Source organism: Hippopotamus amphibius, chromosome X, assembly GCF_030028045.1.
Source record: "Hippopotamus amphibius kiboko isolate mHipAmp2 chromosome X, mHipAmp2.hap2, whole genome shotgun sequence".
NCBI lineage: Eukaryota > Metazoa > Chordata > Mammalia > Artiodactyla > Hippopotamidae > Hippopotamus > Hippopotamus amphibius.
This window is the reverse complement of record NC_080203.1, coordinates 135,449,784-135,521,504: the sequence shown is the minus strand read 5'-3', so window position 1 is coordinate 135,521,504 and position 71,721 is coordinate 135,449,784. Positions and strand designations below refer to the sequence as shown.

Here is a 71,721-nt window from a genome sequence, read left to right as displayed (position 1 = left end):
GCGAATTTCAGGGTAGCACCGTAGACTCTAGTTTGTCTTTGGTTTTGAGGATCATTTTGTGATTGTAGGAAATCATCTACAGGGTCTGCATCTAGGGAATTAAAGTCTGGGATCGGACGCTGCTCCCTGCCTGCATTTCACTGTCTAGTTCATGACGGATAATAAAATATGTGTAAAGTGAAATAACTCTTTGCATCCTGGGAGGGACCCAGGTGTCACTCGTCATAAACTCACACATTCTCATGGCTCAGCTTTTACCCAAGTCTGATCTGGATCCGCTGACTTGTTTGAAAGCTGCCTTTACGATGTGTGCTCTGACCCTGTATGTTTGCAACGCTTGGAGAGAAGAAAGAGGACGTGTGTCTGTGACATCTCTGTGAGCGTGGCCACGTGTCAGCTCCCTGCTCTTAGGTGCCGTGGGGCCAGCGTTCGGCCAGGGAGAAAATGACCACTGGAAGCGTGCTGGTGAGTGTCTGATTCAATGAGAATGACAACAGTTTTTCCTCTCTGCTTTGCACTAAATTTAGCTATTGTGTCGCTTCACGTTGCCGCCCTAGGAAATGATGTCATCCTTATTTTGGTTCACACCTCCGTGCAATGACCTTTCCAATCCGGTTGCTAATGTTTCTGATTGAATGTCATATGTCATTGTCCTCTCCCCAAAGGAAAGCCTGTGCGTGCCTAAATACGGAGGTTCCGAAGAGAAGAAAGGACGCTTATCCTTCAGTGTCTTAGAATCTAGTTGGAAAAAAGAGGCATTTCTACACCCGACAAGTAATCAAGGAATCCAAGTGGAGTAAGAGAGGTTATAAACATTCACCGTGCGAGTAAAGAGGACAAAAGGGTACATCCTGATTTGGGGGCATGAGGACACATTTCAAGGAAGAGTTTGCATAAACTAAGCCTCTAAGGTTGGGTTTTTAAATTTCAATAACACGAGAAGACCGGAGATTCTTCACACTGGGACTAAAGAGCGAAGATGCAGAAGCTGGCATGGTGGATTTGAGATGGAGCAGAGGTGGAGTCCACAAGAGGAGCCAGGGCTGGTCTGCGGGACATGAAAGGTCTGCTCAGACCGGGGATGCCTTTCCATAAGGACACGAGGTTATTGGGTGAGATGAGGGCTTTGGGTCATTTCTCTGCTGTGATGGCTGCAGCTGATATAGAAAGAAGACTGGGAGGCTTCCTTGGTGGTGCAGTGGTTAAGAATCTGCCTGCCAATGCAGGCGACATGGGTTCGAGCCCTGATCCGGGAAGATCCCACATGCCGGGGAGCAACGAAGCCCGTGTGCCACAACTACTGAGCCTGAGTGCTGCAACTACTGAGCCTGTGTGCCCTAGAGCCTATGCTCCGCAACAAGAGAAGCCACCACCATGAGAAGCGTGCACACTGCCACAAAGAGTAGCCCCTGCTCTCCGCAACTAGAGAAAGCCCACGCACAGCAACGAAGACCCAACACAGCTGATAAATTAAAATTGATTAAAAAATAAATTTATTAAAAAAGGAAAGAAAGAAAAGAGACCGGAACCGGGTGAAGATGTGGTCCCCTGCCGTGTTTGGTCTAAGAGTCCAGACGGAAAATTGCACCTGAGCTTCCTGAAAACATTGCCTCTGACGGTCATTAAACTTGCCATTAGCTGAGGCTGGGCTGGTTCCTCGTGCACGTGGCCAGAAAACACCTGCGTAGGTTTTGTTTGCACATAAATCCCTGAAGGCTGCATAGAGTCAGACTCCTGCACGTGCATGGAAAGAATAAAAGATGATCCGGTCTATCCGTGTTGCTGCAAATGGCATTATGGTAACCCTTACATGTGGAATCTCAAAAGAAATGATACACGTGAAGTTATTTATGAAACAGAAACAGACTCACAGACATAGAGAAAGAACTTACAGCTACCGGCGGGGGTAGAAGGGATAGTTACAGAGTATGGGATTGACACGGTACACACTGCTATGTTTAAAATAGACCACCAACAAGGACCTATTGTAGAGCACAGGGAACTCGGCTCAATGTTGCGGGGCAGCCTGGATGGGAAGGGAGCCTGGAGGAGAATGGATACACGTGTACGTATGGCTGAGTCGTTTGCTGTGCACCTGAAACTATCACTGCATTGTTAATCAGCTGTACTCCAACATAAAACATAAAAAGTTTTTTTTTTCCCCTAAAAAAAGGTGATCAGAACTGGGCAATGGACTCCTTTCACCTCTTCCCCGATGAGTTTTGGAATCCATTAGAAAAATAAAAAAAACTCAAGTTCTTTTGTTTGAAATATTTTTCTCAAGGACCCATCACCTATGGTGGAAAGGATTCTGGAACCAAAAGCACTAGAATCTGAGTCTTTTGTTTTTCACCATTATTGGAGTATAATTGCTTTACACTGTTCTGCCCGTTTCTGCTGTACAACAAAGTGAATCAGCTGTATGGATACATATATCCCCATCTCCCCTCCCTCTTGAGCCTCCCTCCCACCCTCCCTATCCCAGCCCTCTAGGTTGTCACCCATCCTTGAGCTGATCTCCCTGTGCTCTGCAGCAGCTTCCCACCAGCCATCTATGTTACATTTGGTCGCATGTATATGTCAGTGCTACTCTCTCACCAATCCCAGCTTCCACTTCCCCCACTGTGTCCTCAAGTCCATTCCCTACATCTGCATCTCTATTCCTGCCCTGCCACTGGGTTCATCAGTACCATTTTTCTAGATAGAATCCGAGTCTTTTATACCACACGCGTGCCCTTTGGGGAGTCACCCTTGTCTGTAACCGTTTCTCCCGTCCGTGGCATTCTACCAGCACGCCGAGACCCTGAGCTGTGGGAACAAACCTTTTATCGTTTTGTTCAAGCCATCTTGAGAGAGCCCGGCAGGACCCCGAGGTTTCTCCCTTCCTGGAATCTCAGGGAAAGCGGATTGCAAACTTCCCCAGAAAGGAAAGAGCAAAGCCCTGGGACACATCATAAAAATCTGGTTCCAAAGGCAAACGGATATTAATGGCCCTCCTGTGTCCCGGGTAAAAATCAGCGACGTGGGCCAAAAATCTCTATCGGTCCCGTTCCTCCTTTTCCTATGAAAAGAAGGGGAGCCAAAAGCGTCTGAAATTAACACAATACGTGTGCCTCTCCGCCTGCGCGCCGTTTCGGCAGCCTGCATCCCGACGCATGCTGTGATGAGGAATCCTGTTTCCAAGGTAAGAGCAACTAGCGTGCTTGATGAGGTCCCATGAATGAGGCCATAGCAAGCATGTTTCCAAAGCTGAAGAAAAGTCTTTAGACCTATGATTGTATTTATATCTATAGTATATAAATATATATTTATAAAATATAAATATGTAAATTATACATATCTTTTTATATAAATATATAAATTTTATATATTTTATAAATAAATATATAAAAATATATATAATTTTATATAATATTAATATAAAACATAAATATAAAGACATTTATAAGATATATAAATATAAATTTATATATTTTATATTTATATGTTTTAAATTTTTTCAGGCTTTTTGTCTTTTTTTTTGTCCTGGGCTCCAGACATTCCTTGACTTGTGGCCACAGAGATTCTAAATCGTTGCCTCTGTCTTCACGGGGCTTCTTCTCCGTGTCTGTGCCTCTCCTCTTCTGTCTCTCATACCGACCCTGTTATTTGGTTTAAGGCCACCCTCATCCAGGAGGACCTCATCTCAGACTCTTCACTTCATCACATCTGCAAAGATCCTGTTTCCTAATAAGGTCCTGTTCTGAGGTCAAGGTGTCCCAGGGCCGAGCTCCCTCCGGAGGCTCCAGGGGAGGGTCCCTCCTGCCTCTTCCAACTTCTGGGGGCTCCAGGCGTCCCTGGGCTGGTGGCCGCCTCCCTCCCTTCTCTGCCTCGGTCTTCATGGGGCTTCTCCTCTGTGTCTGTGTCTCTCCTCTTCTGTGTCTTATAAGGACCCTGTCATTGGATGTAGGGCCCCCCTCATCCAGGAGGACCTCATCTCAGATGCTTCACTTCATCTCATCTGCAGAGACCCTGTTTCCAAATAAGCTCCCATCCCAGATCCCTGGCATCAGCGTGTTCATCTGTATCTCTCGGGCCACCGTTCAGTCCACTGTACCCTGGACACTCCCTGATGGAAGGCGTGGATGTGCTGCCCGGTTGTTTGATGGGCTGTGAGCTTTGGGGATGTTAGGGCATCTTCCCATTCAGAGCTCCATCTGTTCTACAGAGTTTAGCTCTTCCTGAACTCTCCGCTTTGATCTACTTCCAAGGGTGTGTTTAAATGACGTGAAGTCTTAGTATGCACGCTTTCTTTCCTTTTTCTCACACTTCAGAGTCTACACTGCTGGTAATTCACCAAGGAGTGTGTCAACCGTGGTCAGAGTCAATTATAAAACCACCAGCAAGGTTTTTGCACCAATGCCCTTGTATTGAAACCAAACCACAATAAAACAGCACACGCAACAGTGGGACATCAGCTTTTCTTTTTTTTTTTTAATTTTTATTTATTTACTTATTTTATTATTTTTTATTTATTGGCTGCATTGGGTCTTTGTTGCTGCGCGCGGGCTTTCTCTAGTTGCGGCGAGTGGGGGCTACTCTTTGTTGCAGTGCACGGGCTGCTTATTGCGGTGGCTTCTCTTGTTGTGGAGCACAGGCTCTAGGCAGCGGTGGGGATGTGTGGAGCCGTGGCCCATTCCGTGAGCACGTGTGTTTATGCGTGCATGATCTCTGGGAGGTTGTCCAGGCTCTGTGCTTAGAAATGATTCTACCCGCTATAAACTGGGGCAGCCCCTATGGAGAACAGTATGGCGTTTCCTTAAAAAAACTAAACGTAGAGCTACCCTATGACCCAGCAATCCCACTCCTGGGCATCTATCTGCAGAAAACTATAATCTGAGAAGATACATGCACCCCTATGTTCATAGCACTATTCACAGTAGCCAAGACATGGAAGCAGCCTAAGTGTCCATCAACAGGGGAATGGGTAAAGAAGATGCCGTGCACATATTACTGGAATATGGCTGGAATATTACTCAGCCATAAAAAGGAATGAAATCATGCCATTTACAGCAACATGGATGGACCTGGAGATGGTCATCAGAGGTGAAGCAAGACAGAAATATCATGCAATTCTGCTCATACGTAGAATCTCAAACATGACACACAGGAACTGATCTACAAAACAAAAGCAGATTCACAGACTTAGAAAGCAATCTTATGGTGACCAGGGGGTAAAGGGTGGAGAGGGATGGACAAATCGGGAGATTGGGACTGACATACAGACACGACTATATATAAGATAGATAACTAATAAGGACCTGCTGTACAGCACAGGGAACTCCACTCAATACTCTGTAGTGACCGATATGGGAAGAGAATCTAAGAGACTGGATATATGTATATGTATAACTGAATCACGTTGCTTTACACCTGAAATTAACACCACATTTTAAATCCGCTAGACTTCAATAAAAAATTTTTTAAAATAAAAAATAGAAATTAAAAAAAAAATTGTAGCCTTTTCCATCCCCTGGAGGACAGAAGGTAAAGGAGCCTGTGCACCTTGGGTAGAGCATAGCATCAAGACTTGGTCGACCTGGGCGTGGAACTCCTTTTTGTTGTTTATCCGCGTCTGTCTGAGCTGCCCAGCCTGGCGCTGATGTATCGGCGATGCTCTGTGAGCTCCTGTAAAATGAACTGACCCACCAGTGCATGAATGCATTCGGCATCACGTAACCCAAACGCTTCCAGGCATCGCAGACACTACCAGCAGAGATTTGAACACGGTGTTCAGTGTTCATGGCTGTCCACCCCATGTGCAACTGTGTTCCTTGCCAGAAACCGAGCATGTGAAACTCATCACCAGGCACGGTCTCTAAATGCTCTTCCCACCCCCGAGGACAAGTCCAGATTTTACCTTTCTCCTTTCTAGACCCTTCTGGCTTGTCTTCACTTTGTGTTAGCTGGGCTCCTCCGCTTATTGTCTTTGAAAGTAAAGGATGTGACTTACGCACGCCATCCGTCAGCTGCAATTCTGATAAGAAGTGGTCCGCATGTGTTTCTCCTAGAGTTTCCACCACATGCAAATTTTTACATTTCACCCCATTTCCTTCTCTCTCTAACACACTGTCATTGAATGAGTTTTTGTGAAACGAATGCCGTTTTACCTAGATTCTGGGAACACACGAGGGGAGGAATTTGGTATGTCAGTGCAATTGGATCCTCCCACTTTGCCTGCTGGAAAAGCTTGGGTTTCTTTTCTTTTTACTTCTCTGCGCATTTCTGTGGCTGTTCTGTCTACTCTTGGGGGAATTAGAAATGTCATCCGTGGACTTCCCTGGTGGTGCAGTGGTTAAGAATCTGCCTGCCAATGCAGGGGACACAGGTTCCAGCCCTGGGCTGGGAAGATCCCACATGCCGCAGAGCAACTAAGCCTGTGCGCCACAACTACTGAGCCCACGTGCCACAACTACTGAATCTTGTGTGCCTAGAGCGGATGCTCTGCAGCAAGGGAAGCCACCACAATGAGGAGCCCGTGCACCACAATGAAGAGTAGGCCCTCCTCCCCACAACTAGAGAAAGCTCACATGCAGCAATGAAGACCCAACACAGCCAAAAATAAATAAATAAATAAATAAATAAATTTATTTTTAAAAAATGCTTCTTGTAAGGCTGCATGGAGATCATTTATTTCACTGTGATACCCAATGTTCATCAAATGCCCATAACGCGCCCAGCTTGGGCACCAGAAATGCAAGGATGTATAGATCCCACGGATCCCACGTTGATGGAGGTCACCATTCAGGAGAAAGAAAAACTGAGATTTTAGTCAATTCTTGTTATTTGCAGTAGTTATGTACTACCAAGCCACCACCAACAATGAGTCAGTGAATCATGGACCAGTGTCCTTAAGGAAAATGCAAGATGAGGTTCCTATAGCCTCTCATCACAACATTTTCATCAATGATCAATATCTAATCTCTCTCTCTCTTTTTTTTAATTTTGGCTGCACCACGCGGCTTGCGGCATATCAGTTCCCCAACCAGGGACTGAACGCAGGCCACCGCGGTGAAAGCGCTGAATCCTAACCACTGGACCGCCGGGGAATTCCCCAATACCTAACCTCGCTTGATGTGTGTTTTTATTTAGAGACAGTGTATTGATGAGATGTTGGTGATTCATCCATGTTGCTTTCATGGCCAACAGTGCTAGACGGTCACTGAAGTCTAAACCAAGCTCATCCAACACGTGGATTTTCTCTGTTGGGCACAGGGCAGCCTTCTTGCGCTTGGAAACAGCAGACAGCTCTTCAGCACGACGCCTGGGGGCAGGGGGAGAATCTTAAACAGCAAAATCATAGAAATCACAGAAATCAGCAAGATGAGAAAAATATGGTGCTCAGGAGCCCATGAAAAGGATACTTGTTTACAGTCTAAGAAATGAAACAAGAGGGTAGAATGTTGCCTTCTTACACCTCAGCTGGAAATGTGTGTCAGGAGACTCTATATTTATGTATTTCTTTATTTTTCTTTATTTTTTGGCTGTTCTCAGAGTGTCTGCCAAGGACAACAAAAGCACCAGGGGTGTTGATTTGGGGATTAAAAACCCACTTTAGCAAGTAGGTGAATTCTCGAATATGGGATCTGTGAATAACAAGGAGGCACTGTGTTTGGAAAGCAACCAGAGAATATCCATAAATCTCAGGTCCGCCAGCTTTTTTAAAAAAATAAATTTATTTATTTATTTATTTATTTATTGGCTGTGTTGAGTCTCCCTTGCTGCACATGGGCTTTCTCTAGTTGTGGCAAGGGGAGCGACTCTTCATTGTGGTGTGTGGGCTTCTCATTTTGGTGGCTTCTCTCGTTGCAGAGCATGGGTTGTAGGCGCACGGGCTTCAGGAGTTGCAGAATGTGTGCTCAGTAGCTGTGGCGCACGGGCTTCGCCGCTCCGCGGCATGTGGCATCTTCCTGGACGGGGATGGAACCCGTGTCCCCTGCACTGGCAGGCGGGTTCTTAACCACTTGGCCACCTGCGAACTCTCCCATCAACTTTTATAAACACACATCTTTAACTCTTTGGGCTGTTAGTCAATTCTACGCTTTTGGAGTTTTGCTGCGTTTGGTTATTTTATGAAAAGAGTGTTGTGTGACAGCCGTGGTGCTAAGCGTTTTAAATGCTTTTTTGTTTGTTTGTTTTTACTTACTGCTCACAAACTCTGTGAAATAGTCGCTACTGTTGTTTTTCATTTTTCAAGATGACACTTGAAGGAATTAGGAAACTTGGCCAACCTCAAAAGCAATTGTTCTTGGATTTGATCCCAGGTCAGACAAACACCCAGAAGTTATTATTAGGGGTGAAACGGTCACAGACCTCCGGCTGCTTTTCTAGGTTTGCTGCTGGTTTCCCCCCGTCTCACTTCTGCAAGTTCTTCTTGTCCATCCGCTTTTCCCATCCCCCACTGCTTCTCCGTGTCCACAGTGTCTCATCTGTCCGTCTGTCCCCTTCCCTGGATGACTGACTCCAACCATGGGAAGTCCCCTCTCGAAAGTCATTTTATCCCTGCAACCGAGTCCCTCCACCCCAAATGGAACTTCCCCTCTAATTCCTTCTTCTGTACGCTTCACGCACACGTTACGCGGTACTTCCCAATCTCTGGGTATCAGTTACCTGTCTGCAGGTGATTCCATGTTCCCCAGCGAGCTGTGGTCTGCGGAGGCCACGACCGTGTTGTTGACACTTGGACAGTCTCCGACACACAGAACAAAGTATGTGCAGTCCATGTACCTGCTGCATTCACGGAAACTTAACACCGCAAAGACAAACATGCAGGGTGGGTTCAAAACACTTAATTCCAGGTTGCATATGTGTGAAATCATCTAATCTATGAGGAAGACGGGTGTGGTTATGAATCCTGGGAAAGCATCACCAAAGGACTGTTGTTCCACCCGGAGATGTGAAGAGGAGGACGCTGGTTAGAGTTCTTACAGATGCTGGGCTGGACCATGAGGTTCTTGGATTGGAATTCTGACTGCACAGTCCCTGACTGGGCTACTTAGGACCGTCTCCTGAACTGTAAAAAAAGAGGTAGCAAGAATGTCTGTCTCACTGTTGATGGTAAGAATCAAAAGAGAACAGGTAGGTCTTCCTAGGTGGCACAATGGGTAAGAATCCGCCTGCCAATGCAGGGGACACCGGGTTCGATCCCTGCCCCGGGAAGATCCCACATGCTGTGGAGCAACTAAACCCGTGCACCACAAGTATTGAGCCTGAGCTCTAGAGCCTGTGAGCCACAACTCTTGAGCCTGTGTGCCGCAACTACTGAAGCCCACGCACCTAGAGCCCGTGCTTTGCGCCTAGAGGCCACGGCAATGAGAAGCCCGTGCACCACAACGAAGAGTAGCCCCCACTCACCGCAACTAGAGAAAGCCCGTGTGCAGCAACGAAGACCCAACGCAGCCAATAAAATAAATAAATTAGTTAATTAAAAAATAAATAAATAAAAGAGAGCAGGTAGGCATCACCCTCCTACAGTGGCTTTTGTACTGTGCACTCGGTCTACGTGGGCTGACATAGCCGTGAATATCATGTGAACATTGATTGTCTGCCTGGGAGGTGTGTATTTTAAAGCCATCTTATTGGAAAGGAGGTTCTGACTTCAACCGCTAAGCTGAAAGGAATGTGGTTTGCAAAACTGGATTTCCTTTGGAGTCTCTTAACTGGAACATCTATGTGGACAGGTAAATGAGATCCAGGCGTCTCTGCTGGTTCTGATCCGTGACAGACACCTGCCTTGGTCAGTACTTCTTTAGCTCTGAGAGAAGTACGTGATTGTTTACTCCGTCTTGCAGTGAACCAGAAAAACGGGATTTAAAGCATTTGGTAAGGAATCTTGGAAGGGGCTTTGAGAGCAAACTGCACATAGCAACATATGTTTGCTATTGTCTTGTGTGTGTTGGAGGGGAGCCCAAGGACCTCTTTAGTTTTGTTTTGTTTTGTTTTGTTACAATGTGTCATGTTGTTTCAGGGTTGCACATTTTTTAAATTGTGCTAAAACACACAGAACATACAATGTACCCTCTGAACCATTTTTATCTGTACTGTTCAGAGCTGTTAATGCCCAATCCCGACTAGTGTCCTCTTGCAAAACTGAAACTCTACACCCATACATGCCATTTGCTTTTCTTAAAAAATAAATAAATTTATTTATGTATTTATTTTTGGCTGCGTTGGGTCTTCGTTGCTGCCAGAGGGCTTTCTCTAGTTGCAGCGCGTGGGGGCTGCTCTTTGTTGTGATGCGCGGGCTTCTCATTGCGGTGCCTTCTCTAGCTGCGGAGCACAGGCTCTAGGCACGTGGGCCTCAGTATTGTGGCACGTGGGCTCAGTAGTTGTGGCGCACGGGCTTAGTTGCTCCGCAGCATGTGGGATCTTCCCGGTCCAGGGCTCGAACCCGTGTCCCCTGCGTTGGCAGGCGGGTTCTTAACCACTGCGCCACCAGGGAAGTCTGCCATTTGCTTTTATTTTCAAATTTTTTTCATTTTCATTTTTTTCATTTTCATTTTTTTATTGGAGTAGAGTTGATTGACCATGTTGTGTTAGTTTCAGCTGTACAGCACAGTGATTCAGATATGTGTGTGTGTGTGGGGGTGTATATATGTAGGTATATTCTTTTTCAGATTCCTTTCCATTATAGCTCATTACAGGATATTGAGTAGAGTTCCCTGTGCTGTACAGGAGGTCCTTGTTGTTTATCTGTTTTATATACAGTCGTGTGTGCATGTTCATCCCAAACTCCTACTTTATCCCTCCCCCCCTTTTGCCATTTGCTTTTAAATGAATGCTTGCTCCTTAAAAAGTGCAAAGAATTAGTTCTAATAACTTTTCAGAAAGAAACATTTGCTCCTTGGGAACACGGTACACACCAACTCAGAGTATAAATGCGGGCGTTGCTGATAGGGGCTGTGTACTCTAAAATGCCACACGTGTGCACCCAATTCTGTGTTAGAGGACTCGTCTACCTCACGTGTGATATTCCGCAAAGATTCAGAAGCACAAGAAGGCAAGGTCACCCCCCTCAGAGAGGGGATGTGGGTGTGTGTCTGTAGGTTACGAGACAGACAGAGCTGCCTGTTAAACTCTAATACAGGAACGCGGTGATGGCTAGGACAAAGGCAGGGGAGAGGAAGGGGGAGAAAGGGTTGGACCTTAGGAATAAATCGTGTTCTCCGAGTCAATCTAAGTCTGTACACGTCAAGGTGAAAATGCGGATGGACCGTCTCCTGACCTCCTAGCTGGTAACCTTGTGTAACCTTTACCCTCAACCTAGCAGAAGTTACAAAAGCCAGCTACCCCCAGAATTTCCTCAAATAGACACACTGCTAGGCTCCGATGGAGAGAAAAAAAATTCAAGTGCTTGTTCAAGCTCTCATCCCCCTTGGTATATAGTGAGCTCTCAGAGGAGTGGAAGATAGGACCAATATTCTTAATAATCTATAAAAAATGCTGAGGAGTCCAAGATATCTAAGCATGTAATAGTTCAAGAGCATTTTTTAAAAAATAATATGTAATCATATAAAATAGGACTGCAGAAACACACCATAGAATGAAAGCACATTTTCAGAGATCCAAAGAAACATTCTCGGATCACTCCAACATTTGATTATAGGGTCTGAATTACAAAAAGAACGTAAACGTTTGTGTAAGCCTGTAAAGGGCATGAAAACACACAAATGTACATGTGCGCACACGTGCATAACAATATTCACCCTTTAGGGGTTTAGGGGTAGGAAAAAGACTTACCCTACCCTCTTAGGTTCTGCTTCTAGGACCCTGTAAATTAAACTGACAAAAGGCAGATTAACAGGAGAAAAGGCATACCCATTTCATTCGATATTCATGTTTTTATGTGGCATGGAAACTTTTCTAGAAAGACGTGAAAACTCCAAAGAAGCCGTGAGGCTTGAGACATATCATTTTGACAAAGAACAATACATTTGTAGAGAAGGGACAGGCAAAGCCAAAGGGGTTTAGAGCTTTAGGGGCAGCAAATTGTGGGAAGGTAACTATATGGGGGAAATTAACAGAAGATAAGGGTTATTTTAATAAGGTTTTTATACCAGTGTCTTTTGCTGCCGTCTCTGGGGTGATGAAAGTCTATAATCTTCTCATTCTGGTTTTGGTTTTGTTTTGGTTCGGTGTTTTTTGCTTTGTTTTGTTTTTCATTTTTGCACGTGCTGTTTCTCAAGTGTCTTCAGCTCAAAATAATCCTTAAACTAAAGTGGTCTTAGAAGCTGGCCTAGGATATAATATACAAACACACAAAACGTCTTGTAAATGTGAAAAATTGTCAACACAGGTTACGGAGGCCCTATAACTCACAAGGGAAGCAAAGTTACTGGAAGTTGGCATCATCAGAAGATATTTCAAATAGAGTTTCCTTAACATACGGACTGTCTTGGATCCCAGATGTTGTACGTTCAGTGTGATGTGGTACATTTGGTGATGCAGCACCTTCTCCTGGTTTTACCTTATGCCTCTATGTGTAGCATTTTATCCTTCTCCCAAAGACCTTGTCTTTGACTTTAGTAAAACAGGTGGCGTGGTCTCATCACGGGAGGTCCATGTTTCTGCCGTTGCTTGTCCCATATTCTGGGGACTGTCTTGGGTCTTAGACCCTTGAAAGCAACATCTGTGATGTGTGCTTCATATCTGGTGCAAGAAGAGAAGACAATACATGTGCCTAGAATCAGTGTGGCCGTAAAGCATGTAGCGGCCACTCTGCTCAGTGTTGCGAATACAACAACGGGAGAAAAACACGAACCTCTGACTCGTTCACTCAGATGAGAGAGAAATCGTCCGCGGGAAACCAAGCAGGGTGGGCGTGATGCTGGGTCACGGAAGAGGAGATCCCCGACCAGACCTCGGAGGATGAGTTGGAGCTTACGAGATGGAGACGCTGGGCGAGGACGTCCGGGGAAGAGAAACGAGAGATTTGCACCTGGGAGTGAGCGAGACTTGTTCAGAAAACAGTCAGAGCTGCAGTGTGCTCAGGGCAGAGAGCAGACAGGAGGCGGCTGGGGAGGACGAGAAGAGATAAACTGGGGGCCGGGGCGCGACAGCCCCAGGGGTGAGGGCTGGGAACGCATCCTTAGTCAGCAAGGGGGCCACCAGAGATCTTACTGTTGTGTTATGGTTACAGAATCAATCCGGAGAGATGTCAGCAGGGAACGGCGGTGAAGATCAGGTGGGGATTCAGAGCTGTTCATCTGTGTATGAAACGGTGTATGTGTGTCCATATACGTAAGAATACACATGAGAATATATGCATCAGCATATATATAGGAGAATATATAGGAATATAGGAGAAATATATATGAGAATTTGTATGAGCGTATATATGGCAATATAGACATGAACGTGTATATGACAAATATGTATAAGAACATATGAGAATATATATGAGAATACGTGAGAAAATATATATGAGAATATGTATGAGAACATATATGACAATATATACATGAACATATATATATACACATATAGGAGAAATACATATGAGAATATGTGAGAAAATATATACGAGAATATGTGTGAGTAATTATGAAAATATAGATAAGAATATATATACAGATATAAGAATACATATAAAAATAAGTATGGGAATATATATATATAAGAATATATGAGAAAATATATATGTATGAAAGTAATTACAAAATATAAATAAGAATATATATAAAGATATGAGAATACATATAAAATATATATGAGAATATATACATGAGCATATATATGAGAAATATATATAAGACTACATGAGAAAATATATATGAGAATATGTATGCGAATATGACAATATATAAGAATATATGAGATGAAGGGGAATGAATTGGGAGATTGGGATACCAAATTGTATATGCAGTTTATTGTCTGTTAACTGTATCTCAATAAAAGTTCTTTAAAAAACAAAGAATATATGAGAAAATAACTGAGCACACTTATGAGAATATATACAAATATATATAAAAAATATGAGAGTATCTAAGACAATATATACAAGAAAATATATATGAGAATATATATATCTATATTGTCTCATTTCTCATAGTAGTTATGTGCTATGAGATCACTGCAAACTCGGAATTAGTTCATCCGAAACCATGGGCTCTGAGAAAATACAGGTTTAGGGTCCTGTGCGTCTCTGGTTACGACGTTTTCATCCACCGATTCGTACACACCCTTGTTTTATGTGTGTTTCTGTTTCAAGACACTTGATTGAGTACATATTTTCATCCGTTCAGATTGAACTCAGCGCCAAGAGCTGACGTCATGGCTGCAGTCTGGTCATCACGTAGTTACCTTCTTCTGCCTGCCGGGGGTTTCAGGATCTAAAAGACAGCTCGCCGGGTGTGGCTCAGGACACCATCTATAGCCCTTGAGGAGGAACGAAAGGTCCTTGACTTTGCTTATTGACTAAACTGGTGGTATTTAGTCTTGTTGGACTGTTTTCCTTTGTTTCTGCATTTTCTCACTTCTCTGACAGTCGACTGTGTACACGGCAATCTTAGTTTCGTGCAGATAACTATTTGCGGTATTTATAGCATGAGTCTGATGAAAGGTTTTGTCTGAATAATGCTGGTCTATCCCTTCTAATCACAGAATTCCTTTCTGTTGCTTGGAATGTACGTCTCCTCTAACCTGGGTGGAGTCTCCCTGTGTCCTGTTGCATGATTTTTGTTTACACATCCCTGGTGTAAGGTGGCTTTCATTATTCTCCATCACTGTACTCTCGTAGTAAAAAAGAAAATTATAATGGAGGGTTTTCCAGACCTTATGGAGGTATTCGCTGTTCTGCCTGGCCCTGCCTTCTCGTTCCCGTGGTTACGGTACCCGGAAAAATAAAATAAAACTCCGACAGACCCGCCACGGCCCACACGCATCATTCATCCTGTCCCCTGCGCTGCTGGGGCGTGGAGTGCAGTTCTGGCTTCGGCGTGATTCATGCTATAGGCATGTGGACCCAGCTCTAGTGAGCTCTTGGTAGAAGCCCAAGCTTTCCTGGGTACCACCCTTAGGACAAAAGCCATTCACCAAGACTGGCCGGGCCCAGCCTGCTTTATTCACGCTGGCAAATGGGCTGGCCGTCGGCCGTTGTTTTGTTGGCACAGAGACGGCGGCGAAGTCACTTAAACGTTTAGACTAATGAGAATTCCATTCATGGACCACGAACCCTCTGTGATTCTTCAGTCTGTACCTCCTGGGTCTTCTCTCTTTCGCTCGTGTCCCTGGTTTTGCAAAGGAAACTTGTGATTTTTTCCCGCCCCCGTCCCCTGCCTATTTTCTCTCACTGGCTTCTGCGGTCGGAAGCAGTGGCAGCAGAATCTGAGTCACTGCTATGTGCTAGGAGGCAAATCTGAGCCCCAGACTTGTCTTTCTGCATCTGTGATTCTTTCTTCCTTTTCCTTCCTTCCTTCCTTTCTTCCTTTTTCCTTTCTTTCTTTCTCTTTCTTTCTTTCTTTCTCTTTCTTTCTTTCTTTCTTCCTTTCTTTCTTTCTTTCTTTCTTTCCTTCTTTCCTTCCTTCCTTCCTTCCTTCCTTCCTTCCTTCCTTTCTTTCTTTCTTTCTTTCTTTCTTTCTTTCTTTCTTTCTTTCTTTTTCTTTCTTTCTCTTTCTCTCTTTCCTCTCTCTCTCCCTCCCTCCCTTCCTTTTTTAAAGGAAGGAAATTCTTTTTTAAAAAAATTACTGTATTTATTGCCTGCATTGGGTCTTTGTTGCTGCACGAGGGCTTTCTCTAGTTGCAGCGAGCGGGGGCTACTCTTTGTTGCGGGGCACGGGCTGCTCAGTGTGGTGGCTTCTCTTGTTGCAGAACACAGGTTCTAGGCACTGAGGCTTCAGCAGTTGCGGCATGTGGGTTCAGTAGTTGTGGCTCTCAGGCTCTAGAGCACAGGCTCAGTAGTTGTGGTGCACGGGCTTAGTTGCTCCATGGCATGTGGGATCTTCCTGGACTAGGGATGCAACCTGTGTCACCTGCACTGGCAGGCGGATTCGTAACCACTCCGCCACCAGGGAAGCCCCGTGCTTCTTTCTTGCCGACCCCTGGGTGGGGAGGACTCTGTGTCTGGGTGTCCTGGTGGAGCCGGGCAGCCCCATATGCAACCAATCACCCTGGCTCTTCCACATCCAGGCATGTAGCTTTGCAGGCCAGCTGGGACTTTGCTTCTGAGTGGGTTTTACTGAGTTTTGCAGCAACGGGTAGGTTTTCTGGGTTGGGTCTTTATTGCCTGCACTTGGGCCAAGTAAGAAAGGTTTTATAGGAGGCTCGTAAACCTTTCACCGACCTGCAAGCAGCACATGCTTGGGGTAATGACAATGCATCTTTACATCAAAATCAAAGTCTCCCATTTACCTCTGCCTTCCTTCCTTTGGTACCTTTTTTTAAAATATTGAAGTGTAGTTGATTTACCGTGTGGTGTGAGTTACTGCTGTACAGCACAGTGATTCAGTTATACGTATATACATTCTTTTTTTTTAACATATTCTTTACCATTGTGGTTTATCATAGAGTATTGAATATAGTTCTCTGTACAGTGGGACCTTGTCGTGTATCCATTCTTCTTTTGGTATCTTTAGCTCAGAGCATATCAGTAAGTATCTAACAGTCAGAAAAGTTAAACTTTGAAGTAATGGAATAGAAACATTTTTTAAAGATTTATTTCATTCTTTATTTATTTTGGCTGCCTTGGGTCTTTGTTGCTGTGTGCAGACTTTCTCTAGTTGTGGCGGGTGAGGGCTACTCTTCGTTGCGGTGCATGGATTTCTCATTGCCGTGGCTTCTCTTGTTGCAGAGCACAGGCTCTAGGCTCTTGGGCTTCAGTAGTTGTGGTTCAGGGGCTTAGCTGCTCTGCGGCATGTGGGATCTTCCCGGACCAGGGATCGAACCCGTGTCCCCTGCATTGGCAGGCGGATTCTTAACCACTGCGCCACCAGGGAAGCCTGATACGTTTTTTAAAAAAAGGAATTATTTCTGCACCTGGTGATATTGCATAGAACCTAGTTAATTTCTAACTATTTGTCTGGTACCGTCAATTCACCATCTGGAAAAAAAAAAAAACAGCTTCACCTTTTGATTTATGCCCTTCTTGCTAAAGGAGATACATTCCTCTTTAATTACTCAGATGCAACTATTTGCAGACATTGATATTTCCTCTTTGACATGCAAACAATCACCCCATCTTAGAGAATCTGCCTGTCATATTTCTCAACCACCTTTTCTCCTTTCTCTTTTTTGCTCGGACCACCTTCAGTCCAACCTTCATCAATCCTGGTCTGGACTAAGACAATTAACCTTGGAGCTAATCTTACAAGGAACGCCGTTAATATTTCCCAATGGCAACCAATCCAACTTACCATGTCCCCATTAACTGAAGTTTCTTAGTAGTCAAAGAATCTATGGGATGTAGTTAAAAAAACAAAACCAAACCCTGCAACTCTTCCATGTCGACTATGCAGTTCATCTTATCGCGGACAATTCATCATGACACAGAGCAATGAGCTTCCTCTTCTACCCCACACTCTGCGAAATTCAGCTCTAAGCTCAATCAAACCATTCACTGTTTCTCAAAGACCCAGGAATCCACATTCTGTGTCTTCCTCAAGATGATTTTCTGCCAGGGGTGTTTGCCTGCCATCTGTGCTTGACCAAATTGTAATCCTCCTTGACTGACGCTTCTTCTAAGACCCTTTTCTCACCCAATTTTTTGTTTTGTTTTGTTTTTGTTTTTTTTGTGTGTTTTTTAAAGCTCTTTATTGGAATATAATTGCTTTACACTGTTGTGCCAGTTTCTGCTGTACAACAAAGTGAATCAGCTGTATTTATACACATATCCCCATATCCCCTCCCTCCCGCGACTCCCTCCCACCCTCCCTATCCCAGCCGTCTAAGTCATCACGCATCATCGAGTTGACCTCCCTGTGTTCTGCAGCAGCTTCCCACTAGCCATCTATTTTACATTTGGTCGTGTGTATATGTCAGTGCTACTTTCATCCCAGCTTCCCCTCTGACAGCTCCCCACCCCCGTGTCCTCAAGTCCGTTGTCTACATCTGCATCTTTATTTTTACCCTGTCACTGGGTTCATTAGTACCATTTTTTTTTAGATTCCATATTTATGATTCAGCACATGGTATTTGTTTTTCTCCTTCACCAAATTTTACACCCTCTTTAAAACCCTTTCAATTACCCCTCTTAGTGAGCGTTTCGTTGGTGGTCTTCTCTGTCCTTGGGGCCATCAAATATCTCAGTCATTTTTCTCCACCGAATTGTGAATCGATGATCAATGGTAGGTCTTCACGAAATATGAGAAGATGTATAGGAATGACACTGATATATACGTAAGGACATGGAATTGTTGTAGCTCTCTAAGAACCCCATGCAAGTCTGACTGCCCGTGGAACTCTACAGCTAAGATTAAAGTTTGGATCTCAAAAAGGAAATGCAATTCATAAACAAGGTGGCACACTGTTTCATCAGCTCTTTTAACAGCAAACAAGATAAAAACGGCACGTCCGTCACATAAGGCTCACAAAAACAGCACTTGATAAAGCAAAATGTATTGCTAGCTTGTACTTCTTGTAAACCCAAGACACAGAGTCAGTGGGGGAAGAAAAGTTTCCAAGTTCTTAAACACAGACACATGCAGGATCTGGGTGGGAAGTGAGAGAATATGAATTATTCCAAGTTATGCTTTTACTGTTTTGCTTCTTTTCAAACCATGTGGAACACATTAGATTTCTTTTCCATGCAGCACTCTCCAGAAACAATAATGTCTCCAGGGCGTCCCTGGCAGCGCAGTGGTTAAGAATCTACCTGCCGATGCAGGGGACACAGGTCCGAGCTCTGGTCCAGGAAGATCCCACATGCCGTGGAGCACCTAAGCCTGTGCACCACAACTACTGAACCTGCGCTCTAGAGCCAGCGAGCCACAACTACTGAGTCCGCGTGCTGCAGCTACTGAAGGCTGCGCACCGCAAAGAAGAGTAGCTCCTGCTCATAGCAACTAGAGAAAGCCTGTGCTCAGCAACAAAGACCCAATGCAGCTAAAAATATAAAATAAAATAAGATGAGATAAAATAAAATAGGAGCTTATAAATATGAAGGCGCAATTCATGTCCTTGCATGGGAAGACTCAGTCCCATAAAAAACAAATAATTCAAAACTAATCCATATTTTAAAAAATTCCAATTGAAATGTCAATGACTTTTTGTTATGGAATCTTAGTAAATGAAGTTTACCTCAAGACAAAATTGGGCAAGAATGCAGATGGCAATATAGAAAATATTAGGAACTTGTACTGTCACGTTAAAATATGGTATGAAATGCCCCATAACAAGCCAGAGAACAGAAACCCACAGGAGTATTTCATGTGAGGGAAACTTGTGATTACTGGGGAAATAACACACCAATACGTGGTACTAGAAAAACTGGTTTCATGGGTCAAAAAAGTTAGGTTTTTCATCTCATACGATAGAGCCAAGTGAGTTACCAATAGTTTGTTTTGATATTTTAAAAATGAAATATATTATAAAAGTATGTAGTGGAATACTTAATCTCAGGATGAAGAAGGACTCTCTAAACATACAAATGGGTTAAAAGAAAAAAGGGACCAAAGAGAGGTATAGCTACAAAGAAGTTAAAAACACCTGTACTTCCAAAAACTGCAGTTCTACGAAGTTGACAAAAAAAAAAAGATGACTGAAAAGAAAAAACATTTGCTGTATTCATTCAGAACAAGTATTAATGCCTTGTTGTGCATGTGCTGTATTTCGGACGTGTTAATGCCTTGTTATGTAAATTCTTCTCATTACCAAAACAACAAAGTCTAAACAGCTCAAAAGCTAATAAATCACCCCTTCATGAAATGGCCCAGTGATGTATCTTGACTGTTAATTAAAAAGCATGAAAGACGGAAAATACATAGCTATCTTTGGGCGTGACATTAGGAGTTGTTAAAATGATAGCAGTTTGGGGGGCATAAAGAGTGGAGGAATAGTAGCCTCATATGCTAGGACGGTGGCCACAGGAGCGGGAAAGCCTTGTAGGGTTAAGGAAAGGACTTCCAAGATGGTTGGCAAGAGCCTTAGAGATGTTCATCCCGTTTGCTGTAACAATGATAGATCTCAGAAGTCAGAGATTTATGGGACGGTCTTTGCAGAGACAGCAAAAATGGAAGAGAATGTATATATCTGCCAAGAGAGGATTAAACACTTGACGTCACATCTATTGAATGGGGTGTTACTCTGACTGATGACATCGGGATATGCAAATTATACGGTTATGTGGAAAATAAGTGGACTTAACACCATATAGTTTGGCTAATACACACACACGTGTGTGTATATATACATATATATTTTTTGCCTGCACACACTTACCAAAATCTGAGCATGGTCAGAGTAATGGCACTGTGTTTTTGTTTATGAATCATTTCCAATTTTTCCTATATTTCTATATTATTTATAGGTATTTGTAAAATTTATACTACAAAATAAGGCTTTACGAAAACTCGGTAGAGTACAAGCTTGCTAAGTGGAAACGTGAGAAACCTGGTCTTTTTCTCCGAAAGGCTCTCCCCACCCCCATCAGATCTGCCTTCTTCTGGCCAATTCCTTCTGTTCCTTTGGCAACCTGGCCTCATGGTGGGTGGCCTTCTGTGCACTTTCCTGGTTTCTGCTGGAAAGATGTCCAGAAAGATTATTCTTCCCCATTTTGAAATGTACTCAGTGCGGCATTTTCAGTAGGAAAAATCTCAGTGGTTATTTATTTTTTTTAAATTATTAGCTTAAATCCCAGCTTTGACAAAACGTCTCATTTTCCAGAATCAACAATAAGAAAATGAAATGGCAGTGGACACTAATCCAGTCCTCTGAAAATTGTGTTTTTAATCTCTTCCTTTAATTATTGATTTAAGATAGACCTCCAACTCCTGCCAGCATCCAGAAAGAAAAACAGAAAAAAAAATTTTACACAGAATCTGATTTTATCATCATTCAAAGCCAAATCCCAAGGAAGTCCATAAACTCCAATACTTTGTTCACACCCAGAGAATGTACCATCGAATTCTTTTGGCATATTTCACAGATACTTATACAGCATGAAATAATAAAAAGAGACTGCGTGAAGCTCCAGGGTACACACGAAATCTCTCAGATTTGCTCGTTTGTTTTTTTATCATTGTTTCTAAATTCACGTTGCCAGACGTTAATGGAAAAATAGCCTTATTTTTTCCTTCCAAAAGCAGTGTGTCCACATTTTTTTTTTAATAACAGAAAGCTGAATTCGGTTCTTTGCTAACAAGGCATCAGTGCTTCCAAGCTTTTTATGACTTTGTGAAAATTAAAGTATGCTTCCCTCCTTCTGTCTCAGAGTCCGGATGCCTTCACTGGAACACTGTACAAAATTTTAACGTATGCCACGTTTAAGAATCCAACTGAAATTTTGGGCCTGGGCTTCGATCTTTCTCTGCCACTTGCAGATGGCGAGAATTGGGGATGGCCACGGAATCCCGTGAACTAGAATAAAGACATCCATTGTGAACATGCCGTTGCTGAAGTCACAGTGTCTACAAAAGATTCTGAAAATAGTAACTCTTGTGCAAATTTGAGTTCCACCATCCATGCATCAAGATGATAATAAAAATAATAATGACTTTTTTTTTTTAATGTTTCCATGGGATGCCCTTGAGAAGTCTTCTCTCCTTTAAACATCACAACATTCTCATGGCTTCATGTGTCAGGTGGGAGAACGCGATATGTAAGATCAAAGGCTTAATGTTTCGTGTGGGATGATGGGACGGCTGAGATAAACTTCAGGCTTGCATGGTTTTCCACTTTCAAGAGCAAGGATGGTTCTCAAGAGCTATGGTGCCCATAAGAGGAAAGGTGATGGGGACTGCATCCCAACAGAGCCCATGGGGCAACCCCTGCCAGGTGTTTTGGATCCGAGGAGATTCAGGAACTCAGGTCCTTCCCATCTTGTGGCTCCCCCCATCCCCTGGTGCCTCGCAATCTCCTTATTCAGTTGGGGGATGGAAAAAGAGCCAGAAAGGCATCTCTGAATCCTCACCGTCTCAGCCCCGAAGGGAGACATGTCATTGGTAGGAATTAGTCACATGACCCCACCTCCAGGCAAGGGATCCTGGGAAATGTAGTCTCCACCTGGGATGCTGTACTCCAGGCAAGCTTCTGCAACATGGCAGCTGGTGCTTGAGTCTTGGGGGACAGGTAACCACCTCAGCCTCAGGGAGGTCGCACTGCTATCAACGTTTGAGCAGCAGAGGAACTGAGACACTCAGTAACTGGGAGCTAGATTTAGACCCACGCTACAGGGTGGTAGGATTGCTTCTGAAAAGCATGTCTCGTGTGCACTAAAATGGGACAGGCGTACTAAAAAAAGAAAAAAATAGGACCAAGATTTTTAAAATTCACTTTGGGGGTGGGGTTGAAAATGTCCCCCAAGTTATGTGTTCCCTCCTCTGTGTGGCTTTTTGGATTAACCAGCTCTGCACTTGGAATCCCATCTGTGCACGTCTCCATCGGTTACTACATACTCTCCAAAGAGAAAAAGACATTTAAAATAAGAAATAAGTATGAAGACGCTATTAGGACGTGTGAGAGGACCTCGATACTATTCGGGTTTGTGGCATTCTCTTCTAAGGATGGAAGGCTTTCTGTAAACAGATGAGAGTTTTCTGTACAGATGCGATGCTCTAACTGGAACAAATGGATCCTGTAGGATATTTTTATGGTGTGTGGACCAGGCCCAGGTGGGCAGTGGTGAGCAGACTGTGAGATTTATGTGTATATTTTGCGTAGTAAAGAATTCAGCAGGAATTTAAATTGATTTAATGGTATGCTCAAAGGTGAGTCTTTCAATCTTCAATTCCAATACATATTCATGTATATAATTTTATATTAATTTGTATATATTGTATACATTTATATATTATATACTATAGCTGTCTACCTCTATGTATCCATCTATCTATCATCAATGTAACTATCTGTGTCTATGTATATATACATGTATATATATGTATCTATCTATATAACTATGTCTATTTATGTATCTACCAATGTAACTATCTATCTATGCCTATCTTTCTATGTCTATCTATCATCTATCATCTATCTATCATCTATCTACCTACCTACCTATTCATCCATCCATGAATCTATCCATCTATCACCTATATACCTATATCTTCTATCTATCTATCTATCTATCTATCTATCTATCTATCCATCCATCCTTCTATCTACCTACCTACCCACCATCTATTCATCCATCCATCCATGAATCTATCCATCACCTATGTACCTATATCTTCTATCATCTATCATCTATCTATCTAACATCTATATCTACCTATCATCTATTTATCTATCATCAATGTAACCATTATCTATCTATTCATCTATCATCTATGTCACTATCACCTATTTATTATCTATCTATCATCTATTTATCATCTATCTAACTCTATTCTGATTTCCTGTCTGTGTCCTCACTACTTTACCCTCTATCTCAACTTCTTTCTGACAGTCCAGCCCTGAAAAACTTTCTTTCTCTATAATCTAAAAGTGTCCTAGAGAGCTTCGTAAGACATATATTTATCTTTCAGATGACTTATGCTATCCTACCAGGCCCAGCTGTGGGATTTTTAAAAATAGGACTTTAGACCTTTGTTCTACCATCCACATGTTATCTCAGTGGTTTTCCCAATAATCTTATAATGTGAGCAGTATCACTGCCATCTGACATGTACAGAAATGGAAGCTCGCGCAGAGGACACGGAGCCTCCCACAACTGCTCAGGGTCAGAAGCTGAATGCCAGCCCACGTCTCATCTCTTCAAAGCTTCGTTGGTTCTGCCGTATCCTCACCAGCCTCGTGGTTGAGTAGAGCCCAGTGCAGTACACAGGCTGGTTCTGGCTCTGATTCTGCTTCTGCAACATGGCTTTGGATGGACACGTCACAGCCAACATGGCATGGTGTAAGATCCAACCGTACCATCTCTAAGAGCCCTTCTTTAGAAAGCAGCTCTTCCAAGAGCAGTGGTGAAGCTTCAGTGGAAAGCTTCAGTGCATGAAAGGGCTTGGGAAAACATGGCTATTTTTTAAAGCTGGAGGGGAAAAGAGCAAGAGCCATGGAAATAACAATGCACACTAAGAACAGCCAGTGGGGTCAGGCTGTGTTCTAAGCCCCTTACCCCGTATCTTCACAATGACCCAATGAAGTGCAGTAATTCCCCTTTCTCAGAAGCATGAAGAGCTTAACCAACATGCACCGAGATTCTGACGTCTGGATGGGGAGATACCCTAGATCATGGTGGAGATCAGCACATTAGAATGTCCCACGGAGCATCAAACCATGAAGAAATGCAGTGGATGACGGTATAGGTTCACCAAGCCATCTGAGGGATCCCAGCACTAAAACCTCCGCACGTCCATCTCCACCTCGATGGAGATGACAATCGCTGAGGCTTCTCTCTCGGAGATTATGGTCTAGATGGTGGGTTGAAACTATGAATAGGATTTTATCTAGGAAAAGGATTTTTGCAGACGTAATTATTAACCTAAGGATCCTGGGGAGAGAGGGTGTATTAATTTTCTGGGGCTGCTGTAACAGATGACCACACACTGGGGGGCTTAAAACCACATCCTCCCCCCATCCTGGAGACCAGACATCTGAGGTCAACGTGTCCCAGGGTTGAGCTCCCTCCGGAGGCTCCGGGGGAGGGTCCCTCCTGCCTCTTCCAGCTTCTGGGGGCTCCAGGCGTCCCTGGGCTGGTGGCCGCCTCCCTCCCGTCTCTGCCTCCGTCTTCACGGGGCGTCTCCTCTGTGTCTGTGTCTCTCCTCTTCTGTGTCTTAGAAGGACCCTGTCATGGGATGTAGGGCCCCCCTCCTGCAGGAGGACCTCATCTCAGACCCTTCCCGTCATCACGTCTGCAGAGACCCTGTTTCCGTGTAAGGTTCCGTTCTGATAGTCCAAGTGGACGTGGATTTTTAGGTAACATTATTCAACCAGCTACATCTTAGCATTTTCAACCAGAAAGGACACACTGTCTAGACTTGAGTCCAAATATGTTTATTACATTTCACGTGTCACTCAAGGCCAGGTCACCTTGCTGGAGGCTGGAACTTTCTTCCCAATGTTTTTGCTGCTAGGGGAGCAGTGCTTCCCTTCTACCCATCTCATTCTGCCCAGCCATCGTTGTTTTTCAGCCCTGTAAAAATGCCTTGTCCATCAATCATATAAATGTCCCTCTGATGTTCACATGACATGGCCTTTGAGTCCCCTGGGACAGGAACACCCCCTAGAACCACGATGAACACTTCTGAGTGTCTCGGCTTTGTAGCAACCTGATGGGTACCGTTGTCTCATGTCCTTTGAGAAGATGGAGAGTGTAGAGAGCCATATACCTCTTCATGTCATGCTACCTTGCCTACAGCAGGACAAAGGAAGTCCTTAAGAATGTATGTTGAGGGACTTCCCTGCTGGTCCAGCGGTTAGGACTTCATGCTTCCACTGCAGGGGACGCAGGTTCAATCCCTGGTCAGGGAACTAAGATCCCGCAAACCACACACAGTGCGGCCCCAAAAAGATAAAAGAATGTATGTTCGGTTCACTTACAAAAGTTTACCACCAGTCCAGAACCTTACGTGAACGCACAATGATGGGTCAGTGAGATGCTTCACCATTTTTTCCAGGTGACCTGCATATAGCTGCCTATGCCTTGGTGGCTTGTACCATCCTGGGTCTCAGTTTCTGAGGCAGGCGGTCCACACCAACATGTTTCTAAAATTCTTCGCTGCATTTATTTCTCCAGCGCAGTGATTTCCATCCAGGGGTGATTCTGCGACCCAGAGGGCACGTGGCAACATCTGGAGACACTGTTGGTTGTCAGACTGGGGGAGAGAAGGGTGGACGGTGCACCTGGCACGTAGTGGGGGGGGAGGGCAGGATGCTGCCCACAGCCTACAGGGCGGGACGGTCCCCACCACAGAGAAGGACTCAGCCCCAGAGAGTAAGAGTGCCGAGATTTGGGGAGTGCCTTAGCATGAGAGACTCAGCCTGTTGGTCTACCTATGTATCTACCTATCTAGTCATCTATCTATCCATCACCTCTATCTATCTACCATATGTATCTATTTAGTCCTCTATCTGTCTTCTATCTATCACCTATCTATCTGTTATCTGTCTACCTATCATCTATCTACCTATCATCTATCTATCATCTACCATCTATCTATCCATCATCTTTATCTATCCATCACCTCTATCTATCTACCATACGTATCTATCTAGTCATTTGTCAGCTATCTATCATCTGTTATCTACCCATCTGTTATCTATTTGTCTACCTATCATCTATCTATTTACCTATCATCTATCTATCATCTACCATCTACCACTCTATCCATCATCTCTATCTATCTATCCATCATCTCTGTCTGTCTCTCTGTATCTACCTACCTACCATCCATCTATCTATCATCTACCTATCTATCATCTGTCTATCATCTATCAAATTGTATCTATTTCAGATCTATAGCAGTGGTTCTTCACTAGGGCTGATGGGGGGCATTGAAAACATCTGTTGTCATTCTTTGATTGTCACACCTGGAGTGGAGGATGCCGCTGGCATCTTGTGGGTATGGTCTACTGGTGCCGCTAAAACCCTACAACACACAGGACAGCCCCAGCCCCCGACCCCAAGAAAACAACCCGGCCCCAAATGTCTGTAGTGCTACTGCTGAGAAACCCCATCCTGGGTGAAGGGTTTGTGCGTGGAGAGCGAACTCTTCAAGCAGGATGTGTTTCCCACACATCGGGTACCCTGGTACCCATCCTGGTACCTGGCACACCCTAAGGCCCGTGTAGTTATCCTTAAGCAAAGAAGTGGACTCACGAGGGAGACAGTGTCTGTGCTTCCCGGAGTCGTGAGACGCCAAGCTCTCTTTCGTTGCAATGACTGCCGTTCGTTCCAGATTGGCAGCATTGTCAAAAGGCACGTTCTTCCTCAATGTTTATCTGGAGTCTGCTTTTTCCTCCCTCCTCTCCGGGGAAGCCAAAGAATGCGTATTTGAGGAACGGTGCTACGTGCACCCAGAAGGTCTTTCCTAAAGAAAACTGGCTGAAGGACTGTTGTGGTCCCACCCCACCCTCCTGTCAAAAAGATCGCTGGAGCCACTACCTTCGACTCATTTTCCTTGCTGGTGAGACACGCGCAGAGAACAGAATGATTCCCACGTGATAGATAAAAGCAATACCTTCCACAAATCGGATTTCATCCCGGATTTACGTGACGTGCGTTTGCCCTGGAAAATATCACTGTCATGACTGCCTGGTTGTCTGGAAAATATTACTTTATTATCCAATGTACGTTATGTTGACCTTCAAAATACAGGAAAGCAGTCATGGAAATAACACATCTACTTTTCGTGGACACACACTGACGGGAGCAAAGGTATTTCCGGGCTTCTCCGCAAGGCTCTGCATTTATGCTGCGGGGTCAGAACGTAGCCTTGTCCTCCCTGTCCTGTGCCCTCCCTGTCCCTGTCCCCACGCACACACACACAGCTCTCTCCGGATAACTTTACTATAAACAAGGACGCCCGATATCTCAGCATCCCCCACCGGAGGGTCCCTGGGCGCGGTAAGGCAACAGTGGTTAATGCATTTCAAGGACGTCAGGGAGGAATCTTGTCTTAACTGCATGTCCACGCCTGCTCTAAGGTACCCAAGTCTTGTAAAGACCAATAATTTATTACGTATAATGAGACAGAAAGTACGTCTTTCTCTTTCTACTCTCATCGTCTGATTAGAAAGAAAAAAAAATATATATATATATATATATAAAACACTATATAAAAAGTGAGTTCCAGGGAGAAAGCGTTCTCTCGTATAAAATGGGAGCTGTACGGTATGACACCTGTACGTGAAAACAAAACAAAACAAAACAGACCCATCGCTCCGGTTCTCAGCCTTTGTCGGGCGAACTGGATTTTTGAAGGGACGGGGGAAAAGAAAAAAAAAAGAAATGGAAAGACGGGTACTCATTCTAGACTGTTCTAGCATGTTAAAACGGCAGCTGGTTAACTAGGTAAAATGCATCCTCCACGGGGCAGCAAGGCACTGGGAATCTCTACCGTTTCTTTGCCGCGAACGCTCCTTAGATATCTGACAGACACCCCTTTCAAGCACCAGGGTGGCAGCAGAGAAACTGCCATGTGCGCGCGCGTCCTGTGAACTACGGCATCCTGTAAACATGAAGGCACGTCCCCCGGAGAGGGCGACACCTGCTTCCAGTGTCTGCGTGGCTTCCTTTCGTCGTCCGCACGCGCGGGTCGAGGTCAACGTGAGCCTGACGCCCGACTGGGAGGGGACCACCGGGCCCCGCGACGCATCCTTTCAGAGCGCCGCCTCTCCTCTTGGGCCCCAGCGCTGCTTACAGAGGAGGCTTTGGTCCCACTCCCCAAGCGACGGGGCCGGCCGGCCGCGGAGTCCCGGCTGCGCTCTCCGGGTTTCAGTAGACGTGGATGTAGGTGGCCTTGGAGTCACTGCCCAGGAGGTTCTTGGCGGTGCACTTGTAGAAGCCGGCATCTCTCTGGGTGGCCTGCTGGATGGTTAAGGAACCCTGCGGGTGAAGGGACCGGTTGCCGTAGACCCGGGGCTGCGTCCCCGCGGTCAGGCGCGACCCGCCCGGCAGCTCCCAGGTCACCTCGGCCCTGGGAATGCCCATGGCCATGCAGTTCAGCTTCACGGTGCCCCCGGGCCGGACGTAGATGACGGGCGTGGGCTCGCTGGTGATCCTCGGAGGGTAGGCGATGACGATCACCGGGACGGTCACCACGGAGGGGCCGTACTCGGTGTCCGCCCTGCACACGTAGGTGCCCCTGTCGAAGACCGAGGCGTCGCGCACCGTGAGGGTACCGTTCTCCCAGAGGACGAGGCGTCCTCGGGCCTGGGGCCCCTCCAGCAGCACGCCGCTGGGCAGCGTCCACGAGGCGCGCGTCTGCCGGGCCCCCACGGGGGTGCAGGGCAGCTGCAGGGTCTCCCCGTTGAGGATGGTGACCAGGTTGTGGTACTGCTTGCTCGTTTCAGGCTTCAGCCCCACCTTCAGGGACACGAGCCTCTCTGAGTAGCCGGCCGCGTTGCGGGCCACGCAGCGGTAAGCCCCGGCGTCCACGGACGAGAGGCCGCTGACGTGGAGCATCCCGTCGCCCTTGTGGTAGAACCTCTGCAGCTGGTGGCCGCGGGGCAGCTCCGTGCCGTTGGGGAGGACCCACAGCAGCGTGGGCGTCGGGCTTCCCGACGCCGAGCAGTTGAGGCTGATGGTGTGGCCGGCCATGGCGGTGATCTTCTCGCTGACCGGGTCGTGGAAGACCGGCTTCTCCACCGGCTCCAAGACGGTCAGCTGCACGACGAGCCTGGCCTCCCCGCCTTCGTTACGTCCGATGCAGGTGAGCTGGACGGAGTCGCTCTTTCTCAGGCTCTTGATGTCCAGGGTACCGTTGCGGTGGATGGTGATGCGGTTGCCATAGTAAGGGGCGGGCAGGACCACGCCCTCGGGAAAGGCCCACAGCACCCTTGGCGCGGGGATGCCTTCCGCCTGGCAGTCGATGAGCTTGCGGCTCCCTCCCGGGGCGATCTCCCGCACCGTGGTGATGGCGTCGGGGTTCCCGTTGATCTTGGGCGCCCGGACCTGGACGTGAATCCAGACCGTCTTCCTGTCCTCCCCGGCGCTGTTCCTGACCACGCAGGTGTAGTTGCCGCTGTCCGAGCGCTGGGCTTTCTGGATGAGCAGAGTGCCGTCCTCGTATATCTGGTACTTCTCGGAGGACGTGGGGATCAGCCTGTTGGTTGGAGAAAGCCAGGTCACCCTGGGTGTGGGCTCCCCTTTGGCCTCACAGGCCACGGTGACCACGTCGCCGTAGGGCACCTGGACCACGGAGTACGTCTTGTTCCGGATGGCGGCCGGCTCGGTCACCACCTTGACGCGCACCCTCATCTCATCCTTGCCAACCTGATTTTCCGCAAAGCAGGTGTAGTCCCCTTCCTCGCGCAACCCCACCTCGTTGAAGTAGAGGGTCCCGTTGTTGAAAACCACGTAGCGCTTGGTCCTCCCCCCGCTGTCGTCGGACTGCACGAACGAGTTGACCAGGCTCCCATCCGGGAGGCTCCAGGAGATCTCGGGGTTGGGGAGCCCGGTGGCCAAGCAGTCCACTTTGAGGTCCCCCCCGTAAAAGACCCTGTGGTCGTTCTCCTCCTTGTGTTCGATCTTGGCCGGCCTCATGACCACGTTGACCTTGAGCGCGACAAAGTCATCTCCGACCTTATTGCGGGCGATGCACAGGTAGTCCCCCGCGTCTTTGTCCGTGACGGATTTCACCACCAGGGTCCCGTTGACGAACGCCTTGATCCTGGTATCAAAGCTGACGGAGGAAAAGAAGAGGGAATAAGACGTCAGTCTCCCAAACGCTCTCCACCTCCAGGTTTGAGGTCACCAGAACGAAACAAAAAACTTGTGGTTCTGAGAACGACTGGCGCCCCAGGGCTGCTACTCGAGATGTCAGATGGGTTTTGCAGCCCGGAGGGGATGGCCATCCAGACACAGAGGTGATTTGTTTACCGCCAAGAAGAACTGCCCGGTGGAACCTGCCCTTTGGCTGGCCTGGCCCCTGACTCGAAGATGTGAGCTGCCGTCTAAGACGGCAGCCCTGTTTGCGTGGGGGGTGTGGGTCATATATTGGCCTGGGGGTCCACGTGGAGCTTGTTGTGATGATAAAATCAGATAAAACGCCAGCGTCTCTGGCAGACTGAATACGCGTTAACCTTAGGGAGAGGTGAAGTTTTTCTAAAGAGAATGCTTTACCCATGATTTTTACTCTGGACGATTTTGATGACCTGGTAAACCCATTACGAGGCAAACAGGCAGCGAGGTGGCTACGCTACGATTACGTAGTTGTGGGTATACCCCGAGTTTCACTGCTACCACTGGGTTCTTCAGAACTTGGTGCTATTGGTGTAAAAGCATCTTCCCTCGAATCCGTAACAAGAGCTTCATGGCTCTGACCGGCTCGGACCCGCCCCTGCTGACGTGGCACTCCTCACGCGGTGGACCTGGGCTCACAGGCTGCTGAGTGAACATTTGAGAAAGGTTTTTCAGTTTAAAGAGGCAAGATGGAAAGAAAGAGAGAAATATCTTCACGAGGCATGTGACGTGTTTCTAAACATGTACCGGTACGTCCTCCAGCAACGCAGAACTCATCTGTCGCCTCACAGGGAGAACAGATTTGGGAGGTTCCTGCTTTAAACGTGTCCAGACTGAAAATCTCAACTGCTTATAAAGTATAATTCTGGCTGCTGCAGGGGGAGCTTGACTACTCCTCCCTCAACATTTCCCGCACACTGTGTCATCCATCCTAAGAGCATGTCTGGCACTGAGTCATCGATGTTTTAAAAAGTGCCTCTGATGGAATTCAACCTGATCACCTGAATAGCTAAAGAGGACCATGTAAACGGTTTTGTTGGCCATGACAGACAGTCGGGTCAACATGAATTAGGAGGTCACTGGATGGCCGTGCGGCAGACAACGAGATTTTAATGAGTCTTGGAGTTAGAATCCAAAAATGTATACAGTAGCTCACGTCTGTAAACATTTATAAGAAATTCCTATAGCAACACATCCTGGCCTTGGTCATAATCAGAATCCCAGAGCAACTCTGAGAAAGATGCACGGCTGCATGTCACAGGAGACTTGGCTTCGACACGCCCAAGTCCAGTATCTCTGTTTTTAAAACAGCCGCGATGTGTAGGCAGGGCAAACAGCCCGCTCTCTTATAAAACTCACATGGGTTGTTTAAGTATACATTTCCAAGAATGTAATTAGGCAGAATGCAGGAAGCATGAAGCTACGGAGAGCGTGGTTTATGATTTATAGCGAGATCCTAGTCGAACGGCCGCAGCTGACACTGGAAGTACATTCTTTCGCTTCAGTGTTCATTCAACACGGCCTCAGCCCTGCCAATGTCAACGGAAAACACTCCTCCCCGGGCGGGACATCGGCTCTGCTGGAAGACATTCCGGGGAAAACTGGGTACGTGGTATTCTGGATCGATGGTGCAAGGTTCTCTAGGCACAGCCCAGCCATCAGAAGTTAGAAATACAGGCTGGGAGAAGGCGACTTTGCCCTTTTCTGGCATGGGAAAGAGACTGGGCAGACATAGACGCCGCGGAGCAGAACCTTGGACACTGATTTTGATGACGCCCCGGGGAGGAACCCACGCCGAGGTGGGCTCCTGTCTGAGCGGCCGGACTGTGGAGGCGGGAGACACAGCAGAAGCCAGGGAGTTTCCAACACGGCACCGTGGACGTGTCTTTGCTTCCACGGTGCCAATGACCGTCTGTTTCCTCTGCATCTTGAAACACTTCTTAAGGAGAGGACGGCTTTTGGGGATCTAGCTCAGGGTTTCTCAGCCTCGGCACCACTGACATTTGGAACTGGGTGACTCTCTGACGGGGCGGCGAGGTGGGGCGTCCTGTGTACTGTGGGGTGTGGAGCAACTTCCCTGGTCTCCACTAATTAAAGAGCAGCATCCCTTTCCCTCGAGTTGTGACAACCAAAATATCTCCAGCCACTGATGAGTGTCCCCTGGGAGACAGAACTGTCTAGTTGAGAACCACTTCTGTAGATAGATAGATGACTGATGGAGGGACAGAGAGAGAGAGATAGGATGGATGGATAAACAGATACACTGATGGATAGCTACACACACATATCGATGAATAAATGGATGGATGGATGGATAGATAGGTAGATGGTCGACACGAGATAGTAAGCCTAGATAGATAGATATGATGGTGGAGAGAAGGAAGAAGGAAGGATGGAAGGAAGGGAGAGAGAGAGGGAGAGAGAGATGAGAGATAGATGATAGACAAATAGGTAGATGCATAGATAAATGATAAAGTAGAGGTAGATGAGAGATGACAGATAGATATAGATGATATAGGTACATAGATGATAGATTCATGGATGGATGGATGGATGAATAGATAGGTAGACAGATGATAAATAGGTAGACAGATAGATAGATAATAGATAGATAGATGATAGATAGCTATAGATGGATAGATAGATGATAGATAGATAGATAGATAATAGATAGATAGATGATAGATAGCTATAGATGGATAGATAGATAGATGATAGATAGATATTAGATCGGTTAGATAGAAGATAGATAGAAAGCCAAAGTCTCTGCTGTCCCGGGCGCATCCTGTGCCCTGTGGGCTGTGGGGCAGCTTCCCTGGTCTTCACCCACCAGATGCCAGTAGCTCCTCCCAATTGTGGCAATAAAAATGTCCCCAGGCATCGCCAAGTGTCTCTAGGGAGGTAAAATTGTCTCTGGTTGTGAACTACAACCAGAGAGAGAGAGAGAGACAGAGAGACAGAGATGATGGAAGATGACAGATGATTGACAGGTGGATAGATACCTGCTAGATAGATATACAGATAGATACACACAGATACATGATAGATACTAGGTAAATGATAGTATAATTATAATAGATAATAGAGATGGATAGAGAGATAAATAGACAGATAGACAGACAGCCAGAGTCTCTCATGCTAAGACAGCATTTCTCAGCCCAGGTCCTACTGACATGGGGACTGTGTGACTCTGATGTGGGGCGTCCTGTGCACGGTGGGGTGTGGAGCAGCGTCCCTGGTCTCCACCCACCACATGCCAGGAGCAGCCCCTCCCCCATTTCCTAAGTCACAGCAACCAAAAATGCCTCCCCAAACTGCTCAGTGTCCCCTGGGGACACAATCCTCCTTGGTTTGAGACCCACGGCTCTGGATTCACAGATCTATGAACTGAAGACAGGGCCATGGAAGGTCCTTTTTCTCACAGCCAAAACGAACTTTCAGAACTCCAAACGTGCTACCTTTGTGCTACCAGAATGTCTTTAAATTTTTCTGTTTTACGTACTTTCCTTCTATTGTCAATAGATTCTAATGTAAGATCTGAAGGTTCTACGCGTTTTGTCGAGATCAGAACAAGGAGACAACAGACTGCTGTCTCTACGTATTTAAAATACAGTTAAAAACATGGTCACGAAAACCAAAGCTACTGGTTTATCTTTCTTTGGGGGGAGGGGTGCAGGAGAGGAGCAGGAGAAGGACTAGGTATTTGCTCTGCATCTCAATTTACAAAGACAAGACTGGGACGTCCCCGGTGGTCCCGTGGTTAAGAACCCCGTGCTCCCAATTCCGGGGGGGGCCGGGGTTCCATCCCTGGGCAGGGACCTGGATCCCACATGCTGCAGGGTGAGACCACCAAAACAAAAAAAAAAAAAAAGGAAAGAAAAGGAAAAAGTCAACATTGCATCGTGTGAGAAAGAAATGCCCCCCACCCAGCACACACAGGAAGCAACGTCTGCGCGTATTTCTTGCGAAGGAGGAGTCCCACCCCATGAAGACGTGTCCCCCCAGCAGCCGATGGGAAGACGGGGTGGGGGGGGGGGAGAGGAGTCCCTGGAGGGCCACGTACCTGAAGAGTGCGTCGATCATCCTCTTGGATGGCAGTCTCCAGAGGATGCGGGGCCAGGGGTCCCCGGAGGCGCTGCAGTCCAGCTGGAGGGTCCCCCCGTAGCGGACGTCGGTCCTGTGCGGGGAGGAGCCGGTGATGCGCGCGTTGGCGGCGGCGCGCTGCACGGTGAGTTGCACGGTCCTCCGCGCTGAGCCCACCAGGTTGGCGGCCACGCACTCGTAGCGGCCGCTGTCCTTGGGCGCCAGGTTGCGGATGTAGAGGGTCCCGTTGGGGAAGACGAAGAGGTTGCCGTGGATGAACTGCGACGGGCGGATCTGCGTCCCGTCCCGGAGGACCCAGCGCACGCTGGGCAGGGGCGCGGCCTTGGCGGTGCAGTGCACGTGGATGCTGAGGCCCGGGGGCAGGGAGATGTTCTCCAGCTTCTCCTGCTGGATGACCGGCGGGAGGGCCGCCACGTGCAGGCGGATGGCGAGGCTGTCGGCGCCCGCGGCGTTGCTGGCCACGCACTTGTACACCCCCCGGTCTTGGAAGGACGCCTCCTTGATGGAGAGGGTCCGGTTTTCGTGCAGCGTGATCCGGCCCTCCACGGGGGACACAGTGTGCAAGACCCTCCCGTCGGGGAAAATCCAGGAGATCTGGGGAGCCGGGGTCCCCTTCGCCAGACACTCCATGGCGATGGTGTCGCCCAGGTAGACGGTGACATCCTTGTAGTGGGAGGCGAGGACCTGGGGCTGCTGCACGGAGACGGACAGCAGGACCGCCATCCTGTCGGCTCCGTGCAGGTTCTTGGCCGTGCACATGTACTGGCCGCGGTCCTGCACCTGTACGTTTCGGATGACGAAGGTGCCGTTCTTCAGGACTTCAAACCGCTGCACCCTGGTGTTTGGGGTCATGAGAGCACCTGGAAAACAAAACCAGGCACCATCAGGTTCCACGTAAACACGGTCTTTCCGAAAGGGACGAAACGAGGACTCTTAGTTAATGAATCCAATTCTCCTCGTCACGTCCGAACAGCAAAAGCAAAGACCCACCACCCAGTACCTCGGATATTCTAGACTCTTAAACGAATCCCCAAATCGGGGTATATGCCACCTTCAAGCCAAGGCAGCAGGTATGAGCTTCACAGAGGGTTCTGGAAGCCGCCATGAGCCCCAGGGTCTCCCAAGGTGGCCTCTTCGTGTACTTCAGTTACTGGCGGGCAGCCCCACTTTGCTCAGCCTCCTTGCGTGGACCTCCTGAGGTCCCCACATCGGCTCAAGGATGCCCCAGGTTGGCTGCAGGGATGCCGCAGGTTCGCAGACGCCACCTGCTTCTGCCCGGCCAGGCTCCCGAGAGCGAGACTGGGCACGTCATTCTCTGCCCCGTCTCGCTGGGCTGCGCTCTAACGCATGCTTCCCAAAGGTGGCCGGCAGCCCCACCACTGCGGCTGGGGGAGCGTACGCCCCCTCCTTCTCCACACTCTCTGTACTCCCCGTATCTTATATCCCATCTCTCAGGGCTCTGCCACAGTCAGGGTCTGTAATTATTGAGTGTTTCTGATGCTTTGACATGTTGGGGTCTTGCCGACCTTCTGGGGGTGGCCAGGTCCTAGAGAGAGCAAAGAACCCATCTTCCAAATGCAAACCGACCCGTTCAGAGCCTACGCCCCATCCCCTCCTCTGTGGGGCTCTCATATTCTGAGCCACCAGCCACCTGCCCTCATCGACCCCGCCCACGGCAGGTACCAGACAGCTAGGACAGCCCCTGCACCCGGGACCTGCTGGCATTATTCACACCAGCCCACACTAACCCTGCTCGACCACCTCCCCTGTTCCTTCCTGCGAAAATCACAGTAAAGGCTCTTGTCTGGTTTCCCCGCCTCCCCCTGCCTCCTGACCGACCCTGGTGCTGCCCCGTGTAACCCTGCCTGGTGTGCTGTGTACCTCTCCTCTTGGTGACCAGCTGTCTTTTCAGCGGCAGTTGCCTCTCCATCTGCTGGCCTCACCACACCCGCCGAATCGTAACACATCCTATATTTAAAAACTGGAAAGCCCTAGAAAACCCTGAGTTTCGGTCCTCCTGTCCTATCCCACACGGCTTGTTTCCTGGGTCCACACTTTCATCACAGGCTGTTCATTTCATCTTGACAAACTCCTCTGCTTCTTTCCCTAAATACTTTTCTCTCAGCAGGGAGTCCTGCCTTTGCAAGGAAGCTTCGAACCCTTGACGCTCTCCCCAGTCCCAGCCCCAAGGATTCATGTCCTCTCCTTCCTGAGTTACCTGTGACTTCCCCATGACAAGGCTTTCCGCCATGGATGGGGCACTCCAGGTGAGTCTGCCCAGCCCACCTGGCCGTAGGGAAACAGGTGTTGGTTGATGACAGTATAACCTCCCTGCCTTCCCCTGCTGCTTTGGGTCTGAGCTCTCCTGAATGACAGGTGACCGTGGGCATGGAAAGCCTCCTGCTGCCCCTCACCCACCTCCCCATGGATGGATTTTATGATGCAGAGATACAAGAATGCTTGTTGATTTCACTGGGTTTGAGGTGGGAAGGAAGGTCCACTTAAACCTCCTGCAGATCAGGCTGGGCGGAGAGAAGGTGGCCTCCTATTAGCACTCAATGAACAAGCGGATTGGCTCGTTGGGTAGAACGGGCTCAATAAAATAGAGGCATCGTACAGCTCCAGGACCACACATAACAACGCTGGCTGGATGGGAGACTGTCTGGTTTGGGCATGCAGTGAGGAAGAACTTTCTAAAAACTGGATCTAGCTAACAAAGGAGAAGCCGGTAGCAGAAGCAGATTCCTGGTCAGGTAGAGGAAGGTGCGTGAATGTCTAAGGAGGGAGCGTGGTCCAGGGATGCTCTAAAATGACACACGGTTTGGAAGACCCTAAGGATGAATGCAGATGGCATCTCCCAGTGGAGGAATATGCCTTCCTTCAAAGGCACGATCCTTCTAGGATGAAAAAACCCCTTGGTGTTCCCCATTTGCTGTTTCAAGCCAATTCCTTATTAAATCATTTCGAAAGCATTTGGTGTCTCAAATGCTGAGCTGATCAAAGATGATAATTCCCCCACACTCACCATGGGAACACATCCAACACGTGTTGAGATAAGCGGGGAATGTACAGCTTTCCCCAGTGCTATCGGCATCAGTCATGTCCTGGATTATCTAAACGGCAACCCGAAGAAACCCGACCCCTTGAACAGAATCCGAGCCTAAGGACACAGCTGTGTTGAGAGAGAAGAAGAGAGAAAGAGGAAAAGGGGAGGCCCTTTCCCGGAGGCTGTAGCTCCTCCGCTTTTACTTTCTTCCGTCACCTGGAATCTGTGTCAGCATCCGCAAAGCAGATGGTCATTTTTTATGAAGGAAAGTGGTCTTTGGGCATCCCAGCCTGCCTAGTGGAGACCATCATGTAGACCCCTGCTATGTGCTGAACTGTGTCCCTGCCACCCCCAATCCCTATGTTGAAGCCCTAACCCCTAGGAGCTCATAAGGTGGCTGTATTTGGAGATGGGGTCTCTAAAGAGGGGATGAAGGTAAAATGAGGTCATTAGGGTGGGTCTTGATCCAATAGGATGGGTGTCCGTATGAGAAGAGGAGATTAAGACACAGACACACACAGAGGGACGATGACCCTGTGAGGACCCAGGGAGGAGACGGCCATCTACATGCCCAGGAGAGAGGCATTGGGAGGAACCAGCCTTGCGGACACCTCGATCTTGGACTTCTGATCTCCTGAACTGTAAGAATATAAATTTGCTGTTCCAGCCACCCCATCTGGGGAGCTTTGTTACGGCGGCCTGAGCTGACTCGTACGATCATATCTCCAGCTTCAAATCAGAGCAATGCCTGGTGAGCTCAGACCAAGCTGCATTGACCTTGCAAGCCAGTGGGAGGACCAGGAGGACCTGCACGTTTCCCCTCACCCCCTGCACCCCCACGTGGCTTGTGGATGACTTTTGTACTTGAGAAAAGGGAAGAGGCTCCTTTGTAGAACATTACTAAGCCTTGGTTAGGAATACCCTACCCAAAGAACCTCATACGTGTCTCCACAACTCCATTAAACCCGTTTTAATTCCTTACGTCCTGTCCCTGTAAAGGAATACACCTGTCGACAGGTTCTGAGATGTCCTCTCCCATCCCATCTACCTGTCCTTTTCCCAGAGTCTGCAGTTCTACCTGGACTCAGAGACTCAACCAACCCCCTGCACAAGCCCTGGTTAAAATGCAGATGTTTACATGCCCTACCTGTGGACACCTTCGTCCAAGTCACGAAAGGCTTGGGTTTCCCCGTAGCCTCACATGGGAACACGACATCCGTCTCCGCAGTGACGGACACGGTCTGGGGGGATTTGGTGATAATTTGGGGCTTTTCCCCAAGCGTCCAGAATTTGGATGCAGGTGGTCCTCCGGAAGAGAAGAGCTTTGAGCTGCTCTGATGGAAGCTTCTGGAAGGCTGGGCAGAAGATGTCATGAAAGGAATGGAGCTCCGGGTGGAATAGACCAGAGGGATGTTTCGTAAGTTCGTTGAGGGTGGCGCTGTGGTCCGGGGAAGGTACACTACAGGAGGTGCGGGGGGACCAAAGTCCACATGGAAGATGCTCTTCGAATGTATCCTATTGTAGGCACCTGGGTTGACTTTTCCCTCTCTTGTCACTGGGGCAGGAGAGGTGGGTATCTGAGGCTTCGGAGTAACTGCCAACTGTGGGAAAGAGAGGGTCCTGTTGAAAAAGAAAGGGAATCTTCCACTGGGATAATGAGGAAGTCTTGGTTTTGGAAGCTTGTCAACGGGGTCTCTTAGATTGGGGATGTTGTTATTTCCAAACAATTTGGAGCTGCTGGTGAACCGGTCAGTTCCTTGGTCAGTCGACTTACTAGGAATGCTAGGTTTGGACGTAGGCAAAGGAACCGCGGTAGTCATGGAACTTGGTAGTTTTGGAGTCGGAAAGTGCTTATCCTCCGGCAAAACCCTCGATGGATACGTGGTGACTTCTGGTTCATTGGTCAGGTGACGAGGGGGCTGGAAAGTGACAAAGTATTTAAAGGAGCTCTGTGTGGCCGTGTGTGGTGGCCGCACAGTTCCTATCGGTGGACTCGGTTTGGCAGGAACCCTGGCTGGTTGGTGGAAAACTTGGTGACTATCTGGACCTCGCGGAAGGATGCTTTTGGTTGTACCATCAAATGCTTCCTTTCCTAACTCCTGTTTTGGCGTGAAGGTAAATTTGTCCTGGTTGGAAGAGGGAGTGGATAATTCTTTTGGCTTCAATATGTGCTGAGTTCCTTCCTTACTCGCTGAAGGTGTTTTGGTCTCTGGGGTCCCCACGTAATTGAAGAAAATGTTTTCTTTGGAAGCGTTTGATGTTGGTGATGGCCTTGAAGTAAGAGGTGTGGGCTTTGTGGTGGTTGGTACCAAAGACTCAAGAGTCGTGGGTGGGAGTGATGACATTGTGGGTGGGAGTGATGACGTTGGCTCCTCCCCCGGGGCAGGTGTGGAGACTTGATTCTGGGGTCGAATGTCAGAACGGAGAACAGCTGGAGGGGTTTCATGATGACTCCGACCACGGCTGGTGGTTTCTGCCTGACGTGACGTTGCCTCCGCTTTTATGATGGAGAGGGTAGCTGAAGGAACCACTTCTTCCTTTTGAAAGGGTGTGGAGACTGTAGCAGAAGGTGAAAACTCAGAAGGAAAACCTAGGTCCTCCAACTCTTTTAAAACGGGTGAGTCTGTAAGAGCTTCTGCAGAGCTGGTAACAGGTGGGTCTGTCTGTAGCATCTCAGGCTGGGCTGGGCTTGGGGGATTCCGCCTTGTAGTTCCTGGAAAGCCAGGAGGGGATGCCTCCTTAAACTGTCCCACAGTGGAGACCTTGGCCCCAGAAGGTGATGCCACGGGAGTGACTGACCCACCGGGGACTAGACTGTCGGTTTCATAGTCCTTGATGTATATGACACCGTCATTCTTAATTTCCTTTCCGTCTGGCGCAGGCTTGTACGTGACTGGAATTGTCTCTCGGAACTTATCATGAGATGAATGCGTTTCTGTGGTGGTTGCCCTATGATCTTCCACTCTGGTTCTCTCATGTGGGTCTCCAGTTGTGAGAGAAACGGTTGCAGATAAAAGTACAACTTCTGAATGGGGGGTAACAGGGTTTATATGTTTATTTCCTGGGGAAGGGCTGGGCTTGGGCAGAGAAACTGTAGAGCTCACGGTAGAAGGGATGTAGCGATGTTTGTTTGGCCTCTTCCCATGTTTCCTGCGTGGGGTTCCCTTGGAGACCGGTTCTGCGTGCTTCTCCATGCCCATCTGTTTTGGGGTACCGACTGTGCCATCAACCCAAGACGCAGGAACCAGCAACCGCTCCGCTTGGCTTGGACTCTTCACCTCAGGTACTCGAGTCGGTGGAGTCGAGAAAGTGTCCGTCGGGGCAAAAGTCGTGGGCGGGGTTTGTTTATGCCGGTGTCTGAGCCGCTGGGGGCGTGGTCGCCTCCTCCCGTGGGGTCTCTTTCGAGAAGGATGAGTGGTGGGCGCAGATGGTGAAGCGGCCTTTTGGGGTGAAGTCATCATTGCTGCCGTGGTGGCATCCTTGCCAAACAGAGCGCCAGGTGTGGTTTCCCTGGGAGGCTTCGAGGCAGTGAGGCTGTCCACGGCTTCCAGTGCTGAGTCACGCGGGGTGGTGGATTCGACGCCGTGCCTCTTACTCTCAGGACTTCCGGAGCTTGCGGGGTCTCTCTCTAGCAGACCTCCTTCCCGTCGCGTCTGAGAATTCTCCTCTGTGCCCTTGGGAGTCAGTGGGTGTCCTTGAGCGCTCAAGCCACTTTCCACAAGCTGCGGGCTGTCTGTTTGTTCTTGCAGAGGTGTTTGTGCTGGGACTTCGGGGTCCCCGAAAGTGGGATCTTCAAATGGCTCAGAGGTCCTGGTGTCAGCAACCCACCAGGCGGGCGTTGGAGTGAAGCGTGTGGACGTGTGTTCTTTCACCGTATTTTCACCTGGTTGTGAATCTGTCTCCAGATCTCGGTAAGAGTACGGTAGAGTCTCAGCCCCGGCCACGGAGACGGCATCCAGTGGAGACGCATACGCAACATCTGGTGTAGACCAGCCCTCTGTGGCTATGCGTTCCTCGGTGGGCTCTTCGCGGACCATATCCAGGGCCTGTAGACTAGGAGAGGATTCAGAAGGTATGGATAGCAGTGTCATGGCTGTAGCCCAGTTCGAGTCGACTTCAGTGGGAGGCGCAGGCTTCGTCTTCTCAGAAAACTCATCGTCGATGAATTCTTCCAGGTGTGTGGTTGTCACTTTGGGGTCAGCAAGAATCACTCCGTCAGGGCCAGGTGGGACCACAACCATCCTGGTTGAAGAAACAGTGCTGGAAACCTGCTCCTCCTGGCCAAATATAGACACATCTCCTGAGGATTCTTCTGCACCAGCTGGGGGCTGCACCGGTGATACCGAAGGGGGAGGGGCAGGAGGCAAAAGGGGTGTCCCTTCCCGACTCACTGATGGAGGTGTGCTGGCTTTCGTGGCCTGGGGTACTTCCGTTCCTTTGGGTCGCTTTCTCCCACGTACCCGGGCTAAAATATCTGCCCAGCGCTCGGGATTGATCTGTTTGTTTGCCACATTTATTCTTCGCCTGGACTCAAACGCCCGGCGACCTTCTGCGATGTTTGTCTCCGGTTCCGTTTCGGAAGTCTTCCAGGGTTTCAGTTTTCGGCGCCCTTTCTTGGTTTTCTGACCTCCGGCCGTGGCGTCGTCCTCTGCTTTGATGAACATCTCTTGGTCCTTCGGATGCAGAACTCTCCTCGACGTGTCATCTTCATCGCCTATGCCGGATCCCCCTGCATCCTCCACGACGTCTCCTCTTCCTCTGGGAAGGGTCTTCCCACCTGGGCGTCGGCCTCTTTTCGATGACCTGGCGGATCCCTTCTTACTCACCGTGACCCCCACCGTCAAGTGATCCGCCCCTCGCTGGTTGACAGCCACGCATCTGTAGTAACCGCTGTCGCCGCCTTGGAGCTTCGGGATGGAAAGCGTTCCGTCGGCCAACACGTACGCGTGGGACGTGTTGGCCATGTCGTTCACTATCCTCTTGTTTGGAAGCACCCAGCTGATCTGGGCTTCGGGTACGGCCAGTGCCTTGCAAGGCAGCATCACCGGCTCCCCTGGGTTCTTCTGAATGGTCACCGCGTGTCCATCTGGGGGCTGAGTGACCGGTGGCTGCACAAGGACCCTGTAGACCATTCGATCCATTTCATCCCTCACCCAAGCGATGCACTGGTACAAACCAGCGTCTGACTGCTGCGTGGATCGGATCTTGAGCCAGCCGCTGGTGAGGATGGAGACCCTGCCGTCCTTGTCTTCCGCCGGCGCTTTCAGGACAGAGCCATCGGGGAGCACCCAGGAGATGGACGGGCTCTCGGAAGCCTTCACGTTGCAGCTCAGCTGGCACGGGCTCCCTTCCAAGACCGTCTGGGCCCTCTGCACGGCCCTGCCAGGCTCAATCATGACCCAGCTTCTGCTCCGAGACGGCCTCGCGTCCTTGGCGGACAGGGTGAGAGCGTGCTGAGAGGAGTAGGAGAGCAGCACCGTCTTGGCCGTGCTCTGCCGCCGGTTGAGCTGGAGGTCTATGGACGGCTGCGTGACCCAGTCTGGTTCAGCCAGGATGTGGGCTCTGACACCCGTGTAGTAGAGGGTCTCATCGTCGGCGTCCTGCCTGTACTGGTAGCCGAGCCTGGGGTCTTTGCCGAGCGTGAGTTCTCTGTGCAGCTTCACAGGGACCTCGCTGTAATAGGCGATCAGCTTCCAGAGTTTCTCGTAGTTTTCTCGCGTCATCGGACACTCGAAGTCCAAGGCGACCGTGGCGTTTATCTCTATCTCTTGACGGTCCGTCTGGTTCAAGTGCAGTCTGTACACGTCCGTGGGCTTCCTGATGTCACAGACCAAGTTCACCGTGTTCCCGTGCTCGTCACTCATGTTCAGAGAGACGTTCCACGTGGGATACGGGGAGCCCTCCGGGGGGAAGGGGTGGTCACCGTCCTCCTCTTCATCCTGATCTTCCTCGCCGCTCCGGCTGCCGTTCTGCCTCAGGGGGGACTCGATGGAAGGCTTCTCGCAAGTGATGTCCGCCAGCTTCTGAAGCTCTTGTTTCTGCAGCTTCCTGGGACTGGAGCACGCGGAGCAGAGCTGACCGCCTGCGTAGGCTTTGTCCTTCTTACACTTCAGAATCCCTGAAACACGCAAGCAAGCAAACAGGCTGTGAGCCAAGGACCCGAAGAACGGCCAGAGGACGGAGGCCGTGTCCGCACCTCTCCCACCTACGTGCCCCTTCTGTGACAATTCAACACCTTCCCCACCTGGCCCCTGTGACCTCACCTCCGACTTTCAATCAGTTCAGCACAGTGTGTGGTCGCTAGCTCGGAACTTCTTGACAGCGAGTGATGAGTACGTTTTTAAAAGGTATTTAAAAAAATTTTTTTTTATGAATTTGTATCAGACTGTGGTTGCTTTACAATGTTGTGTGAGCGTCCACGGCACCACAAAATGAACCAGCCACACGCACACAGATATCCGTTCCCTTTTGGACTGGCCTCCCATGGAGGTCACCACAGCGCATCGGGCAGAGCTCCCTGTGCTGTACAGTATGTTCCCATCAGTTGTCTATTTTATACAGAGTATCAGTAGCATGTAGGTGTCAATCCCAGTCTCCCAATTCCTCCTTCCCACTCTTTTCCCCCTTGGTGTCCACACATTTGCTCTCTACATCCGTGTCTCTATTTCTGCCTCGCAAATGAGATCATCTGTACCATTTGTCTGAAGGTATTTTTAAGTTTAAAAAAAAAAGGATCTCTATGCATACACAGTATACAATTAACCTTTCATGAAGGTCCAGGAGAATCTACGTAGATCCTTGCCACCCCTGAATACATTTCCAGGTTACAGGACCAGCCGTTGGCAGGGATGATATCATGTCTACCTTTCCTAATTGTGGTTTCTCCTGCTAGAATTTTTCATTGCAGGCACTGTTTACTTTTTGGATCCACAACCTACTCTTGGCTTCCCGGGTGTGAAATCGTCCAGAAGTTTCTCCTTCTCTGGCTAACGCTGACTCTTTCACCGTTTCCTGCTCCTCTGCCCAGCTCATTAGGGATGAAATGTTCCCTGACTCGGTCTCGGCCCTTTCCCTCCTTGCTCTGACCTGTCGGAGATGGCCTCGCCCACATGCATGGTTTCAATTACCGTCCGCAGACGACTTCCATCTGTGCCTCTCCAGCCCAAACTCTCTCTTATGAGTCCCACACCCAATGCCCTACTTGCCACGTCTATTAAATGCCACAAAGCCTCCTGGAAGGGACGTCTGTAGAACCAGAGTATGTTTTCTCCCTGCTAGACGTCTCATGGCTTTTCCGTACTCGTTAACTGGTACCAACACCTCTCCCCCTGGGAGAAAACGAGGATGTTTTGGGACAGACTTCTTGGTATCTGTCCACTTCTTTCCATTCCCGCTGGGAATAAACAAGCCAAACCGCCATCACCGCTGACGTGGAGTTTTATAAACCTTCTAACTGACGTCCCTGTGTTTGCTTTTACCTCTCTGAAAGCAATTTTCTATGCGAGTTTCAAAGTGAAAAGCTCCACATGCAAATAGGACGGTTTCACAGACCTCCTGAAAGAGACACACACATACGACACACCACACACACACAGACACACATATGGACACGCACAAACACATACAGACATCCACATCTACACACGCACACGCACAAAGGCACACGTGTCTCTCCAGAATGGCTGCGATGGCTCCTCTGCCCCCAAGAGCTTCATGATTCCACTTTCATAGGGTAGTGTTTCTGCGGGGCAAAGACCATTCAAATGGGTTTTCAGCCTCTCTTGGACCCAGTGGGGTTTGGGCATGGAAATACGAATGGAGGTGACGTGTCTTTTCTGATTAAGACAATTAAGAGGTCCGTACACCTGTCTTTCCGCAGCCTTTGCCTGAGTAAGCAAATCTGATCTCAAATGTAAAGTGCAGCCACAGACGGAAGCATCTGAATCTCTCCATCAGTCCATGGAGGAAAGACACCTGGCCACTGCAGGGGCTTACGTTCAATTGTGACACAGCAAATCAAACTCAGACTGCAATGAGGTACCACCTCACACCAGTCAGAACGGCCATCATCAAAGAGTCTACAAACAATAAATGCTGGGGAGGGTGTGGAGAAAAGGCAGCCCTCCTGCATGTGGGTGGCAATGTAAGTTGGTACAGCCACTGTGGAGAACAGGATGCAGGTTCTGTAAAAAACTAAATACAGAGTTACTGTATGATCCAGCAATCCCACTCCTGGGCATATAACCAGAGAAAACTAATTTGAAAAGATACATGCACCCCTTTGTTCATAGCAGCCCTATTCACAACAGCCAAGACCTGGAAGCAACCTAAGTGCCCATCCACAGAGGAATGGATAAAGAAGATGTGGCCCATATATACAATGGAATATTACTCAGCCATAAAAAAGAACAAAATAATGCCATTTACAGATGGACCTAGAGGTGATCCTCCTAAGTGAAGTAAGTCAGACAGAGACAAATATCCTATGCTATCACTTATATGTGGACTCTAAAAAAAATGATGCATTGTTTTGCAAAACAGAAACAGACTCACAGACCTAGAAAAGAAACGTATGGTTACCAAAGGGGAAAGGGGTGGGCGGAGGGATAAATTAGCAGTTTGGGAGTAACAGATGCACAGGACCATATATAAAAATAAACAATAGGGACCTACGGTATAGCACAGGGAACTATACTTAATATTTTCTAATAACCTATAATGGAGAAGAATCTGAAAAAGTATATACATGTATATATATATAAACAAAATTGTGACATAAGGTGTGCGGGCTGGAAGTTCTTCGACGGCCACAGGCGGAGAGGCTAAGCTGAAAGTAAGGACAGCAGGACCTCTCGGAGGAGCAGAGCTCTGAGCGAGGACCTGAACCCTGGGAAGAAGCCAGCTCCTTGAACGTGTAGCAGAGGAGTTTTCTTGGCAGTGGAGGAGCATGTCCAGAGACGCCACGCTGGATGTAGGTTCAGATGGTGCACAGAACAGAAAGCAGCGCCGTGTGGCTGGAACGGGGTGACCACGGGGAACCGTGGGACCAGCCTGCTGCAGGAGACTGGGGCACGGGTAGTGGTACCACAGTGCAGAACCACAGTAGGGAGTGTGGGTGTCATTCTAAGAGGAGCAGGAAGCCAGTGCAGAAGGATGCAGGGCTGGGGCGTGCCAGGCGCTTATTCTGCAAACACGCTCTGACAACTGCTCTGTGGGGAGCTGACTCACAGAGGAAGGAGTCAGAGGCAGACTGGTGGCTGTGCGGATGGAGAGTAGAAAAGAGACCCAGGTCTGAGAAACTCAACGGGATCTGAGGATGGGGCTTGGGCAAGGGGACGAAAAAGAAAAAGGAAAAAAAAATCTTTCTTATCTTGATTCACAATCTACTTTCTTGAAACTTCTACATATCAACTCCGGTTTTCTTTTCCCCGCCTGTGAACCAATACAGAACCCCTGTCTCCCCCATCGCAAGAGAATAATCTCATAGCCACCCCAGCCTTCTCTTTTCCAAGCATCCTTGAATACTTCCCGTAGGACACAGATGCACAGAAAATGCCAGGGTTGAAAAGAATACTGCAGACATCCGTGCTACGGCAACTGTAGTCAACTGTCTGTAACCGATTAAAGGCCAATGACTCTGCGTTTCCAGAAAGGAGACACGCATTTGAATTCTGCCGTGGAGGTGTCTTGACATTTCACTTATAACATTTCCTGCCTCACTGATTTGAGGGTGTGATTTCACCTGACCCAAGATGAAGCAATGTCGGAGAAGGTCATTTGTCCAGAAAGGTAACGCTCAGGCAGCTAAGGGTCACGGTGTCGCCCTGCTGTTCTTACCTTTGGATTTCGCCTCCCATTCCAGAAACCACCTCATCTCGCAGTCGCAGGCCCACGGATTCCCGTGCAGGTAAAGGTTCTCCAGAAGAGGCATGTTCTGCAGCATACCGCTGGGAAGCGTTCTCATCGTGTTCTCGGCTAAGTAGAGGTGTCTTATGGTGGAGAGCTTGAAATAGTCCAGGAACGTGAACGTGGAGAACGTGGCGGGGTGTAGCTGGTGAAGCAGGTTTCCCTCTAAGTGCAGGAGCCTAAGGGACGTCAAGCCGCTGAAAGCCTGTGGGTGGATAAACTCGATCTGGTTGTGGTCCACGTGTAGCCTTACTAAGCTCCAGAGGCCCCGCAGGGTCTCTCCTGTGATCACCCGAAGCTTATTGTAGCTGAACTTGAAAACCTACAAAGACGGGGAGGATGGAAAATTCTGTTTATAATTAAAAACAAAACAAAAACCTACAACCAGAAACAGAAGCCAGAACAAAGGGCATGAAAGTAATGACATTAAGCTTGTTTTTCATGTTTAAAAAAAGTGGCCAATTCTGGGAATAAATACGCAGACGTAGAGAACGGACTTGAGGACACAGTGAGGGATGGGGAGGCTGGGACGTAGTGAGAGAGTAGCACTGACACATACACGCCACCAAATGTAAAATAGATGGCTAGTGGGAAGCTGCTGCAGAGCACAGGGAGATCAGCTCGATGATGGGTGGTGACTTAGAGGGGTGGGATGGGGAGGGTGGGAGGGAGGCTCGGGGGGGGATTGGGGATATACGTGTACATACAGCTGATTCACTTTGTTGTACAGCAGAAACTAACACGACATTGTAAAACAATTACACTCCAATAAAGATATGAAAAGAAAAACAAAAATTAAAAAAAAGAGAGAGAGAATCTGAAAACGTGTGGCCACCTCCTTCGTGGTGAGGGAGGATTCTATTGTTTCTCGTCTTCACAACTGGTCACAGGGGCTGTGATGAGTGCTGTTCATAAAAGCCTGGGTTTACCTGCAGAGATGTGAGGTCTCGCAGAGCCCCGTCGGGGATGCTGGGGATGTCATTGCCATGAATCATGAGCAACTCCAACTTGGTCAGTCCCGCAAACGAGGTTTCCGACAAAGCCTGTATGCTATTAAACCTACAAAATAAAGAACTGGAATGAGAAACAGGGGTGTTACATCCCATCGGTGCAGGATGTCCCAGCCCGCCCAGAGGCAATTTCACGAAATGTTGATTCTGAGGTTGTTTGGGTACCAGTCCCAAAACATACTCCTCTCTCCGTGTCCTTGTCCATTTTTAAGGCTGCAAAGAAAAAGGACACATTCTTATTAGCCTTCATTCAGTTAAGGCATATTCACTGGGAATTCTGACTTGGAGTATGTTTATGTGGTTAGAGGCTACTTTGGGAGATACATAAGATGTAGACTTTTCTTTTATAAATTTACTTTTATTTATTTATTCATTGGCTGCATTGTGTCTTCATTGCTGCACGCGGGCTTTCTCTAGTTGTGGTGCGCGGGGGCTACTCTTTATTGTGGTGCGTGGGCTTCTCTTGTTGCAGAGCACATGCTCTAGCCACGTGGGCTTCAGCAGTTCTGGCACGTGGGCTCAGCAGTTGTGGCACATGGGCTTCGTTGCTCGGCGGCATGTGGGATCTTCCCGGACCAGGGATGGAACCCGTGTCCCCTGCACTGGCAGGCGGGTTCATATCCACTGCACCACCAGGGACGTCCCGAGACTCAGACTTTTAAAGGAAGCTGGTCGAAAGGGCCCCTCATTGCAAATTCCACTTGGAAGCAGAAATCATAGCAAAGACATATGGCCAGCATGAATGGAAAAAGAAAAAACAAAAAAAAAACAGGCAGCATGGGAAGCAGTTTTGCATATAATAAGAGAAGCAGGTTCTCGGCACTAAAGGACCCAACGAAAATGCTGACAGCCGAACACGGACACCCTTATTTCACGAAAACAAGCTGCCGTTTCTGAGGGGTGGTCTAAGATATCTAAATATTATGGTGTGTCTAGGGTTTTGTGTTTGCATAGACATGGGTAAAGACAGGTCCTAACTGGTCTGGAAATTCCTCATGGCTCTGTTGTGAGTGGCACAGGGAATCCCTAAAGTGAATCCCTGGAGAACCGATTATAAGATGAACAGAGAACTCTGTACCTCACTCTGCTGTAGGGCAGTTATCTGGAGTCAGGTAACATCTATCCCGACATTACTCATTCTCCTTATCACCTCAATAAAAGGAAATACATCTGTAGAGGATGCCCGTGAAGAGCGCAGAGCTAAGTCAGCAGGTGATACCCAGGTCCAATTTTCTCATAAACACATTGTGCCCCAAAGTGGACCCCAATTTCAGAGTTGACAGGTGGGTAATTACTCCTCTAAGAGTCAGCCTTAGGAAGTACCTTTTAGCTGCAAACTCTGAGCACAGGCAGTCGAATTTCTGACAGTAACACCACTCTCCTGATGGCTTCCCACTCTTCAAAGAACTCCTTTCATCGTTGCATAGTTTTATAAGACCTACTTAGGGGACTTCCCTGGGGGCACAGTGGTTATGAATCCGCCTGCCAATGCAGGGGACACGGGTTCGAGCCCTGGTCCAGGAAGATCTCACATGCCACAGAGCAACAAAACCCGTGCGCCACAACTATGAAGCCTGCGTGCCACTACTACTGAGCCTGTGCTCTAGAGCCCATGAGCCACAACTAGTGAGCCCGTGCGTCTCAGTTACTGAAGCCTGCGCGCTTACAGCCCGTGCTCTGAGACAAAAGAAGCCACCGCAGTGAGAAGCCCGTGCACCACAATGAAGAGTAGCCCCCACTCTCCACAACTAGAGAAAGCCCACACAGCAACGAAGACCCAACGCAGCCAATAAATAAATAGATAAATAAATAAATAAATGACCAACTTAGGCAAAGAACGCATGAGCTGGAAGGAAATGTGTCCCACCTTACTAGGGTATAAAGATCCAAATGGCGCATGCGGAAACTATCATAAACGGTAACCCCCTCTCTTAGTGGTCTTTTTGACGCACGTAGTCAATGGTCAGTTACATAGTTTCTGTCTTTCGGGTTGTGTGGCATCCTGCCCCGCCGCTCACTCCTGTGTCTCGTCAGCTGAGCTGTGCTCTCTACCTGATAAGGTGAGAGGTAACATACTAAAGAGGATTGGCCCAGGTAAGAAACCCCGATGAGAGGATTCAGCAGAGAACAAACCAGGGGAAAGTGACCAAGCAGGAGTTCATCCTTGGCAGGTCCGAGGAAAAGAAAGGTGGCGGATGCTTGTAACTCCAAGGCAGACAGCAGTGGACCTAAGAGACCGTCCTCCGTGGATACGGGACAGTGTCTGGAGACATTCTGGGGGTGTCACAACCAGGTGAGGGGTGCTCGCGGCATCCGGTGCACGGAGGCCAGCGATGCTGCAAAATACCCTACCACGCCCAGCACAGCCCCCACCTCACGCAACGGTAGAGCCCTAAGTGTCAGTGGGGCTGAGATTTGGAAACTGCCTTGCATGAGGCACGGTTGGTAGGTCTACCTGTCTGTCTCTCTGTCTATCCATCCATCCATCATATCATCATATCTTCTATCTATCTATCTATCTATCTATCATCTATCATCTCTCCATCCATCCATCCATCCATCCATCTATTCCTCTATCTATTGGATCTTGTTCTATTATCTATCAATCTATCTATACATTCATCCACTCATCATATCTATTTTATCATATACCTATCCTCTATCTATCATCTATCATCCAGCCATCCATCCATCCATCCATCTGTACCTCTATTGTATCTATTCTATTATCAATCCATCTATACATCCATCCATCATATCTATTTTATCATACATCTATCCTCTATTATCCATCCATCCATACATACATCTATACCTCTATTATATCTATTCTATTATCTATCAATCTATCTATCTATCCATCTATCATATCTATTTTATCATACATGTATCATCTATCTATCTATCATCTCTATCATCTATCTATCATCTATCATCATCTCTATCATCTATCTATATCTATCACCTATCATCATCTCTATTATCTATCATCTATTATCTCTATCATCTATCATCTATCATCATCTCTATCATCTATCTATATCTATCTATATCTATCACCTATCATCATCTCTATTATCTATCTATCTATCATCTATTATCTCTATCATCTATCTATCATCTATCATCATCTCTATCTATCGTCTATCTATCTATCTATCTATCTAGCTATCTATCTATCATCTATCAATCATATATCTATGGCAGTGGCTCTGACCTAGGGAGATTTTCCCCCAGGAGACATCTGGCAATATATGGTGTTACTTTTGGTGGTCGCAACTGAAGGGGGGGGGCAGTACTACTGGCTTCTAGTGAGATGAGGTTCCAATGCTGCTCACCGTCCTGCAATGAAGCGGACAAGCCCCCACCACAAGGAGTCATGGTACCCAGAATGGCAGTAGTGCCCCAAATGTCAAATGTGCTGAAGGTGAGAATCCCTGCCCTAAGGCCAGTTGGGATAGGATGGGGGGCTCACGGGCTGCCTCATTGGTCCATCATTATTTAGGACTCTACGAAGAAACGTGTCTGGGGTGGATATCAACCTGTCAATTCTTTTACATCTCTTGTTGCCTGAGGTTCATCTGGAAACAGTAAGTGGGAGAAAATGATCAGGGGAAGTAGGTGAGGTTGGGAGAGATCAGGTAATCGCAGAGCTGGGAGGTCATAGGAGGGAACGTGTTTCCTTGGTTCCGAGTCCAGTGGGAAGTCACTGGAAGGTCTTGAGGAAGGTTGTGACACGAACTAAGGTATGTGTTGAAACAACAAAGCTCCACTATGTGCAGAATGGGTCAGAGATGGACAAGAGAGGAATGAGGAGACCAACTGAATCCCCGGGAGGGATGCGGGCGTCCACGACTGGGGAGGGGGCTCGAGTCGTGGAGATAAACGGTACATGGAAAGTTTCCAGACGTGCTTAGAGGAAGAGGCAACAGGCGTTGCTGAGTGATGGAACGGCAAACAAAGACTGCAGGGGAACCACGTCAAAGTTATATTTGCCGTGCGATGTTGAAGAGGTGTGTCAGACTCCGTGGTGATGGGGAGTGTGGCTCGGGACTCAGAGCAAGACCTGAGATGTGCATATAAAGGAGACACTGTCAAACTGACTCGTGGAGGAAGGACTTGGGAGTAGATAAGACCACCCGGGGAAGACCCCAGAGGTAAAGTAAGGACCTGGGAGTAGATAAGACCACCCGAGCAGACCCCAGAGGTAAAGTAAGGACCTGGGAGTAGATAAGACCACCCGGGAAGACCCCAGCGGTAAAGTAAGGACCTGGGAGTAGATAAGACCACCCGGGAAGACCCCAGAGGTAAAGTAAGGACCTGGGAGTAGATAAGACCACCCGGGAAGACCCCAGCGGTAAAGTAAGGACCTGGGAGTAGATAAGACCACCCGGGAAGACCCCAGAGGTAAAGTAAGGACCTGGGAGTAGATAAGACCACCCGGGAAGACCCCAGAGGTAAAGTAAGGACCTGGGAGTAGATAAGACCACCCGGGAAGACCCCAGAGGTAAAGTAAGGACCTGGGAGTAGATAAGACCACCCGGGAAGACCCCAGAGGTAAAGTAAGGACCTGGGAGTAGATAAGACCACCCGGGAAGACCCCAGAGGTAAAGTAAGGACCTGGGAGTAGATAAGACCACCCGGGAAGACCCCAGAGGTAAAGTAAGGACCTGGGAGTAGATAAGACCACCTGGGAAGACCCCAGAGGTAAAGAAGGAGTAGAGAGGCCAGAGGGAAGAGGCAGATCCTGAGACGGAGGCAATGCGGGGGGGAGTGCGGTGGTCACAGTCTCCTTCTCTAAGATGGGCCACAAAGAGTTGGATATGCCTCCACATCACATTTTCATTCAAGGGTGTGCTAGGCTTGCCAGTGTTTCGTCTCCTGGAATTTTCCGTTGCCCCAAATTCTCACTTCCAATCTGACATCCAGCTGTAAAGGTGGATGCCTTGGTGGAGAAGATGAAGGGAAGGGAGATGTCTGGGTGCACAAGGGCACCCTTGTTTTTAAGAGAGCGACAGATGCAGGCGTTGCGGGTGTCAGAGGCAGGACTGGGGGGACTTTTCCGGGACAGGCCAAAGCCAAGGGAATCGCCTGAATCCCAAGCGGAGGGGGCATGGCCCCCCTGCCCACCCAAGGGGTGGGGATGAATTCTCTTTGCATCCTGTCTAAAGACCAGCAGAGAGACGGGGAAAGTCACACGGCAGTCAAGGAAAATAATTTCACCGGGAGACTGAAATGACCTGCTGCAGAGTCCCAGTCTTTAACCGATGAGCTACCTATCATTCTGTCCAGAGTATTGTCCTCATCTGTTGATTGGCAGCAACTGACTACAGAACAACCTAAATGAAATGGTATTTTATGTCAGAAATATATGCTCCTTTTGCAATATAGACACATATGAAATCGTTAGGTTGTACGCCCAAAACTCACATAATGGTATAGGTCAATGATATCGCAATAAAAAAGAAAGAAAAATAAACATATGTAAAACTGCTTCATGAAAATCGGTTAATATCCCAAAGCAAAATTTAAAATGAAAAAGAGCAGTTATGGGCATTTGGGAAATTTCAGAAGATGTCATCAAAACTCATTTTATATTCAAGGGGGAAAACTCTTTAAAGTTCTATAAATCAGAGCTTAAGTGGATGATTTTTTTTTTCTGACTCTGAAATATTTGGAAAGTAATTTCTGAAAAAGCTTTGGGGCTGTCCAAACTGGAAAGAACAGATGTTTCTTTCAATGCTGAGTGAGAACCCTAAAAACATCTGTGTGGGAATGAAACTTTTTCATTACTGCTCTGCCAATAGTGCCTCATTCCTTGAGAGTTTTAAACCCTTTCCAGACCGCTAACAGACAACTCAGCCCCCGAGTTCTATCTATAGTAGACGTTGCTGTTGTTTCTTTTCTTTCTTTCCCAACAAAATGCACAATGTCAGCCTCGTTATCTGCTTTGAGACTGGTTTCTAGAAATAGCGCTGTGATATCATAAGAGTGATTTTAAAACGTAGCATATTGAATCATGTTACAAATTAAGCCAGATGGAAGTAATATATGTTGGTGCAGTGAAGCTATTCCTTACTCGGTTTTTTTTTTTCCCCTTTATCTTTCACATGACACAAAACCATCTCCAGATACTATTGGCTGCAGTAGGAAAAAGAATTGTTTTGATATGTCTTTCATGCTAGTGGCACAGGCTTTAGGACACAGTAATTTATCGTCTTTGCTATTAATTGTTTAAAACAAAATCGCCAAGAACTATGTTCTCATTGAGACGTCACATATGCTCCACACTTAACAAAACACGTCAATTTGATACTAACACATACATGTGGAATCTAGAAAAATGGTCCAGAGGAGGCTATTTGCAGGGCAGGAATAGAGACAGAGACGTAGAGAATGGACACGTGGACACGGTGGCGGAGGCAGGGGGAGGAAGGGTGGGATGAATTGAGAGACTGGGATTGACATATATACACTACTGTGCGTCGAATAGATGGCGAGAGGGAAGCTGCTGTAAGCACAGGGAGAGCAGCTCAATGCTTGGTGATGACCTAGAGGGCTGGGACAGGGAGGGTGGGAGGGAGGCTCGAGAGGGAGGGGATGTGGGGATATGTGTACACATACAGCTGATTCACTTTGTGGTACAGCAGAAACTGGCACAAGAGTGTAAAGCGATTATACTCCAATTTAAAAAGAGAGAGAGAGAGAGAGAAAGAAAAGATGGGTGGAAGAAAAGCATTCTGGAAACTGTGAATGTGATGCAAAGAGCTCCACAAAAAAAAAAAAAAAAAAAAAACAAAAAAAGAAAAAACAGTTACTAGGTCTTGCAAGTCTCAAACCATCACGCAGCTAACTTTTGGGGGAGGAGGCATGCAGTTTCTCCCCCAAACCGCTATCCAACCTGACAGCCCAGACCTTCAACACACAACAGGTGGGGCATTTGGGGGTTCCTAGGCAGGAAGCACAGCAGAAAATAGTCCCCCTGCACCCTCCATCCCACACTTCCTAGGGGGCTCCCCTAAAGCCTAACAGTAGCCCCCATTCTGTGCCCCGCCACAGGGTCAGGCTCAAGGGATCAGGTAGTTAACCTAGCGAGGGGGTCGCTATGCCGCAGACGGCTCAGGAAAGGTGAAATGCCTAGACAGAGCTATTCTGCACCCTGGGAGGTGTCAGAAAGAAGGGAAATCTTAGATAAACTCCATTTTCTTTCTGCAAACTAGCACAGCCCACTCCACCCTGATTCAAAGCAGCTCCAGTTCCTCTTCTGAATAAACTGTAAGCCCGCGAAAAGGAAACTGGTTTTAAAATTGTCAAAGGATGTAAAGATTGTAAAAAAAGGAAACTGTTACTATTCCCTCTTTGGGCAAAGCCAAATTGTCTTCCCCGTGGAGCGATCATCACCGTAGTTAGATTTTTTCAGAGAGTGAAATCGTAAAGTTTGCCAAGGTTTTTTGGAGAAAGTTATTTAACGGTCTGCTGCTATGGATTCAGGAAGTGATTTTTCTTCTTGTCTTAAATTTCCATTCTTTTATTCTACTACTGGACTTTATAATCAATAAAGGCAAGAATGTTTAAAGATCTGTGCTCAAAGATGTCTCGGCATATTTACAATTTTTTGTTCACTGACTCAAGTTTGGCCATGGCCTCTTATTAAAATGTCCCCACAGTGGTTAGTCATCAAAGCTTAACTAATTTTGTTGTTTTATAGGTGGTAGAAAGTACATAATATATTTTGTTGCAGAAGTCCAAAGGATTGTTTACTATTAAGGTTGCACCAATGACTGTTCAGTGTGAAAACTGTACGAGCACCTGTGATTCATAGCAACGTACATGAATGTGTAGAAAGCATATACGGGTATAAAAAGCAATTAAAAAATATAAAAATCCTACCCGAAATGCTGCATTAAAACATCTGTTTAAAAGACATTAGTATTTTAAATAGGCAAAATCCGAAAGAAGTCTTATTTCATCAAAGTTACAACTGCATCACGCAGATAACTTACAAAGTATCAGAGATGTCTCGCTTATTCTTTTCATTATTCTGTAACAGTTGCTGAAGTCTATGTACATAGCGTATTTAAGTGTATCTGCAATGTATTAAAGAATCGTCACCAAGGAAGATGTATCGAACGTGTATCTGCAATGTATTAAAGAATGGTGTATCTGCAATGTATTAAAGAATCGTGTATCTGCAATGTATTGAAGCATCGTTACCAAGGAAGATGTATCGAGGAACTGAAGCCGTCCGACATGGTTCATTATTAAGCCTTGCGCCAGAGGTTCCCGCCGAGGAATCAGTTCAGACCTGAGCCCCAGAGGGCCACATGCAGCACAGTGACAAACGTCCCCTCGATGCAGCCCATGCAGGGCCAGGCGACGCAAGACCGTGACACACAGGGGTACGCACACGCACAGACACACAACACAAAGCCGACACCCACACGCAGGCAAGGAGGCTGACACTGCTCAGAAAGGACGTGGTACAAACCCCAGGTTGATCCTCTCCACGAGTCTGGAAATCCCGGCGGGCACGGAAGCCAGGGAGCGAAAGGTGCAGTGGACCTCGCTGGGAACGTAGCAGGCGCAAGGGTGCGGGCAGGCCCGCGCGGTGGGCGGCTGTCCCCATAGCAGAATCAGCACCACGGAGAGTGCTCGCCACGGCGCCCGCCCGGGCATCCCGTCGGGGCGCGTCATCCCGGGACACCTGTCGGGGACCGCAAAACCAGACGTCAGGTCGCCCTTGCGTGCTGCCAGCAGAGGGTCCTTGAACCGTGCGTCCTGGGGGGTGGGGGTGGGGTACGTTTCCCGAGACATCAGCGTCGTATGCCTGAGCGACACGAAACAGGTGCATCGAGACACACAACACGTTTTAAAAAATCTCTCGCCACCCACTTTAATCGTTACTGCGGAATATAGCCGTCCCTGCTGACTTTGAGAGGCCTTGGAAATCTCACTGTGTGGTGAGGGAGGGTGTGGGATACACACGCCCACGTACACACGCGCACACACACACATATAAATATATACAAATGTATATATACACACACATATATATTTGCATAACTGTCTATATATACATTTCTGCTTATATATATGGAGAAGGAGGAGACATACATTCATGTTTCTATAGTAAAATACATAAAGTAAATGCTATGTGTCTAACTCCAATTTTAATTCCGAGCCGTTGCGCGGTGTATATATCTGAATACAAAGCTTCTCAGGAAGGCTGTTATTACCGGAAGTGTTTCCTCCGCTTAATGACGTTCCTTAAGGTTTCAATGATCATCTTCTGCAAGTGCTCACAAGAGGCATCCTGCTGAAGCGAAATGTGTTCCGATATATGTGGGTGTGTTTACTATCCTGAATTTTTTTTTTTCCTTTGGAGAAGCCAAACTGTTGAGATGGTGCGGTATCGCCGTTTACCAGGGAGGAAATGTGGGGGAAACGGCTGAAAAATCTGCTGTTAGACAAAGAGGAGAGGGATGATTTCCTGATGAGGGATCTTGAGGCAAACAAAAAAGATCGGTAAGGCAAAAAAAAAAAAAAAGGAAAAGGAAAAAAAGAAAAGAAAGAAAGAAAGAAAGAAAGAAAAAGAAAGAAAGAAAGAAAGAAAGAAAAAGAAAGAAAGAAAGAAAGAAAGAAAGAAAGAAAGAAAAGAAAGAAAGAAAGGAAGAAAGAAAGAAAGAAAGAAAGAAAGAAAGAAAGAAAGAAAGAAAGAAAGAAAGAAAAAGAAGACAAAGGAGAAGAAAGAGACAGGCAGGAAGGGAGGAGGGAGAGAGGAAGGAAAGAAGAAAGGAAAAGAAAGAAAAGGGAAAGAAGGAAAGGAAGGAAGGAAGGAAAGAAGGAAAGGAGGAAAAGCAAGGAAAGAAAGGGTAAGAAAGAAGGGGTGAGATAAATCCTAGGTTACATCAGCCACCTACTCTAGAACGTCCGTGATTATTTTTTCACGCATTGGTCACGCCTTCATCAATGCCTGTTTTTGTCAACTCTTGCATGAAGTTTGTGGACAAAGAAGTAGCACACAGGGAAAGGAAAGCGCACAGAAAGGAAAGCGCACAGAGGAGAAACGCGCCTGCCCGTCCGTCCCTGCCCTGGGCGAATCCTAACTCATGACAAACTCTCCATCCGCTCACACGCGCTAGGGACGTCCCCAAATCAGCAGCTTTTCCATCCATTCAGGACCTCGGGAAAAGATCTTCCCTTAAGCCCGTGCGCGTCTCGCCTTGCAGCCGCCCCGAAAGAGCTGACGGTGCAGGCAGCGTTGCAAAAAGCACAGTCCGGCTCCTCCTCCGCGCCCTGGAACGCACGGGGCTCATGCAGCTTAGCGCAGAGCAAGCAGCTCGCCGGCGCTCCTGCGCCCACGCCTTCCCCGCTGCCCCCCTGCGCGCCTGACCCCCCGCACCCGGCCTTCTGCCAAGGGCATCCCGGCCCCGCGCGCCCCGTGCCCGCGGGCGGCCCGGGCCCCGGCGTCCCGACGCCTCCTCCCCGGCCCCGCTCCCCGTCCTGCCTTCCAAACCCAGGTCCTCCCGCAAGACCGCAGGAACGCGCCCCGGGGGACCCTGGTCCCGAGGCCTCCAGGGAAAGCGCCCTGAGCCCGCAGGACCCCCGGGCACGCCCGGAGGACCCGGGGGAGCTGGGCTCGGGACACCAGACGCTCGGCGCGCCTCCCTGCAGGACCACCTGGAGGGGCCGGGCGCGCGGCCGTGCGCCCCTGGCCGCCTGCCAGCGCCCGCTCCACCGCGCCGGGCAGGCGGCGCGCTGAATCCCGAGCTTTCCCGGAGCGCGGCTCGGGTCGCCCCGCGGGTCCCCGAGGCCCGGGACTCGGACAGCAAAGGGCGTCTCTCCCCGAGTGCTCCAGCTCCCGCGCGGCTCAGCCCCCGGCTCAGGGGGCTTTGCGTCTCCCCCTTTCCCGGGCAAGACGAGGAGCAGGAGGAGGAGCCGGGGCCGAGTCTTCGTGCCGGGAGCTGGAGGAACTGGGGAGAAGGCCCCGCAACGGGTTTCCCCGCCAACGCAGGAGCGCAGTCGGTTACCCTTGGAGGCGCCGTTGGTGGCTCTCCGGAACCCAGGAATGATGCGTGAGAGAGGGAGCGAAGGAGAAAGGGGCGGCTGTGCCTTAGAGCTACTCAGCGCATCGGCCTGGAAAACAGTTCCACAGTTCTGTCTGCCCGCTCTCCCCAGCGCAGCACAGGTCCGTCCCCAAGTCACTTCACCCTTTGCAGACAGAGCCAGCTCCCCCCCACCCCCACCCCCGCGCCCAGGCCGCCCCCGGTCCTCACCTGTCCCTCGGAAGCCGCGACACAGGGGGGCGAGGCGCGCAGGGCATCCGCGGGGCCGGGGCGCGCGCGTCAGGGCCGGGGGTCCGCCGGGGCCATGCCCTTGGCGGGGCCGGGGGCGAGGCGAGGCGGCGCGGCTTCCCAGCGCGGCACGGCGCGCCGGCGCCCTTTTATTCGCGCCGCCGAGAGACTTCCCGGAGTGCACGCCTCGGCCCACCCCCACCCTGCCCCACCCCGGGGAGCCGGGGCGCGGGCCCCAGCCCAGGGACCCTGGCCGCGCCGCGCTCAGCCCTCCTCTCCGGGCTGCATGGCGCCGCGTCGCGAGTGGGCGCGCCTGCTCCACGCCGGCGGGCGGGACGGCGGGGGCCAGACGCGCGCGCGCGCGCCTCGGGGGAGGAGGGCGCCGGGTCCGAGGGGAGCCCCGGGGACCCGCGGGAGGGGCGAGGCGCCGGGAGCGCGGGGCCGGCTGCCGCCCGAAGTCCGCGGCGGGAGCGCCCTTCCCCGCGGAGCCGGAGCCGGGCTCCTGTTTTCCCGGGAAGAGAGAGAGAGGCGCCGGGTGTGCGCTCCCCGCCGCCCCCCGGGCGGGCCGGGGTTGTCTCTGGCGGCGCCTCGGAACCCGAGTGCTGGCAGCAGCCGCCTGCGCCCCGCCGGCATCCCCCGAGCTGCGGGCGCGGCTGCAACGTGAGCCCGGCGGCCACGCCCTCCCGCCTCTCCCGTGGCTCCTGGCCGCCGGCCTCCCTCCCGCTGCCAGCATCCTCCTGCCAAAAAAAAAGGGGGGATGCTCTCGTCCCGTTTGGAGGGCCTGAGGGGGCTGGACCGGGACCAGCACGTTGGGGAGCCTGGTGGTTACCAGCCTGGGCAGGTGAGAACCGCCGGGGCACAGGGCCGAATACGCAGGCCGCAGGCCACCGTGCGTCCCTGACGCAGAAGGGCCGCGGAGAGGAGGGATCCTCTTTCCAGGAGGAATCGGACCTGGGAAAAGGGACCAAGCGGGTAGCACAGCCCACCTGGGCAGAGCTAAGACAAGAGCAGCCGCCGGGAGGAGAAAGAACAGGGGTGTCCCAGGGCTGGCATCCGGGAAGGGGACATGCCAAGTGCCCCGAGGGAGCCTTCTGTCCAAGACCTCCTACGAGGTGTCCAGGAAAGAACCTGGAGGTGAGTTGCTTCTGATGCAGGTCGTATGGACTGGCTTGGTTTCTCCGAAAAGGTGTCTAGGAAGTCCTCACTGCCCCTTGCCCAAGGTGGCCGGCGCCCACAGGGCAGCTCAGGCGCCAGTTCAGAAGCAGGTCCATTCACTGCATCTACAGCCATAACGTGTGTGGCCATATGTCCAGGGACTGGTTTTTAGGGATCCTCTCTCTTGAAATGCCCCAAACCCTTGAATTACATTTATCAGAAACCTGTCCCCAGAACATCTCCTTAACTTCGTGCACGGCTTTGCCATCTACCTACTCCGCTAAACTGGAAGCTCAAGTCACGGTCCCCATGTGCGTCTCCTGTAGGACCTGGAAGTCAACTGGTGGCCAAGTCCGGTGGATTCCGACTCCTTAGAATCACTGGGCCCGACGGCCTCACCCGCTCGGGACTGCAGTCTGGGTGCTCCGGTCTTAGCTTCTGCCCGCCTCTTCCTCCACCGATTCTTTCTTTGGCTCACCTCGGGTGGGGCACCCGGACGTGGAGGGCTGCCGTCGTCCTCAAAGCAAGTTCTCCACGGTGACACGTGACATGGCAGGGTCTAGCCAGCCTGTCCAGGGACCTTGTGTCTGCTGATGCTCCTGGCTGTGAAGAAATGGTAGCCGACTCCTCCCCCCCTTCCCCTTCTCCTTCCTCTTCCTCCCCTTCTTCTTCTCCTTCTCCTTCCTCCTCCTCCTTTCCCCCTTCTCCTTCCTCCTCCTCTTCTTCTCCACCTCCTCCTCCTCCTCCTCCTCCTTTTCCCCTTCCCTTCCTCCTCTCCTTCTTCTTTTACCTCCCATCCCTCCTCCTTCTCATTCCTCCTCCTCCTCCTCTTCCTCCTCCTTTCCCCCTTCTCCTTCCTCCTCCTCTTCTTCTCCTTCCCCTCCTCCTCCTCCTTCCTCCTCGTCCTCCTCCTTGTCCCCTTCCCCTCCTCTTCTCCTTCTTCTTTTACCTCCCATCCCTCCTCCTTCTTCTTATTCCTCCTCCTCCTCCTCTTCCTCCTCTCCTTCACCTCCTTTTCCTCCTCCTCCTCCTTCCATCCATGCATGTTTTCACCCGAGGTACTTACTTCAGTCCATCATTTGTTCCTCTACACTGCTGTCTGATGATCTCTTCCTCAACCTCCATCTCACAGCACTTTCCAACATTCCCGCCCATCCGTGTGGCCCTTCGCCTGTATTACGGCCAATTTACCTGCCCTTATGTAATTGTATGATGACACTTCAAAATGTGGAAACTGTCGCAGAGCTTAGCACACAGTAGGTGTTCCATCAAACGCATGTAAAAGTGAGTGAATGAGGTTCGATGCTACTAAGAAATGTGTAGATTTAAAAAGTCACTGTACATAACAAATAGGACAAATCCATGAATACAGCCTTGTGACTCTCAATGATTCCATAATTCTTTTCAAAAAATCAATATTTTGGTGTATTTATTCCCTTTGTTTCGACATTTGTTCTGCTTCCTTGGCAGTTAGGTCCAGGAACCACGTGTGACTTACTGTTGAATCTCCGGAAATGACAACAAAGCTCTTTGAATACAGAAGGTTTTAAATACCTATTGGTTGGGACTTCCCTGGCAGTCCAGTGGTTAAGACTTTGCCTTCCAATGCAGGGGGTGCGAGTTCGATCCCTGGTAGGGGAGCTAAGATCCCACATGGCTCGTGGCCAAAAAAAAAACACAAACCATAAAACAGAAGCAATACTGTAATAAATTTAATAAAGACTTTAAAAAAATGGTCCACATCAAAAAAATCTTAAAAAAACAAATAGGGCTTCCCTGGTGGCGCAGTGGTTAAGAATCTGCCTGCCAATGCAGGGGACATGGGTTCCATCCCTGGTCCGGGAAGATCCCACATGCCTCAGAGCAACTAAGCCTGTGCGCCACAACTACTGAGGCCACATGCCACAGCTACTGAAGCCCGAGCGCCTAGAGCCCGTGCTCCACAACAAGAGAAGACACTGCACGGAGAAGCCCACGCACCACAACGAAGAGTAGCCCCCACTTGCCGCAACTAGAGAAAGCCCGTGTGCAGCAACGAAGACCCAAAACAGCCAATAAATAATAAATAAATTTTAAAATAAATACATACATACCTATTGGTTGAATTAAATGTACCTGTTTCCACACAATTCCACGAGGTGGAGGCTGCGGAGGGTTGAGGGGCGGAGGGATAGGTCGACAAGGTAGGATAGCGTGTAATGTGCTCTTTGAGGAAAGGAGGGATTTGACCTCAATATGGACAGGAGGCTGGAGTCCTCCAGAGTGACCAAACACCGTGTGATGTGACGGCCGGCAGCTCCTTGCACGGTGCACACAGGGATGACATCAGCAATTGCTTTTCCATCTTTCGAAAGAGGCGTGTGGGATCTTCCCGGGCCAGGGATCGAACCCACAACCCCTGCATTGGCAGGCGGATTCTTAACCACTGCACCACCAGGGAAGTCCCAGAGACAGAGTTTGGGGTGAAATAGAAAAGAATAGCTTTATTGCTTTGCCAGGCAGAGGGGGCCACAGCTGGCTAATACCCTCAAGACTGTGTGTCCCGACCTGGAGGGGGAGTGAGGAGTTTTATAGTCACGGTTCAGAGAGGGCGTGGTCAGCTCATGGACATTCTTCTGATTGGCCGGTGGTGAGGTCATCAGGAGTCAGCATCTTGAACCAGAATTGTGACAGTATGAATGCTATGCACTGAGCTGTGTCCCCAAAGCGATGGTATTAGGAGCTGGTGCCTTGGGGAGGTGACTAGGATCAGATGAGGTCAAGAGAGTGGGGCCCCGTGATGGGATTAGTGCCCTTGGGAGAAGAGGAAGGGGCGCCAGAACGCACGCTCTCTCTCTCTCTGCCACGCGGGGACACGGTGAGAAGGTGGCCGTCTGCAAGCCAGGAAGAGAACCTCTCCTGGAAGCAAATGTGCTGCTACCCTGATCTCAGACTTCCAACCTCCAGAACTGTGAGAAGTAAATGTCAGGTGTGTAAGCCCCAAGGGTGATGTCTTAGCAGCCCAAGCTGAGACAATGTAATGCACTGGCAATTTTTGCTTATTGTGGTCTTGGATATACAAAGGACATCCATTAGGACAGAAATATATATTTCTTTTTTCTTTTTTTTTTCATTTTATTTACAGAAATATATATTTCTTATAAGCCCAATGGTGCCATGGTACCATTACCTGTCTGCTGAGATGGCCCTATAACAGGCTGACAGCCTGCAGCTTTTAAAAGGCAATACAGGGGCTTCCCTGGTGGCGCAGTGGTTGGGAATCCGCCTGCCAATGCAGGGGACACGGGTTCCATCCCTGGTCTGGGAAGATCCCACATGCCGCGGAGCCACTAAGTCCGTGCGCCACAACTACTGAGCCCGTGCTCTAGAGCCCACGAGCCACATCTATTGAGCCCATGTGCTGCAACTACTGAAGCCCGCGCACCTAGAGTCTGTGCTCTGCAACGAAGAGTAACCCCCACTTGCCGCAACTGGAGAAAGCCCACACACAGCAACGAAGACCCAATGCAGTCAATCAATCAATCAATCAATCAAATGTTTTTTAAAATTCCTTAAAAAGAAAAACCCAAAGGCAATACGTGGAAAAGGATTCATAGAGATGGGTCTCGAAGGAAACCCTAACAGGTCTGTCAGGTGCGTTTCCAGCCTGCAGCGCCTGCCTTGACTAAACCTCCCTTTAGGAACGTGGGGATAGAGAAAGCTCACAGCTCAGAAGCCCGCACAGCCCTTCACTGCTGCTGCTGGTGGTGGGGGGGGGGGGTGGGGGGTACCCACGATCATTCTGTCTTCTCCATCCCCACACGAGCCCTCCCATCCACTCTTCTTGTAGGACGCCCTCAAGAGCAGAGCCATCCCTAAAGGGTTCAGACAGCTGGGCTCAAGCCCCGCCTTTCCTCCCGCCCACTCTTTCTTGTCTGGGTAGAAACCTTCCCTAGACTCAGCTTTCCCTGACGTAACCTGAAGACAGTGACACCCACCTTTCAGCGCTGTTGTGACCACCGGATGCAGTCCCGCCGACAAAGACCTGAACACAGGACCTGCGGCGTCCCTGTAGTCAAGACACCGCGTCTCTTGAACCTACACGCATTTATTTTTTACTCCAGTCTTACATCCTTCACGCTCTTATCCGATTTTGCCCCAAGGCAGGATCTCTGGGGATACAGTGTCTCTTTGCCGCTTGAGATGAAGTTCTTAAAGGCTCTGCATCTTGAATGTGGGAGAGATTCATGTTCCAGGGGAGGCTGTGATGACCACGGGATGACATGATTTATTTTTATTTTTTTAAGCTCTTTATTGGAAGATAATTGTCTTACACTGTTGTGCCAGTTTCTGCTGTACAACAAAGTGAATCAGCTGTATGTGTACATATATCCCCATATCCCCTCCCTCCCATGACTCCCTCCCACCCTCCCTATCCCAGCCCTCTAGGTCATCACCCATCATCGAGTTGATCTCCCTGTGCTCTGCAGCAGCTTCCCACCAGCCATCTATGTTACATTTGGTCGTGTGTATATGTCCGTGCTACTCTCTCACTTCGTCCCAGCTTCCCCTTTGCCACCCCGCCCCGTATCCTCAAGTCCATTCTCTACATCTGCATCTTTATTCTTGCCCTGTCACTGGGTTCATCAGGACCATTTTTTTAGATTCCATATAGATGAGTTAGCACACGGTATTTGTTTTTCTCTTTCTGCCTTACTTCGCCCTGTATGACAGACTCTAGGTCCATCCACCTCACTACAAATAACTCAGTTTCATTCCTTTTTATGGCGGAGTCATATGCTTACCAGGCATCGTAAAAGTAAACCCAGCATCACGGTCTGCTACCCAGCCCCCACCATCAGAAGAAGGACTGACCCTAAATATTCCAGGATGACTGGAGAGAAAGAAAAAAAAAAAAGCCTGTGCAGGAAATGTCTACTTGCATAGCTGGGAAGTCCCAGGGGTAGACTAATAGCTAGTGGGGATGTATCTTTATTTGAGCAGAAACAGACTTTCAGGAATGTTCCGTGAAGAACTCGCCCCCGGTCTGTCTCGGGTAAGCCTTAAATGAGAATACAAGCTACTGGCAAACTCTCTGAAAATGAGGGGGTATTTTTGTTTTGCCTCGTTCCTTCATACCACAGCCAGTGGAAGTCTCCCGTCCGGCTGCATCTACTAAAATGCTTCCAGATTTTTCCCAACAGTGAATGTTCCAACAGAGCAGCAAGTAAGAAGTACGCATCAGAGGAACTCCCCAGGTATCCCAAGCACAGCTGAATTATTTCTGCAGAAGAGGCTGGAGAAAATTCTGCTGAGCTGGGAGGGTAGGAACTTACAGAAGAATCGTCACGTACAGACGTGAACTCAGTCTGACCCATCGTGGGGGACACGCGGAAAGGGATTTCTTGGCAAACTGGAAGCTACTTCTCCATCCCTGCCCCCTTATCTGAGCCAGAGGCATCGAGAGCGAGTCACGGACACAGGCTCTTCCACTCTGGGTCTCCAAATTCTGCTTGGCAGGAAACCAACAGCGGGGGGAGAAGGGAATTTCAGCTCCCTCCTTCCTGCGTACCACGGGGCAACATGCAGATCAGAGCGGGGTATGCAGGCCCATATGGGGCAACCCTTCAAAGACCTCAGCTCTGGGTGCAAATGTGTCAGAAACCAAGACCTTACTTTTCAAAACAAAAAATTATCCGGGGCGGGGGGTGGGGTGGGATGTGAAGGGGAAGCTGGGATGAAGTGAGACAGTAGCACTGGCATATACACAGGACCAAATGTAAAATAGATGGCTAGTGAGAAGCTGCTGCAGAGCACAGGGAGATCAGCTCGATGATGGATGACGACCTAGAGGGGTGGGACGGGGAGGGTGGGAGGGAGGCTCAAGAGGGAGGGGATGTGGCGATATATGTACACATACAGCTGGTTCACTGTGTTGTACAGCAGAAACTAGCACAATATTGTAAATCAATTACACTCCAATAAAGAGCTAAAAAAATAATAGTAACAAAGTAAAAGGACCAGTTAAAAAATAAAAAAAGAATTACAGTAGTTGTAAAAGTTTTATTTTTAGCACTAGTGTATTTTCAAATAAAACTTTAAAGTGTTAAAAAAAAATTACCAGGGGCCTCGACCTCAATGTGAAAATATTCATTGCAGAGAGATGTCCTGTGGTGACTATGCAAAATTCTATGGCAAAAAAAACCACCACCAACAACAAAAATTCTATGGCATGTCAAGACTCGTGGGTTGGTTTTTTTCTTTTTTTTTTTTTGGACAAAGCCTTTTGACGTGCATTTATGCTGATTGTATTTCCTGCCTCTAGAAACAGAAATGAAGTAGCTTCTGCAGGATTTCATATGGTAGCTGCCCTAAAGGCTGGAATGAAAGGTCATCAAAAGCTACTTCTGGGACTTCCCTCGAGGTCCAGTGGTTAACTCGTCAACGTTTCCACTGCAGGGGGCGAGGGTTCCATCCCTGGTAGGGGAGCTAGGATCCCGCATGCCCTGCGGTGTGGCCAAAAAAAAAAAAAAATGCTACTCGTGAGCTGTGAAGGCTGGTCAGACTTAGCCCTTCCGTGGGTCTCGTAAGGGAAGAGCCACAGGGTTACTCCTCTCACCTGTGGATGCATTCAAGACAGCAGATAAGGCCCCTTGTTCTTTGGGATGATGCGTCTTTCATGAATTGGGATGGGCAGCCTTGTTGATGGACCACGGATGACTTACACAGAGAGTTTAAGTCATGCTGAAAACAGACAAGCAGGAAGACAACCTTGTGTCTGTTGACGGTCAGTTCTCCCTGCACATCAGGGAAGAGAAACACAGATTTTCCCGGTTGTCAGTACAGGCATGTGTTGTCAAGCAGAATGGCTTAGACAGGGACCCAAACCCAAACCGAATTCAAAGAAGTATCAACAGGCTTTGGGACATGGTCTTTAAAGATGCAATAAGAATTTACTTGGGAATGGACTGGAGAACTCGAGGTTTGGGAGGGGGCGGGGGGTGAAGGGGAAGCTGAGACGAAGCGAGAGAGTAGCACAGACATATATATACTACCAACTGTAAAACAGATAGCCAGTGGGAAGTTGTTGTATAACAAAGGGAGTTTAACTCGAGGATGGAAGATGCCTTAGAGGACTGGGACGGGGAGGGTGGGGGGGAGAGTCAAGGGAGGGAGGGAATACGGGGATACATGTATAAAAACAGATGACTGAACTTGGTGTACCCCCAAAATTATAAATAAATAAATAAAATCAAAAAAACAAAAAACAAAAAACAAAACTTGGGAATAAAGTGGAAAGAACACATGACTTGAAACAATTAGAATGCGGGAAGGAGAAAAGGATGCTCCGGGATGTTGTGTTGAAAGTCTCACAAAGAAGAAAAAGGCAAAGAAAATTTTTAGCTGAAATAGAAATTCTGCGATGTGGTTATGAACCCTAATTAGCCTCCACCTATATGCATTTTCTGAGGCTGCTGTAACAAAGTATCATAAATTGTGCGGTTTGCAACAACAGAAATCTGTCCAGTCTCCATTCTGGAGACCAGACGTCTGAGGTCAAGGTGTCCCAGGGCCGAGCTCCCTCCGGAGGCTCTAGGGGAGGGTCCCTCCTGCCTCTTCCAGCGTCTGGGGGCTCCAGGCGTCCCTGGGCTGGTGGCCGCCTCCCTCCCGTCTCTGCCTCGGTCTTCACGGGGCTTCTCCTCTGTGTCTGTGTCTCTCCTCTTCTGTGTCTTATAAGGACTCCGAAATTGGATGTAGGGCCCCCCTCCTCCAGGAGGACCTCATCTCAGACCCTTCCCTTCATCACATCTGCAGAGAGAGACCCCATTTCCAAATAGGGTTCCATTCTGAGATCACAGGTGGACCTGAATTTTGAGTGGACATAAATTTTAAGGGGACACTGTTTGCCCTACTACACTACCTGTTGGCCCTGTAAGAGCGTAAAATGTCTCACACTGACCTCAACCGTGGAAGGAATAAATAATCCTCTAAGACCCTTAAAATGTCACGTTTTTAAATAATAATAGAAATATTATGGTAGCGGAAATAGAACCCTACCACATTGCCTCCTTAAAAATGCAGGTCCCTGGCAGTAGGGTACATTGATATAGGATGGATGTATTTTTTTTTTTTTTCTTGGTCCACCACCCTTCTTCCTTCTTCTGAGACCCATAACCTCCAGCCTCAGCATAAACACAGTCCTTCCTGGCATCTTTCTACCCTGAGTCCTAAAACTGGGTTCAAATGGGATTGGCCAGGTTCATGCCATCCTACAATGCTGGGCTGTGATTGGCTGGCATGGAGGTGGGCAATCTCCGATGGCGCTTCTGCACCAATCAAAATGCCCGGTGCCTGGGTACAAATGATTGCTCCACAGGTGAGCACATGACCCAGGCCAGCCAATCAGGATCCATGCCCTGAATTTCTCAAACAGAGAGGGAGATGCCGTTCCTGGTGATGCCCAGTGGGCGGGTGGGAAGGCTCAGAGCCGCTGTCTTTCTCGTCATGGCGAGGAAGGCTGTTCAAGAGAATCAGGTCGCCCTTTCGGAGGAGCAGAAATGGGAGATGGAGTAGAGAGCATTTGCTTCTTTTCTTTTCCTTTTCTCTTCTTTACTTTTTTTCTTTTTTCTTTTCTCTTCTCGTTTCTTTTCCTTTCCTTTCTTTTCTTTTCTTCTTTTCTCTCCTCTTTTCTTTTTCTTTTTTGGCCGTGCTGTGCAGCTTGCAGGATCTTAGTTCCCCAAGCAGGGACTGAACCCGAGCCCCTGGCAGTGAAAACGCCGAGTCCTAACCACCGGATGGCCAGGGAATTTGCGTCTTTGCTTCCTTCTTAAGGTTCACGAGGGTTCCAGTAACCTCCCTGTCTTGCCTGAGTTGGTTCAGCTGAGTTGGTAGCTTTTCCCGTTAGGCATCAAAGCAGACGCGCGCACGGGGTGACGTTCCACTGCAAACCCTGCAAAGACAGAGGTTCTGCCCTCAGATGTGTTGATGTATTCGAGGCAAGCACAGGTGAACCATCACCAAAGATGCTGTCTCAGGACCTTTGTGCTAACTGTGTCTGCGACCTGGAGGGCTCTTTCCCCAGATGCTCCCCGTGCCTGACCCTGGGACCTTCTCCCGGTCTTTGCTCAGGGAGGTCCCCTTCAGCAAGTCCTGCTAGGACCACTCCTCCTATACCTTTCACTCTTCTTTCCAGCTTTGTTTTCCCACAGGTTGGTGCCAAGAAGAGACAGGGGGACCCGAGGAGAGGCAGATAGAAGTGGGTGGCAGCTTCGAGTTGCAGGTCCACTGTCATCTCCAGGGATTGCATAGTTTCCCTTTGATTCAGGAAACGTTCCATCACCTCTCAGCACCCACTTAGCCAATAGGCACCTTTATTGCTTTCCTGATTTGAGCTGGGTTTTTGTTTTTGCAATGAAAAACGTTCTCGATGATGTAACCGTCGGGGTTCAAATGTTAACCCAACTTGTTTTTGTTGCATCATTTAGAACAAATAATAATGTAAGATTCATCACTTTCTGAATCAACAAAATTGTAGGGTAAGGTAACATAGGAAAGAAAATGTATGTTTGTTTTGCTTTTATGATGATGCTGCGTTTTAGTATTATTATAACACATAGTCACTTATCCGTGAGTTTCATTTTTTCCTGAAAAAGATTTTCAGGATTTCCTAAGGTAATGGTTTACGACTGGTCTTTCCCCTATTTGTTTCTCGGGCATAACTGTTAAGAAGATAAGCATTAATGTCTATTCTTTCATGTTTTACAACGTTTTAAGGGGCATGCACCCATATATACATGCTTGACTGTATATAAAAAATTCTAAAAGAAGTTAAAAGAAATTGCTAATGGTTACTTGTGACATTTAAGACCGAAAAATGAGGGGGGTAGACAGAGGGTTCAGCATTTTTATTCTTTGTTCTTTTCTTTCTTTTTTTTTTTTACTGTGTGAATTTTCAGTTTTATACCAAAAAGGGCCTTTGTTTGGTTTAGAAATGTCTCCTGATTTTTATAAAAATACGGCAGAATGTTTTATTGCCTTGACATTTAAATGCAAAGCTATTAAGGAACATGAAGTTAGCTCAGTCAAATGTCTAAAAAATCCAGTCAAACTTGTGTGTGTGTGTGTGTGTGTGTGTGTGTGTGTGTGTGTATAGATTGCTTTCAATCTTTTCGGATTCCCTTTTCGCTTAGAATACTATTTTGAGAAGGAATATTTTTTTTCTTTAAATGAAATATGCGTCCAGTTTCGTCATTCTTTGACTTTCACTTTTGTTTTATTAAGGTAAAAGGCACACAATATGAAATGTACCATTTAAACCATCTTAAAGGGTACAATTTGGTGGCTGTCGTGCACCCACAGTCTTGTGCAATTCTCACCACTACCTGCTTCCAAAACATTTACATCATCCCCAAAGGAGACCCACCAAGCAGTCACTCTTCATTTTCTGCACCCTCCCACACACCCTCCAGCCCCTGGCAACCCCTAATCTGCTTTCTGTCTGCCTGGATTTACCTATTTGGGACATTTCATATAAGTGGAATCAAAGGGTGTGTGGTCTTTCGTGTCTGGCTTCTTTCACTCAGCAAAATGTTTTCAAGGTTCATCTATGTTAGAGCCTGTATTCATACTTTATTCATTTTTAGGGTTGAATAGCATTCCATTGTATGGCTGGACCACATTTTGTTTATCCATTCA

At 48.5% G+C, this 71,721-nt stretch overlaps 1 protein-coding gene across 2 annotated transcripts; it reads right to left on the bottom strand.

Moving 5' to 3' along the window:
- Positions 1-27,386: 27,386 nt before the first annotated feature.
- On the bottom strand, positions 27,387-60,486 carry MXRA5 (matrix remodeling associated 5). 2 transcript variants are annotated; one of them, XM_057717941.1, is made up of 7 exons: positions 59,875-60,486; positions 57,087-57,302; positions 48,518-48,647; positions 47,520-47,910; positions 38,830-43,800; positions 34,596-35,496; positions 27,387-30,473 (listed from the first exon to the last, which is right to left on the bottom strand). In XM_057717941.1, the coding sequence occupies exons 1-7, from the start codon at positions 59,919-59,921 to the stop codon at positions 28,565-28,567; spliced, it is 8,565 nt and encodes a 2,854-aa protein (XP_057573924.1). In that variant the 5' UTR covers positions 59,922-60,486; the 3' UTR covers positions 27,387-28,564. The 2 variants fall into 2 exon arrangements, with proteins under 2 accessions (XP_057573924.1, XP_057573923.1); XM_057717940.1 differs by lacking the exon at positions 59,875-60,486 and adding an exon at positions 57,835-57,995.
- Between the last annotated feature and the right edge of the window lie 11,235 nt (positions 60,487-71,721).

What these genes read in the sequence shown, in the direction of transcription:
- MXRA5 (XM_057717940.1), bottom strand. Translation starts at nt 57,884, where the DNA reads ATGATCATTGAAACCTTAAGGAACGTCATTAAGCGGAGGAAACACTTC. An exon ending in ATGGGAGGCGAAATCCAAAG is followed by an intron (nt 43,801 to 47,519) that starts GTAAGAACAGCA and finishes TGCGTGTTTCAG; the next exon opens with GGATTCTGAAGTGTAAGAAG. An exon ending in TTGGACGAAGGTGTCCACAG is followed by an intron (nt 35,497 to 38,829) that starts GTAGGGCATGTA and finishes TTTGTTTTCCAG; the next exon opens with GTGCTCTCATGACCCCAAAC.